Below are 72089 nucleotides of genomic sequence, written 5' to 3'. Positions count from 1 at the left end.
TGCCGATCCACCTGCATAGGCTCCTCTGGTAGAACAACTGGTGAGGGCAATAGGGATTGCTGGAAAGTATGTAAAGTTACAGGAAAGGGGAGAAGTAGTGTGTATGTAAGAATTGAAGAAAAATAATAAATACTTTATTGATAAATTTAAAAACAGCAATGTTATATGTAAGTTATATAGTGCCAATATCCCCTAACTTGGCACAAAAGACAGCTATTGTCTGAAATGCACATACTCTGTAATGGTAAATTTATTTATGTAGCCTAGCCTATACTAGTGACATATATATAATAGATATATACTATGTTGAGCCTGTCCCTGTGGATAGAGAAAATCTGCTGATAGCCAGTCAAAAAGGAGGAAAAATTTACCCTAATGAATGGAGACTATCAGGAATATTAGTGTAATAAATTACACAAGAAGGGCTCTGACTTACCCTAATTCTAAATTCAGGTCCAAATATGAGGAACCTTAGGCTATGTTCACACTGAGTTTTTTGCAGGTGGAATTTCTGAATCAAAATTCTGTTTGGAAGTTTGAGGCAGATTTTCCTCTCTCTGCACGCCGATTTTGCCGCGTTTTTTGCCCGCGGCCATTGAGCACCGCGGGCATAAAACGCAGCGAAATACGCTTTCTCTGCCTCCCATTGAAGTCAATGGGAGGTCAGAGGCGTAAACGCCCGAAGATAGGGCATGTACCTTCTTTCTCCCGTGAGGCGGTTTTACCGCTCACGGGAAAATGACTCCTCTGCATCCCATTGAAATCAATGGGAGGAATTTTCATGACGTTTTTGACGAGTTTTGTGGCGCGGGTTTCCGCGTCTAAAAAAATAGTCAAAAAACTCAGTGTGAACATAGCCTTATGGGATCAAGGGTGATGTAAAAAACTTGTGAAAGGCCGCGTGCAATAATCAGCGTGAGGACAGACACGGTGCTGTTAGATTGTGATACCGCACAGGGTCTAATCTACAAAGAGAGGGAATGACTGTAATTGTCACTGAAGTAGGCTAAAGTACATTGTGAATAACATTATCCCTGAAGTTGTATGGGAATAACAAATGTGTCCTCATGCTGATTTAAATTGACACTCCAGTTTATGGAACGAAAATTAATGAAATCACACTCTATACTGTAGGCTCCTGAATCGGGCTGTAATAATAAGCCGAGTGATGGAGGGACCCTTTGCATCAATTGTAATATCTAAGTGCTATGTTCACATTCGATTCCATGTGGACACGCACGGCATATTGGAATTGTGATGTTCCCGTTCTGTGTCAGATCTGCAGGGAAATGAGCTGAGGGGTAAATTGCAGTCAAACGTTTTAGTGTGTCAACAAAACAAACGCAGCTCTATGTGGTGCCTCCGCTCGCTGGATAAATGAGCGGGTAGCCACACAGACGGTGTGTTGATATAACGATCTCAGTACTGCTTAGCACGGTCCCTTACTGTGGGCTGCTACGGCTCACTGAGCGGACACTCTGCGTGTCTATGAAGCTGCTCAATGATCACTACGGCATGCAGTGAACAGTGCCGTTCGTGATCAGATAACCAAGGGAGTTTACAATGTTGAGCCGGAATCAACTGTCTGGGTGCTTATAAGCACGTCCAGTACAGCCTAGTGCGGTCCCTTTGTTTGGGCTGCTATCATTCACTGAGCGCACGTACTGTGTACAGCTTCAGTAGTAGAGCCTGTAGAGGAGTCCCTGTCTCCGGCAGATATTCTGCCACAATTGTTAGGTGGAGACTGGTGTCTCAATTAACAGGGTATGTGTTAAACATGTAACATTGCTGTATAGTAAAACAACCGACGCGCGTTTCGCCGGTACTTCCGGCCTCTTCCAGGGGTGGTGGCCACCGGACTCACGGACCAGTAATAGTAAAAAATCATGATTGACAGGATTAGAAGCCAATCAGCAACAGTTAGAGATTGGAAACAAAGTAAAAGTGCAAAAAGATACTTCCGGCAGAATCCAGGAATGTATCAATGCTAGAATAACATTGCCAAATATAAGACTTTATTTGATTACGGCAAAAAATAAGATAAAAAGGAAGAGAGAAAACGCAAAAATAAAAAGGATGGGCAATATATGCACAGATAGAGTACAGTCGTTTTATCTATATCCTTAGGACGAAAAAAGATATTCAACAAATATAATTGTAATTGCCAATAAGAGTACCAGAAAATTCCTAGGCTGTCTAATTACTAGTGTTAATCCATCCTTGGGTAGGGCAAGCAAACACAGTAAGGTCATTGATTTTAGGAAGGCATTTAATAGAAATGTCAAAACCAAGTGGATTTCTCACCACATAACATAGGGAGAGAAGGTGTAATTGATAGAATATTCAATCCCGGCACATAATACATAATATTCTAATGATATTGCTTGATATGTGTATAAGATATGATAATTAAACTCATTGTGTAGAGTATTTCTTCATAAAGAACATAATCACTTTGGCTGTATAAGTGGTCCTTAATAGCATCAAAGAAAACAACCAAATTTAAAATTATCGTTTAAGCCAATCGGCTTAACGGTGTTCATTGCGGAAAATCCACTCGCTTTCTCTCCTCAAGAGGGCCACATCCAAGTTACCACCCCTAATGCCCATGTTGATTTTGCAAATGGCCCAACCTTTCAGGGCAAGCCAATTCAGATTGTGTCTCTCTTTGAAATGCCTAGCAATTGGGGTAGGGGCAAAAGGTTTCTTTTGGAGTTTGCAATCCTTCTCAGTTCTATCGTAATTTATGATCGTCCTGATGTGTTCTCCAATACGAATTTTGAGTGCTCTAATCGTTTTACCCACGTATTTCAAACCGCAGGGGCACTCCAGACAATACACGACTCCTTCGGAAGTACAGTTCATGTGCTCTCTGATGCTATACTGTGCACCAAATCCATCAGTGGACTGTTTGGTTGTAATCAAAATTCTACATGCCTTGCATAGTTTACACGGGAAAAACCTGTTTTTCTGGCTTATCTTGGTAACATCACCCCGTGTAAAGTAACTCGCAACCAGAAGGTTTGATATGCTGGTTCCTTTACGGTACCCTGATAGTGCTTTCTCTCCGAAGATCGTATTTATATTAGGAACAGATTTGAGATCATGCCAATGTTTATTCATGATCTGTATCTTCCTATCACAATCTGCATGATAGTTGGTGATAAATCTAGGTTGGCTAGTGGGTTCTGGAATTTTATTGTCCTTCTTATTTTGTGGCTTCTTAGGGATAGGTAATTCCTCTCGATTAGTTCTTAACCCCTTAAGGACGCAGCCTAGTTTGGGCCTTAAGGCTCAGAGCCCATTTTTCAAATCTGACATATTTCACTTTATGTGGTAATAACGTCGGAATGCTTAAACCTATCCAAGCGATTCCGAGATTGTTTTCTCGTGACACTTTGGGCTTCATGTTCGTGGTAAAATTTGGTCGATATATTCAGTCTTTATTTGAGAAAAATTGCAAAATTTAGAGAAAATTTAGAAAAAATAGCATTTTTCAGAATTTAAATGCATCTGCTTGAAAAACAGACGGTTATACCACCCAAAATAGTTACTAGTTCACATTTCCCATATGTCTCCTTTTGATTGGCATCGTTTTTTGAACATTATTTTATTTTTCTTGGACGTTACAAGGCTTAGAACATAAACAGCAATTTCTCATATTTTTAAGAAAATTTCAAAAGCCTTTTTTTTAAGTTACCAGTTCAGTTCTGAAGAGGCTTTGAGGGGCCTATGTATTAGAAACCCCCATAAAGCACCCCATTTTAAAATCTAGACCCCTCAAAGTATTCAAAACAGCTTTTAGAAAGTTTTTTAACCCTTCAGGCATTTCACAGGAATTAAAGCAAAGTGGAAGTGAAATTTGCAAATTTCATTTTTCTTTCTGAATTTCAATTTTATTCTATTTTTTTTCTGTAACAAAGAAGGTTTTACCAGAGAAACACTACTAAATATGTATTGTCCAGATTCTTCAGTTTTTAGAAATGTCCCACATGTGGCTCTAGTGTGCTCGTGGACTAAAACACAAGCCCTAGAAGCAAAGAAGCACCTAGTGCATTTTGGTGCTTCTTTTTTATTAGCATATATTTTAGGCAGCATGCCAGGTTTGGAGAGGTGTTGAGGTGCCAAAACAGTAGGTATCCCCCAAAACTGACCCCATTTTGGAAACTGCACCCCTCAAGGAATTAATTCATGGTTATTGTTACCATTTTGACCCCGTAGTTTTTTCACAGCGCGTATTTGAATTGGGCTGTGAAATTAAAAGAATGAAAATTTTTCAAATAAGATGTCATTTTTGATCAGAATTTCTTATTTTCACAGGGAACAAAATGCCCCATTTTGTTGCCCAATTTGTCCTGAGTGCGGCAATACCCCATTTGTGGTGATAAACTGCTGTTTGGGCCCATGGGAGGCCTCAGAAGGAAAGGAGCGCTATGTGTTCTCAGGAGTCCAGATTTTGCTGGATTGGTTTTCGGGTGCCATGTCGCATTTGCAGAGCCTCAGAGGTATCAAAGCAATGGAAACCCACCAAAAGTGACCCCATTTTGGAAACAAAACCCCTCAAGGAATTTATTTATGGGTGTTGTGACCATTTAGACCACACAGTTTTTTCACAGAATTTATTTGAATTGGGCTGTGAATTAAAAAAAAAAAAATTTTTTCCAATAAGAGGTAGTTTTGGCTCAAAATTTCTTATTTTCACAAGGAATAAAATACCGCATTTTGTTGCCCAATTTGTCCTGAGTGTGGCAATACCCTATTTGTGGTGATAAACTGCCGTTTGGGCCCATGGGAGGGCTCAGAAGGAAAGGACCACAATGTGGCCTACTGGGAATTTTCTGGTGCTAAGTCGTGTGTGCAGAAGCCCCTGAGGTATCAGTACAGTTGAAACCCCCGAGAAGTGACCCCGTTTTAAAAACGACACCCCTTAAGGAATTCATCTAGAGGTGTAGTGAGCATTTTGACCCCACAGGTATTGTGTAAAAGATAATGCGCAGCAGATGGTGCAGAGTGAGATTTGCAATTTTCTATATATATGCCATGTCAGTGTCCGATATATTGTGCCCAGCATGTGCCACCGGAGACATACACCCCATAAACTATAATGTGGGCTCTCCCGGGTACGGCAATACCCTACATGTGGCTGTTATTAGCTGCCTGGGCACACGGCAGGGCTCAGAAGGAAAGGACCACCATTTGGCCTACTGGAGCTTTTCTGGTGCTAAGTCTTGTAGGCAGAAGCCCCTAAGGTACCAGTACAGTTGAAACCCCCAAGAAGTGACCCTGTTTTAAAATCTACACCCCTTAAGGCATTCATCTAGAGGTGTAGTGAGCATTTTGACCCCACAGGTATTGTGTAAAAGATAATGTGCAGCAGTTGATGCAGAGTGAAATTTGCAATTTTCTATACATATATGCCAATTCAGTGTCCGATATATTGTGCCCAGCATGCGCCACCGGAGATATACACCTCATAAACTGTAATGTTGGCTCTCCCGGGTACGGCAATACCCTACATGTGGCTGTTATCAGCTGCCTGGGCACACAGCAGGGCTCAGAGGGGAAAGATGAGGAGGGGTAAGCTGTGCGAAGTGGATCAGAGCGAGTAAAACTGGGGTAAATTAAAAATAAAGGGATGGATGATAAATTTTAAAACACTCTTTCATACAGAGCTCTGGTTTTTCGGGACACGCGTCACGTCACATTGATATATTGTGTCCTTCCTTATCCCCCTCTTATAGCAGACTCTGCACCTCTTTTGACTTTTTCCCTTCTTGCCAGTTTGGGGAACTTCTCCTAAAAAGTGTTGCCCTGGTACGATGCCTGTGGCCCCGCTTCCAGAAGTACTGTAAGGCTTCAGGACTTGATCTGACAAGTCCACCCCTCCCATGTACCTATTGTAGTCCAGGATGCAGTCTAGTTTGGGGGTCCTTGTACTGGTACCTCGTACAGGTACATGGGTACTGGTGTGGCATCTCCCTGGTCTTGTACTTGACACACAATATGTTGCTGCTAGATTGTGCCCTGCTCTCACCCCTTCTGAGTGTTTGCCCAAGCTGAGTCTTAGGGAGGCCTCTCAGGTTTCTTCTAGCAGTGCCTCATGCCGCAGGACTTCTGGAAGCGAGGCAGTTGAAGAGTGGGACGCTGGTATAAAAATTATCCAGGTAGAGGTGGTAACCCTGGTCCAGCAGTGGGTGCACCAAATCCCACACAATTTTTGTATTAACTCCCAGTAAGGGGGGCATTCCGGGGGCTGAATACTGGTGTCCTTCCCTTTATATATCCTAAATTTGTAGGTATACCGTGATGCACTCTCGCACAGCTTATACATCTTCATGCCATACCTTGCCCTCTTAGGGCGGGTTCACACATGGCGGAATTTCACTTAAATTCCGCTGCGGACACTCCGCAGCGTTATTCCGCAGCGGAGCCGTTTCTCCATTGACTTTCACTTTAATTTAGCAGTGTTCGTTTACACGATGCGTACAATTCCGCTGCGGAGCAGAGGCTGCGGAGCGGAATTTGGTGTCCGCAGCATGCTCTGTCTGTTGCGGAGCAGTGGCGGACTCATGGCGGAATTTCTCCATTGACTTCAATGGAGATTCAAAGTTCCGCAATGAAGTCCGCAGCTGTCATGCACATGTCATGTGTGCTGCGGATGCGTCTTGCTTTTTTAACTTGACATTTCTTCATTCTGGCTGGACCTATGTATTTCTAGGTCTACAGCCAGACTGAGGAAGTCAATGGGGCTCCCGTAATGACGGGAGCGTTGCTAGGAGACGTCAGTAAATAGTCACTGTCCAGGGTGCTGAAAGAGTTAAGCGATCGGCAGTAACTGTTTCTGCACCCGGGACAGTGACTACCGATCCCAATATACATGTATCTGTAAAAAAAAATGAAGTTCGTACTTACCGAGAACTCCCTGTTTCTGTCTCCAGTCCGGCCTCCCAGGATGACGTTTCAGTGTAAGTGACGGCTGCAGCCAATCACAGGCCAAGCACAGGCTGCAGCGGTCACATGGACTGGCGCGTCATCCAGGGAGGTCGGGCTGGATGCCGAAGGAGGGACGCGTCATAAAGACAACGGGCGGTAAGTATGAATTTCTTTTACTATCACTAGGGAAAGTGCTGTCCCTTCTCTCTATCCTGCACTGATAGGGAGAAGGGAAGCACTTTTCCCGCAGTCCGCAGCAGCTAGTCCGCATCAATTTTCTGCACATTTTGTGCAGATCCGCAGCCGTAATCCGCAACCCGGATTAGGTGCGGCATTGATGCGGACAGTTGCGGAGGAATTCCGCCATGTGTGGTCATGCCCTTACCCGGCAGGTACTCGCGGAATTGAAGCCTCCCTTTCAAATGTAGCAGGGATTCATCTATAGAAATACACTTCTCGGGGGTGAATGCTGGGAAAACCGGGCACTGAAATGGTCTAATAGGGGTCTCCGTTTATACAAACGGTCAAAACTGGGGTCATCTCGGGGTGGGCACGGCTCATTATGAGTATAATGTAAGAAGCGAAGTATTGCCTCATTTTTATTTTATTTTTTAGTTTCCAGCTCAGTTCTGAAGTTGCTTTGAGGGGCCTATATATTAGACACCCTTATCAAACACCCCATTTCAGAAACTAGACCCCTCAAAGTATTGACAACAGCATTTAAAAAGTTTATTAACCCTTTAGGTGTTTCACAGGAATTTAGAGCAAAGTAGAGGTGACATTTAATTAATTTAATTTAATTTATTAGGCACCATGTCCGGTTTGAAGAGGTCTTGTGGTGCTAAAACAGTGGAAACCCCCCAAAAGTGACCCCTTTTTGGAAACTAGAGACCTTGAGGAATCCATTGTAGTTTTCTTGGGGTGCATGCGACTTTTTGATCAGTTTTTATTCTAATTTTAGGTGGCGTGGTGACTAAAAAAACAGCAATTTTACTGTTGTTTTTTATTCAATTTTTTTTACAGCGTTCACCGTGCGCTATAAATGACATATTCACTTTATTCTGCGGGGCGATACGATTATGGCGATACCAGATGTTTATAGTTTTATTTTATGTCTTATGGCGTTTGCACAATAAAATACATTTTGTAAAATATAATTTATTTTTTGTGTTACCTTATTCTAAGAGCCATAACTGTTTTATTTTTCCATCAGGAAAGTCGTGCGAGGACTTATTTTTTGCGTAACGAACTGTAGTTTCGATCAGTACCATTTTTAGGTACATGCGACTTTTTGATCTCTTTTTATTCCATTTTTTGGGAGGTGAAGTGACCAAACAATTGTGATTGTGGTACGGTTTATTATTATTTTCTCTTACGGCGTTCACCGCGCGGGATAAATAACGACATCGTTTTGTAGTTCAGGACGTTACGGATGCGGCGATACCAATTATGTATAGTTTATTTGTTTATTTATATATTTTTATTAATAATAAAGAACTGATAAGGGAAAAAGGAGGACTTTTACTTTTAGCACTTTTAAATCTTTTATTTTCTTATTTTTACACAACTTTTTTTTACTTTTTCACACTTTTTTTACTTTGTCCCACTAGGGGACATGAGGGCAGGAGGCTCTGATCGCTATTCTAATACACTGCACTACATACGTAGTGCAGTGTATTAGAGCTGTCAGCTGTTCGCTGACAGCAAGCATAGTGGGTCCTGATTTTGTCGGGCCCCACTAGGCTTCCGTCGATGGCGTAGCCAGAGTCCATTGTTAGGATTCTGGTTGCCATAGTAGCCATCATGGCCCGCTATCGTGTAGCAGGCCGGCGATGGCAGCTTAACCCCTAAGAAGCCGCGATCGCTATTGAACGCGGCTTCTAAGGGGTTAATCGGCGGGGACCACCGCGATCGGTCCCTGCACACTAAGCTGTGATAGTGTGCTGTCAGAAACAGCAGTTATCACAGCTCAAGCACGCGCCGGGATTAAATGGCGCCGTGTTTACTCAGGTCAGTACTATTACTGACCTGAGCGCGAACGATGTACTTAGCGCGACGTAATAGTACTGACCTGAGCGCGAAGGGGTTAAGGCTACATTATAGACTTCTTTAATGTTGCGGTTAGAGTAATTTCTTGCCTGCAACCTAGCCTTCAATTCTGCTGCTCGTTTTTTAAAAGTAGGAAAGGTTGAACAATTGCGTCTTAATTTTAAGAATTCCCCCTTTGGGATCACCCTAATCGTATTTCTGGAGTGTGCGCTTTCAGCAGCTAATAGGCTGTTGGTTGAAGTAGTTTTTCCAAAAGAGATCCGTATGAAGGTTCCCCTCCTGATCTGTGTAAATGAGGACATCTAGAAACAGAATCGACTGATGTTTATATACATGAGTCAGTTTTACCCCTTAACTCCTTAATGACCGGGCATGTTTGTATCTTAATGACCAAGCCAGATTTGTCAAATCTGGTATGTCTGACTTTATCAGAGAGTAACTCTGTGAAAGTTTTGAATATCCAAGTAATTCTGACATTGTTTTTTCGTCACATGTTGTACTTTATTTTAGTGGTAAAAGTAGACTGATACAATTTGCGGAAATTAATAAAAAAATAGAGAAATTGGAGAAATTTTGTAAAAATGATAATTTTTCCCTATTTTTAACTGCAATATGTCACATATGTACACACATACTGCACAATTTTTTTAATTAAATATATATTTCCATCTCTTTACTCTATTTTGGCAGCACTTTTGAAAAAAAAATTTTTTTTTGAGCAATTTGGAAGACTTACAAATTTAGTAATCATTTTATACATTTTGAAGTACATTTTGTTTTGCTGCACCAAGCCATGTTTTCAGAGGCTCATAGGAGTCAGAATGGTGGAAACCCCCAAAAGTGACCCCATTTTGAAAACGACACCCCTTAAGGTATTTATTTGTAAGTATTTTGACCCCACAGTTTTTTTGTAAGAATTGATGCAAAGCAGGCGTAAAAAAATATAATTTCACTTTTTTCACAAAAGTATCACTTTGAAGACCGATTTCTGTGTAAAGTGACCATGAGAATGAAGAAACACACCCCAAAATATATCACCCTGTTTCTCCTGTTTTCAAAAATGCTCCCATTGTGACCCTAATGCATTTCTTGGACACACGACAGGGCCCGAAAGGGAGGGAGCACCCGGAGGCTTTCAGGACTCATATTTTGCTTGAAAATGTTTTAGGCCCCACTGTACATTTGGAGAGGTTTTGAGCTACCACAGCGATAGAATCTCCCCATAAACGACCCCATTTAGAAATCTAGAACCCTTAAGGTATTTATCTAGTGGTGTAGTGCGTACTTTGACCCCACAGTTTTTTGCTAAATTTAATGCATAGCAGGTGAAAAAAAAACAAAAAACACTTTTTTCATAAAAGTATCAATTTGAAGACCGATTTCTGTGTAAAGTGACCATGAGAATGAAGAAACACACCCCAAAATATATCACCCTGTTTCTCCTGTTTTCAAAAATGCCCCCATTGTGACCCTAATGCATTGCTTGGACACACGACAGGGCCCGAAAGGGAGGGAGCACCCGGAGGCTTTCAGGACTCATATTTTGCTTGAAAATGTTTTAGGCCCCACTGTACATTTGGAGAGGCTTTGAGCTGCCAGAACGATAGAAACTCCCCATAAACGACCCCATTTAGAAAACTAGACCCCATAAGGTATTTATCTAGGGGTATAGTTAGCATTTTGACAACACAGGTTTTTCGCTAAATATATTGGAATTAGTCTGTAAAAATTAAAATGTACTTTTTTTCTGAAACAACATAGAAATTTTTATTATTTACAAGGAATAACGAAGAAAATGCACCCCAACATTTGTAAAGCAATGTCTTCCGATTACGACAATACCCCATATGTGGTAATAAACTGCTGTTTGGACCCACAGCAGGGCTCAGAAGACAAAAAAAAACAAACAGCGATTTTGGCGGTTTTAATGATTACATTTTTTTAAGGTGTGCACTGTGCAAATTAAATAATGGTATATTGTAATAGTTCGGACTTTTACGGACGTAGCGATACCAATTTTGTTCATTTTTTTGGCGGTTTTAATTATTACATTTTTTTAAGGTGTGCACTGTGCAAATTAAATAATGGTATATTGTAATAGTTCGGACTTTTACGGACGTAGCGATACCAATTTTGTTCATTTTTGTGTTTTTTTTCTTAATCTTTAAAAAAAAAAATTCTCACTACTAATAACTATAATTCTTCTACACATTTTATTAATCAATCCCCTTAGGGGACTTGATCCAGCGATCATTGGATCGCTGGTACAATACACTGCAATACATTTTGCTTTTGGATCGCAGATTTTGCTTGGTAGTTTTTCTGTTTTGGGTTTCGCTGGTATTTCAGTTTATAATGTGGGGGGCATATGTAATCTGTGCGGGGTACATCAGGGTATATGTAATTGTGCGGGGTACATCAGGGTATAATAAGAGGCTATAATAATGGGGTAAATAAATAATATTTCATAGATATGTGGCTGGTGTCGCACTGATAAATGGCGCCCGATCTTATCTACTTTTGGACACTCTGCACATTTTGCATCGCCATATTCTGAAAGCCAGAACTTTTTTATTTTTTCACCACCGGAGCCCTGTGAGGGCTTATTTGTTGCTGGACAATCTGTAGTTTTCATTGGTACCATTTTGGGGTACGTGTGATTTTTTTTTTTATCACTTTTTGTTCAATTTTTTTGCAATCCTGAGCAAAAAACAGGAATTCTGACACCGTTTTTTAGGTTTTCTTTTTGTGGCGCTCACCGTACGCTATAAATGACATTTTTACTTTATTCTGCGGGTCGGTACGATTATGGCGATACCATATCTATATAGGTTTGGTCCTTTTTTTTAGCGTTTGCACAATAAAATGACTTATTTATAAACAAAAAAAATGTCTGTCACCATACTCTGAGAGCCATAATTTTTTTATTTTTTAGTGTAAGGGCATCCCCAGAGGAAGCTGGAAGGGCGAAACCCAGGGTCGGGCGAGAGTGTTTGGCGTGCCGCCTAGAAATTTTTAAGATTTTTACTTACCTTGATGCTTTTATTTCTTGTTACTTCTGTGAGTATGGATTAAACTTGGCGTGGAGCAATCTTTTTGCAGAGGGTGTTGCACTATGTGTCTTCCTTTTTCCATCTATTAGAGACATAAGATCCTTTTCCTACCAGGAGTTCTTTGAATGTGGAGAGAGACGATAAGGAGCTTGGTGGAACTACAAGGATAATAATTACCATCCACACCCTCGTTGGATTGCGGACTGTCCACTGCATTTTTCTGGGAGAGAGCCCATACTGAATGATATTGGACTGTTACCAGTGCCGTCTGAGCGGTAAACTTCACTGTACTTTATATATGTTATTTAGGGTATTTGTTGGATCATACCCAATTTAGTTTTGCCTGCTCCGGTCTGAGACAGATTTTGTGGGTATTTGAGCCAAGAGAAACCACCATTATATTTGCATCCTTTCTATGAACTGGAGCCCAGAACTGAACTGCATATTCTAGATGAGGCCTCACTAATGCTTTGTAAAGTGGTAATATTACATCCCTGTCCCGTGAGTCCATGCCTCTTTTAATACACGACAATATCCTGCTGGCCTTTGAAGCAGCTGATTGACACTGCATGCTGTTATTGAATTTATGATTTACAAGTACACCCAGATCCTTCTCAACAAGTGAATCCGCCAGTGTAGCTCCCCCTAGGACATATGATGCATGCAGGTTGTTGGTACCCAGATGCATAACTTTACATTTATCTACATTAAACTTCATCTGCCAAGTGGACGCCCAAACACTTAGTTTGTTTAAATCTGCCTGCAATTCATGAACATCTTCCATAGACTGAACTATATTACATAGCTTGGTGTCATCTGTAAAAATAGAAATAGTGCTATTAATCCCATCCTCTATATCATTAATAAATAAGTTGAATAATAGTGGTCCCAGCACTGAACCCTGGGGTACACCACTTATAACCGGTGACCATTCAGAGAAGGAATCATTGACCACAACTCTCTGGATACGGTCCTTGAGCCAATTCTCAATCCAATTACAAACTATATTTTCTAAACCTATAGTCCTTAATTTACCCATTAGGCGTCTATGGGGGACAGTGTCAAATGCCTTTGCAAAGTCCAAAACCACTAAATCCACAGCGGCCCCTCTGTCTAGACCTCTGCTCACCTCTTCATAAAAACAGATTAGGTTAGTTTGACAACTTCTGTCCTTGGTAAAACCGTGCTGGCTGTCACTTATAATGCTATTTATTGTCACATAATCCTGTATATAGTCCCTCAATAACCCCTCAAACATTTTCCCCACGATGGATGTTAAGCTTACTGGTCTATAATTACCTGGGGAAGACCTAGAGCCCTTTTTGAAAATAGGCTAGAGATTCTCTGAATATTATGAAAAGGGGGACAGAAATAACTGAACTAAGCTCTTTAAGAATTCTAGGGTGTAACCCATCTGGTCCCGGGGCCTTGTGCACATTTATTTTATTTAGCTTGGACCATCTCTACATTCATCCAATTCAGTATATCAACTGATATATTAACAGCACTGGCAGCGGCTACATCAGCTGCTCTTTCTTCTGTTGTATATACAGAGCTAAAGAACCCATTTAGTAACTCTGCCTTCTCTTGATCCCCTGTGATCAACTCCCCATTACCATTATCTAGGGGTCCTACATGTTCAGACCTTGGCTTTTTAGCATTTATATACTTGAAGAATTTTTTGGGATTTGTTTTACTATCCTTGGCCACCTGCCTTTCATTTTGTATTTTTGCTAATTTTATTACATTTTTACAGATTTTATTATGCTCTTTATATTTTACAAAGGCTACAGCTGTACCCTCAGATTTGTATTTTTTAAATGCCCTTTTTTTGTCATGTATTGCCCCTTTCACAGAAGGTGTAAGACATGTGGGGTTTAATTTGAGTCGTTTATACTTGTTACCTATAGGAATACATTTTGCACTATAATAACTCAAAGTAGATTTGAAAATCTCCCATTTATCATTTGTCCCATTATTTGACATTAGTTCTTCCCAGTCCATATCCTGAATTGCAGCCCTCATCCTGGGGAAATTGGCTTTCTTAAAATTAAATGTTTTTGCCCTCCCAGCCTGCGTTTGTTTTTTACAGTATAGGTAAAATGTAACTATATTATGATCACTGTTACCGAGGTTTTCACGAACATTGACATTCCCAACAAGATCTGCATTATTAGAAATGACCAGATCCAACAGAGCTTCACCTCTAGTCGGGTCTTCCACAAACTGGCCCATAAAATTTTCCTGCAACAGGTTGAGGAAATGTCTCCCCTTTGCAGTTGAAGCTGAACCATGACACCAATTAATATCCCAGAAATTAAAATCTCCCATTATCACTACAGTACCCGCCTGTGCAGCCCGCTCCATCTGTTTATATAGCTGAACATCCATCTCCTCAGTTATATTGGGGGGTCTATAGATTACACCAAAAGTAATTTTTTCAGTGTTTACCTCCCTTTCTAGTTCCACCCACAAGGTTTCAACCTCATCACAGTATTCACCCACTATTGTCTCTTTCACACTCACCTTCATATCATTTCTCACATACAGACATACACCACCACCTTTCCTATTTGTCCTGACTTTCCGAAAAAGTGTAAAACCCTGTAGATTTACAGCCCAGTCATGTGAAGAGTCCAGCCATGTTTCAGCAACACCAACTATATCTATATTTTCTTCCAGTATCAAGGTCTCCAGCTCCCCCATTTTGCTTGCTAGACTTCTGGCATTTGTGAACATACACTTTAACTTGCCTGTCAGTTTTTCACTTTTATTATCAGAAATGTGATTTGACATTAATCGGGCCTTTTTATTTACACTGATGTTTTGTAACGAAAGGATCTCCTTATCTTGTTGTCTAGTCCTCTCCCCACATTCTGTTTCTCCCCCCACCAATATAGTCTGACCCCTCTCTAACCTGGCTACCCCTTTTTTTCTACATTGACCTCCCTCCTCAGCCCTAGTTTAAATACTCCGCCACCCCAGCTAGAATTCTCTCCCCCAGCACAGCGGACCCCCTTCCATTTAGGTGCAAATCATCTGCAGAATACAGTTTGTACCCCAATGAAAACTCAGCCCAGTGCTCTAGGAACCCAAATCCTTCTCCTCTACACCAAGACTTCAGCCATGCATTTAACTCCCTGAGCTCCCGCTGTCTTTCCTGTGATGCGCATGGTACAGGCAGTATTCCTGAGAATACTACTTTGGAGGTCCTTCCCTTCAGCTTGTAGCCTAGTTCTTTAAAATTATTCTTAAGGCTCCTCCACCTACCATTTATTCTGTTGTTGGTACCGACATGGACCACGACAGCTGGATCATCACCAGCCCCTCCCAGCAATTTGTCCACCCGTTCCACCACATGCCGAACCCTGGCACCAGGGAGACAGCAAACCATTCGGTTGAGGTGGTCTTGACAACAAATTATTCTATCCGTCTTCCTGATTATAGAATCCCCTACGACTATCAATTGTCTTGGCTTACCTGCATTACCATCCCGCCGACTACTAGCTGGGCTGTTCTCCCGGCTGTTAGGGAGATCAGTATCCACTAGGGCTGCCATTTCTGAGACTGACACCCTCGCATCATCACCCAACTTGGCAATTTTGCCTGGAATGTCAGAAACCGGATCGGCCTTCCTTTTCTTTGACCCCTTTCTACTGCCCCTAACTACATTAACCCAGCTACTTACCTAATCCTGCTCACCCATGACTTCACCCTCCAGTTGTAACCCACTAACTGCATGCTCCGTGAGCAGCAAGCTCAGCTCAAGATTGTCTATCCTCCTCAGTGTTGCATTCTGCTCCTCCAGATCTCTAATACGAGCTTCCAGGTGAACAACATGCTCACATCTGCCACAGAGATATTCACCCTGGAACTCCGGCTCCAGTCGTGCATACATATGGCAAACTGTGCACTGAAGAAAACCTCCAATTTTGCTATCCATTATCCAAGTTACAAAAAAAAACAGCGAACAGGTGTTAATCAAAAAGAAAAAGAAGTAGAAGAGCACTTACTGGGGCTTTAACTCCTCTTTTCAACTCCGGTTTTTGGAACTCCACTTGATCTACAACCCACTTGTTTTTCCAAGCCACAGAGCAGGCTCTACAGAGTACTGAGGCCTGATTTATAGCACCTCGGACCAGCTAACCCCTCCCCCTTACTCAGCTACTCAGGAAGGAAACTGCAAGGGAAAAATGGTTTTAAATAATGTCACTTTTGCAAACTTTGTAGCAAGCAAGCAATCAATACATATATCACATACAATGGCCCCCCACTTTGTCACACACAACACAGTAAGTCAATCCGGTTTTTGGAACTCCACTTGATCTACAACCCACTTGTTTTTCCAAGCCACAGAGCTGTTCCTCCGATGCTTCCGTACATGGCAACCCGGAGGTCATTATCTGACCTCCGATTGGCGTGACAAGCATCGGTAGCCCCCACGATCACTTCGTGGGGGCTGCCGATGTTCTTCAAACCACTTAAATGCGGCGACGGCAATCCGTCGCCGCACTTAAGGGGTTAACTGCCGAAAGCAGCGGCGATGGTCCGCTGTCCGGCGAGACTGATGTCTCAGTTGTCTAGGACAGCTGTCAGCGCGCGTCTGTCACTCTGTGTTTACACAGAGTGACAGTTTGAAATGCGGACGAAAATGCACGTCCTGGTGCGGGAACTAGCAGCCGACCAGGACGTGCATTTTCGTCCTTGGTCGTGAAAGGGTTAAGGATGCAGCCTTGTTTGGGCCTTAAGGCTCAGAGCCCATTTTTCAAATCTGTCATATTTCACTTTATGTGGTAATAACGTCGGAATGCTTAAACCTATCCAAGCGATTCTGAGATTGTTTTCTCGTGAGACATTGGGCTTCATGTTAGTTGTAAAATTTGGTCGATATATTCAGTGTATATTTGTGAAAAATTGCAAAATTGTGAGAAAATTTTGAAAAAATAGAATTTTTCTGAATTTAAATGCATCTGCTTGTAAAACAGATGGTTATACCCCCGAAAATAGTTACTAGTTCACATTTCCCATATGTCTACTTTAGATAGGCATTGTTTTTTGAGCTTTTATTTGTTTTTCTTGGACGTTACAAAACTTAGAACATAAACAGCAATTTCTCATATTTTTAAGAAAATTTCAAAAGCCTTTTTTTTAAGGTACCTGTTCAGTTCTGAAGTGGCTTTGAGGGACCTATGTATTAGAAATCCCCATAAAACACCCCATTTTAAAAACTAGACCCCTCAAATTATTCAAAACAGCATTTAGAAAGTTTTTTTAACTCTTTAGGAATGTCACAGGAATTAAAGCAAAGTGGAGGGGAAATTTGCAAATTTAATTTTTCTTGCTGAATTTCACTTTTATTCCATTTTGTTTCTGTAACACAGAAGGTTTTACCAGAGAAATACTACTAAATATGTATTGTCCAGATTCTGCAGTTTTTAGAAATGTCCCACATGTGCCTCTAGTGCGCTCGTGGACTAAAACACAAGCCCTAGAAGCAAAGAAGCACCTAGTGCATTTTGGGGCCTCTTTTTTATTAGAATATATTTTAGGCAGCATGCCAGGTTTGAAGAGGTGTTTAGGTGCCAAAACAGTAGGAATCCCCCAAAAGTGACCCCATTTTGGAAACTACACCCCTCAAGGAATTCATGTATGGCTGTTGTTACCATTTTGACGACACAGTTTTTTCACAGCACGTATTTGAATTGGGCTGTGAAATTTAAAAAATGAAGTGTTTTCCAATAAGATGTCATTTTTGATAAAATGTCTTATTTTCACAAGAAATAAAATACCACATTTTGTTCCCCAATTTGTCCTGAGTGCGGCAATACCCCATTTGTGGTGAAAAAAACTCCTTCTGAGCCCTCCCATGAGCCCAAACGGCAAAGTAGCGCTATGTGTTTGTTGGAGTCCAGATTTTGCTGGATTTGTTTTCGGGTGCCATGTCGCATTTGCAGAGCCCCAGAGGTATCAAAGCAATGGAAACACACCAGAAGTGACCCCATTTTGGAAACTACAGCCCTCAAGGAATTGATTTATGGTTGCTGTGACCATTTTGACCGCACAGTTTTTTCACAGCACGTATTTGAATTGGGCTGTGAAATGAAATAAATTTCATTTTTTCCAGTAAGATGTCATTTTTTAGCAAAATTTCTTATTTTCACAGGGAACAAAATACCCTATTTTATTGCCCAATTTCTCCTGAGTGCAGCAAAACCCCATTTGTGGTGATAAACTGCAGTTTGGGCCCATGGGAGGGCTCAGAAGGAAAACACCACCATTTGGCCTACTGGAGCTTTTCTGGTGCTATGTCATGTATATAAAACAAAAAAGAAAAAAAAAATATTTCAGAAACATAACAATGCACTTTTGGGTTGTTGGAAAATTATGAAAATTACTTTATTTGAAACTCCAAATATTTTTGGAAATATAAATATATGCACACAGATTTAAAAAAATTCTCCTGCCCAGGAAAAAGATACATACTGATGGAAGTTACCTCCGATACATGAATTCCTTGCAAGATAGATGACATTTATGTATATATATATTTCCCCCTAAAATTGGGGTCAATTGCATAAACCAGAAAAAACGCTGGGTTGTGTTCACACTTGCGTTTTTTACTTATATATATTTTTTATCCTCAAGGTTCCGGTTCGAAAGAGTTGGTAATCAAATTGTAAGGAAAACTTTCCTATATACAATAGTTCTTTTCATAAGAACGTGGCCATCATGTAATAGAAAAATTGTATTTGCGGCGTGTGTGTTTCGCTCTTCCCTTTCAAAATCGGATCCTTTTTAGGGAATCAGGGGTACAAAAAGTCTATTCATAGACCTATACGGTCGATATGCATTACTCCCGATCCCTACTTTTATTCCAATAGGCCGTTTTCCAATAGTTTTATACGGCAATTCCAACTTCTATTATCCACATATGTTTTTACCTCTAGTCATCCGGAGAGCACCGGGAAGACACGTGGTAGAACAGCAGGCTCAGCTGAAGGCTCAGAGGGCTCTCACAAGTTGAATTCCAGCCCATATGGTCATATATTCCTTTAAGCCTTTAGATTTTATTTCCAGTCCAAGTGCCTATTGCTTCTCCGATATACAAGATCACTCCACACCATACATCAAGAGGTACAGGATCCGAAGAGAAGGAGCACACACTTTGAAGAGGGTAAGTTTCCAAACCGTATAGTATCCTTTTCCATGTGGTGTCTCCAACACAGTCAGGGATTTGCAAGGCAAGGTTTTGACGTCACTACCTGCCGTGCATAATTTGATCAGCTGACGCGTTTCATCCCTGGTCAGGATTTCCTCAGAGCTGTTTGGCAAATACGGCCAAATTCATTGTATTTATAGTATCCAAGCATTCATTTATTGGTTCTATAATTAAGAATATAATATTCCATACAAAACATCTAAACTATTGCAAAATTCTGAATATGTTCCTTCCAGAGTATATTAATTATGATTTCCATTTCAACATCGAAAAGTATATTAGAAATAACCCATAATTAAATCATTTAGTTATTAATCCATATTCACAAGGTATTATATTTAATCCCTGTATAAATAATAGATAATCAGTGGTGTGTCTCCATAAATAATTAAATATGATGGTACTAAATAGAGGTATTAAAATAATTCCTCCGTCAATATAATTTTGCTGCATAACTCAAATTATCAATTTTTAGTTTTTTGTTTTTACACAAAAACATATATAGGTGGAATTAATAAAGTGTTCCACATTAAGTATAATAATATTCAGAGAAATTTAGATAATTCCTCCGTAGATATGATTCTGCTACATGATTCAATTATCAATTTTTGCACAAAATTATATATGGGTGGAATTCATGAGGCGTTCCAGGGGAGGCAGGGAAGAGGTCCTTATGCCTGAAAAGGCAGTGGGACTCGGGTCACCACCAACCATGGGAGGCAGCATGTAAAAAATTCCCCCTACAAAGAGACTTTCAAAGGCATGAGAGGACATAATAGATAATCAGTGGTGTGTCTCCATAAACAATTAAATATGATGGTACTAACTAGAGGTATTAAAATAATTCCTCCGTCAATATAATTTTGCTGCGTAACTCCAATTCTCAATTTTTAGTTTTTACACAGAACTACATATTGGTAGAATTAATAAAGCGTTACACATTAAGTGAAATAATATTCAGAGAAATTAAAATAATTCCTCCATAAATATGATCTAGCCACATGATTCAATTATCAATTTTTGCACAAAATTATATATGGGTGGAATTAATGAGGCGTTCCAGGGGAGGCAGGGGAGAGGTCCTATGCCTGAAAAGGCAATGGGACCCGGGTCCCCACCAACCATGGGAGGTATCATGTAAAGGATTCCCCCTACAAAGAGACTTTCAAAGATATGAAGGGACATAGAAACACCTGTTTACATAGCGGATTACATGTTCTGTGTTCAGGAACAGAATCAACTATTCTATTTTACTTTTTTCAATCTAATTTTTTTTTATTTAATTATTAGGTAGGTAATAGGATATTCAGATAGAGTCTATATTGTTTACACTAGAATTTAAGTTTTTGGGACATTTCAGTCATATAATGAAATATGACTTAATTAAGGGGGAGGGAGCAAATGGAGACCACTTGAGACGCTGGAAAACAGCCATCCCAGTGGAAGTCCTTGTGCTCCCTCCCTTTAGGAAATCAGAGGAACATATTAAATTTTATTTCATTATTTAGTCCCCTAGGGTTTAGAGTGTCCAATGTGTAAATCCACATGGTTTCCTTCTGTAGGAGTATACGATTACGATCACCTCCTCTTCTATCCCCAAAAAGTTGGTAAATCCCCATAAATTTCAGACCAGTGTGTGATTGTTCATGATGTGTTTTAAAATGTGCTGCTAATGGGTTTTTCATTTCTCCCTTGGTAATATCCAAAATGTGTTCATTTATGCGTATATGCAATTCTCGTTTGGTTTTCCCAATATATTGTTTACCACATGGGCAAATAATTGGGTACACAACCATAGTTGAACGACAATTAATAAAATTGAAAACTTTAAATTCCCTCTTATGTTCACTATCGGAGAAAGTATATGACTTGAGCACATATTTGCAACATCTACATGAGCCACACATAAACATTCCTTTTGGATGTTTCTGTAGCCATGAATCATTTTCTAGAGTCCTTCTCTTGAACTCAGAGCTCACTAGTATGTCCCTCAGTGTAGGAGCCCTCTTGGGGACCATACTCGGTGTATCCCCAACTATTTGATTGTTTTTTTTTGTCCAAAGTTAGATGTGGCCAATTCTGTATCATTAGGTTGCGTAATATATCCCAATGAGACCCATACCTTGAAATAAATCTAACGCTACTGTCACTATTGTTCTTTTTACCTCTTTTAAGGATTTCCTGTCTATTATGTCTTAATGCCCTATTATATCCCTTCTTAATTAGTTTTTTAGAATACCCCCTATTTTCAAAACGAGATGATAAATCTTGTGCTTCATTTTTGAAATCTTCGAATTCAGAACAGTTACGTCGAATTCGAAGAAATTCACTTATTGGGATCCCCCTAATCTGAGAGGGAGGATGATGACTACTTGCTGCCAATAGGTTATTACCCGATGTTGGTTTGCGATACGTAGTTGTTTTTAATTTATTCTCTTCCCTATAGATGTTAAGGTCAAGAAAGCTGATAGTATTTTTACTATAAGTAAATGTCAAAAGGATATTTAGATTATTGATATTCAAATCTTTGATGAAATTCTCTAATGAATCAAGTGATCCTTTCCAACATACAATGAATTCCTCCCACCACCCCAAATGTAGGCAGGCATATGATGGTGCACAAGGCCCTCTTGTGCACCATCATATGCCTGCCTACATTTGGGGTGGTGGGAGGAATTCATTGTATACCCTCACCCCCTCTTCAGAAAGTGTGCATCGACTTGGCTTAGATATATGGATGATATTCTGTCATGTTGGAAAGGATCACATGTTTTTTTTTTTTTTTTAATCTTACATTTTTATTGAAAGATTTTTATACATTACAACAAAACAAAAATACACATAAGTAACAAACACACAATACTGTTCGTATTAGAATGACACTCCATACAAGTAAAAGACATCTCAAATTAGCCATTGAAGATCATAATTAAATATAGTATTTTGAATGAGTCCAAGAATTCCATCTCCTCACATTCGGAGCATGAAGAACTAAATCAGAAACTAAATAAGTTTCATGATAACATTGGCTATTAACCCTTCTAATGACCTCCTGGGTAGAGGGGGAAAGCAGAGATTTCCAAGATTGTGCGATGGCCATTCTTGTGGCTATAAGAATATGGTGGATAAGTAATCTATCTAGCGGATCTATTTCCTCCAGATTAATATCCAAAATTGCTAAGGCAGGGGATATCGGCACAGGAACCTGTACGAATTCCGAAATAAGTGCAAATACCCGAACCCAAAGGCTAGACACTGATGGACATGACCACCACATATGTAAAGGGAATCTTATCTGTCCACAACCTCTCCAACAAAGTTTAGAAGAACCTGTGATGATATGCGCTAGTCTGGAAGGTGTTAAATACCACCGCAGGTGAATTTTCCGCATTAATTCAGTATGATTTACACATTTAGAGTGTTTTGTGGCCCAATTTGAAGCTTTAATCCAGGTATCTTCAGAAAAAACTGAACCCAGTTCCCTTTCCCATTTTAACATGTATCTTGTTTTACCCTTACTATCCAAAGAAAGGATCAAACCATAAAATTGTGGTAAACCCTTTGAATATCCCTGCCCTTTATGTAAGAATTTGTGGAATGAAGTGAGATTAGTAGGTGAGTAAGGAAGTTTCATGGATTGGATACAATGCCTGATTTGCAGATATTGGTAAAAAAGGTTATGGGAGAGTTGATAAATCTTCTGTAAGTCTTCAAACGTCTGAAAAGTGTCATAAAAATCAGAGATAACCTTCATACCTTCATACCTGCGGCAATCCAAGGAGACATGGAAATATGAGGAATAAAGAACTCAAGAACAGAGAGTGGAATACAATCTTTCGTCACATGAACCCACTTATTTTTGCAAACATATCGTACCCACACCTGTAAAGAATCGGTCATAGAAGTCAGAGTAAATTTTGATACCTTAGCTCCTAATAAAGTTGCTATAAGAGTAGATTTAAATGAAACGTTAGGGTGATTATTCTCTTCCAAGACAGCCCACAAAAAGGGGGTCGTATCATTCCAAAAGAGATGTAGTTGGTCTGCAATAGCGGCTAAGTTATAGGCTACAACATTTGGTACACCCATCCCTCCATTTTTTATTTTGCGATAAAGGAGATTCTTAGCTACTCTAGCTCTCTTCTTATTCCAAATAAAATTAAGAAATAAGGATTGGAGTGGTGCTGTAATAGAACCTGGAAGGATATATGGAATAGTTCTGCATAGATATAAAAATTAACTAATTGAATTCTAGCGAACCATGAAAGATGAAGATTTTCAAATTGTATACAATCCTTTTTAAGAGCCCCAATAAGAGAAGAAAAATTAGTAGGGATTACCTGAGAAGGGTTGGGAGTGAGCGTAATCCCCAGATATTTCAGACCCAATTCCGCCCAAGTAAATTTAAATTTAGAGATAGACGCTCTCATTTGTTGGGAAATATGAATAGGCATCATGGAGGATTTAGCAACATTCAACTTATAAAAGGAGACTGCTGAATAAGATTTTATAACTTTAAGAATTGCGGGAATCATTGTTAGAGGCGATTTACGAAATAACAGGATGTCATCCGCATACAACCCGATTTTGTGCTCAATAGGGCCGACCTGAAGGCATTGGATGTCAGGGGAACTACGTATAAGTTCAGCAAATGGTTCCATACATAGGGTAAAAATTAAGGGGGACAACGGACACCCTTGACGAGTGCCATTACTAATTTGAATATGTTTCGAAAATAAACCAGACGTAAAAATCTGGGCCGATGGGGAGGTATATAAAGAAAGGATCGCATCCTTAATAAAGGCTTGAAAACCAAATTTGTCCAGGACAGCTTCTAGAAAATGCCAATTAACCCTGTCAAAGGCTTTTTCCGCATCCAATGAAATCAACACCGCAGGGACCTTCAGGGAATGCGCAATTTGGATTAGATCAAGACTCCTCCTAGTTCTGTCTCTGGCCTGACGGCCTGTAATAAAGCCCACCTGGTCTGAAGCAATCAGAGAAGCTAGGCACCTGTTAAGTCTCGAAGCCAGTAATTTAGCAAAGAGTTTTATATAATTATTTAACAGTGAAATCGGCCTAAAATTAGCCGGAGAATAAGGGGGTTTCCCAGGTTTAGGGATAGTAACAATTATGGCTTTCAACAATTCCGCGGGAGGAGAGCCATTACGTGCTATATTATTTACCAAACCCAGAAAGTACGGGGACAGAATGTTAATAAAAGTTTTATAATACTCATTGGGAAGGCCATCTGGGCCTGGGGTCTTATTTTGTTTCGAGGATCTAATACATTTCCTGACTTCCTGCTCTGAAATAGGCTTATTTAGGCTATTCAATTGCTGATCAGACAGTTTTGGTAAGTTCAGGGCTGACAAAAATCCCCGAGCCTTTTCTAAGGTAACTTGTGGAAGAGAAGGATCTTCCTTCAAATTATATAAATCACTATAGTAATCTACGAACGCATCTGCTATTTTTTGAGGATCATAAGGATCAACGCCATCTTTCGCTTTGAGGTGAGAAATTTTAGCTTTAGCGGATTTCTTTTTTACTCTATTCGCCAATAATTTGCTAGGCCTATCTCCCTGAGTGTAGAAATTCCATTTCATTTGTTTCAAATTAGTTTCATAATAGCCCAAATTCAAGGATTTCAACTTTTTCAATATATCAATATAACCTGGTAAAGGATTTTGTTTCATTAAACCCTCATATTGTTGGATTTTATGTAAGAGATCATATATTTCTCGGGTTCTTTCTTTTTTGGCCCTAGAAGCTACATGTATAAATAAACCCCTGGCTTTATGGCTTTATGGGTACACCATAATAATTCCGGAGAATAAGCAGAGGGAGCATTAATTTAAAAAAACTCAGATAAGCCCTTTTCAATGTACGTTTGAACCTTTGGGGACTTCAAAAGGTGAGTTCTAAGTCTCCAAGGGGATCTAGGGGGTAAGTCATATTTGTCAGAAATTACTAGCTCAATAAGGGCATGGTCAGACCAAGTTATAGTACCAATATCCGAAGATATAGAATTTAAAAGCATACCTCTATCCACCAAAAACATGTCTATCCTTGAATAAATCTGATGAGGAGAGGAAAAGAAGGAATTGTCTCTCTCTGAAGCATGCTGGTATCTCCAAACATCATGGAGGTTCTCCTCTAATAAAATATCCCCTATATCAGGAGACCCTCTAGCAGAGGGTACAGATCTATCTAACCGAGAATGCGTAACTATATTAAAGTCTCCACAGAAGACCAGCCCCCCTTGTTGAATAGCTTTAGATTTTTTAATCACTTTTCTGATAAAGGAATGTTGTCTAGAATTAGAAGCATACACCGATACAATAGTGAAAGTAATGGCATTAAGTTCACAAATCCGGATCACGTATCTAACCTTTGGATCAATGACATCTTTCACATGTTTAAACGCAACTGAGTTTTTAACAGCTATGGATACTCCCACCTTCTTCTTATCAATGGAAGCTGAAAAACATGAGGAAATCTAGAATGTTTAAGGAGAGAAACATCTTTAACACACAAATGAGATTCTTGGATACATAAAACATCACATCTCGATTTAACTGCTTCTTTCCAAAGAAGCGACCTTTTAAATGGAGAATTCAAACCATGGACATTTAAGGACAGAAACTTGATTTGCATCAATAGTACTGCAAAAGAATCAGGAAGTAGTCAATATTATTATCAACAGACAACAGTATATAACTGATGAACAGTAGAACCAATATCCCTCTTGCAGGGAAGAAACAACGGAGGCAAAAGTCTGTGGAACTTCTTTACCCTCTAACAAAGGGCCACAAAGTGAACCAAGCAGAAAGTTACACACTTATTTGAAGCTCAGCCATCTGAAAGTGTAGCAGACATGGACAGTTTCAATTCTCAGCTCTGCGCTTAGAACGAGTAACCTTTTCAGACCAGAGAGGAGTCATCATTTCTGGTCTTGTGCCTTGATTATGAATCAGACTGTTACGTGGGGTAGAAAGGAGACCCCAGGTGTGAAGAAGATCTCTTGCTTCCGCCGGAGAGAAACACACATGTTGAGATCTATTCCTTGAAATTATTAGCTTGACCGGAAATCCCCATTTGTACAGGATTCGTTTTTCTCTCAGGAGTTTGGTCATAGGTAAGTATTCCTTTCTACGTAACATAGTAGCTGCCGATAGGTCTGGGTAAATTGATACCTCTTTACATTTATCCGGAAGGTCTGGATAGGTTTTTAGAGCTTTCAATAAATCATCCTTCACATGGTAGAAATGGATCCGAGCAATAGTATCCCTAGCAAGGTGGGCAGCAATATGTGGCGGCTTGGGAATCCGATGCATTCTATCAATGGTGAGGTCAAGCTCAGATCTTTGAGGAAGGACCACGGACATAAGCTCTTTCAGGTATGGAGATAACAAATCCGGAGTAATAGATTCTGGGATGCCCCGAATTCGTACATTGTTTCTTCTAGATCTATCTTCCAGATCTAGAACTTTGGTAGAAAGTCTCTGAACTTCTTCTTCTAAGGTAGCATTAGCATCAATCAAGGAGTTGTGAGATTTAGCAAATACCGCCATCTTGTTTTCGTTATGATCTGTACGAGTAGCAATGGATTGAATGTCAGCTCTTAACTCCCCCAAGGCTTGTCTAATATCCGTTTGAAGAGAATCTCTCAGTGAGTTTAAAAGCTTTTTAATCAATGCTTCTGACACAGGGTGAGAGTCCAGGGGATCATGCATTTCCCCATCTAGAGAGTCTGCTCTAGAGGAGGGGTAGGAGAGGATGGGGGAAGTGATGTACTCCTACTCACATCCAAGGACTGAGACGAAGAATGTTGAAAGAACTCTGTGAGTTTCGTGGGTTTGGACTTGGCAGTTTTCTTAGTTGTGCCACACATGGTGAAATGAAAACAGTAGGTCTTCAGACCGAGAGTCAGTTAAATATATAATATGTGACTTGTAAAATGGAGGATTCTTCACATTCAAATAATGACTACAGCAGGAAGGAGTAGGACAAGACCGGTGTATTGCAGTACACTGGAATAAATTTAGGTAACAGACGCTTTGTATTGCAATGGCAGACAGGTATAATGTGAAGAGACAGTGCTAATTCAAAATGTCTCAGTGCTGCCGAAGAGATGTACCCACTGTGGAGATGAGGAATGCTGTATGATTTATCCTGCGTGTTCAGTAGGAGAGACAGCAGCTGCTGCAGGCAAAGGTAAGGACGGAAAGAAGCAGGGGGATGGTATTCTCTGCTATCCAGGGGATGACAGGTTCTGTTAGCCGGGGATGGTAATCTGTGTTATCCGGAGGATGTCAGTCTCTGTTAGCCAGGGGATGGTAGTCTCTGCTAGCTGTGTCTGCAGATGCTGAGCAGCAAGCACACTGCTCGGTGCAACTCACCAACGGCTGGTCTCCGGCTCCACTTTAGTCCCTGGTTTCCACGTGTCTGAGGCCGCAGCCACACAGAGAGGAGCCGACAAGCAGGAGATAGCTCTGAATCACGCTGTCCCCTCAATCCACTCGTACCCAGGTAATCCCTGGTTAATATTATCTGTCCACTTCCACTGTTGTGGTTTAGATGAGCCATTTTGTGCTTCACTTAGAGGGAGAGAAGTAACTTAAAGAGGCTCTGTCACCAGATTTTGCAACCCCTATCTGCTATTGCAGCAGATAGGCGCTGCAATGTAGATTACAGTAACGTTTTTATTTTTAAAAAACGAGCATTTTTGGCCAAGTTATGACCATTTTTGTAATTATGCAAATGAGGCTTGCAAAAGTCCAAGTGGGTGTGTTTAAAAGTAAAAGTCCAAGTGGGCGTGTATTAGGTGCGTACATCGGGGCGTTTTTAATACTTTTACTAGCTGGGCGCTGTGAAGAGAAGTAACATCCTCTTCTGTTCAGAACGCCCAGCTTGTGACAGTGCAGATCTGTGACGTCACTCACAGGTCCTGCATCGTGACGGCCACATCGGCAGCAGAGGCTACAGTTGATTCTGCAGCAGCATCAGCGTTTGCAGGTAAGATCGACTTACCTGCAAACGCTGATGCTGCTGCAGAATCAACTGTAGCCTCTGGTGCCGATGTGGCCGTCACGATGCAGGACCTGTGAGTGACGTCACAGATCTGCACTGTCACAAGCTGGGCGTTCTGAAGAGAAGAGGATGTTACTTCTCATCAGAGCGCCGTGCTAGTGAAAGTATTAAAAACGCCCCGATGTACGCACATAATACACACCCACTTGGACTTGTACTTTTAAACACACCCACTTGGACTTTTGCAAGCCTCATTTGCATAACTACAAAAATGGTCATAACTTGGCCAAAAATGCTCGTTTTTTTAAAATAAAAACGTTACTGTAATCTACATTGCAGCGCCTATCTGCTGCAATAGCAGATAGGGGTTGCAAAATCTGGTGACAGAGCCTCTTTAAGCGTCCACTCTCATGCTCGTCCAGGCCACGCCCCCACAATGAGTCTAATCTTAAACTGACTCTTGTATATCACCATCAGTCGATTCCGTTTTAAGATGTCCTCATTTACACAGATCAGGAACGGGAACCTTCATACGGATCTCTTTAGAAAAACTACTTCAACCAACAGCCTATTAGCTGCTGAAAGCGCACACTCCAGAAATACGATCAGGGCGCTCCCAAAGGGAGAATTCTTAAGATTAAGACGCAATTGTTCAACCTTTCCAACTTTTAAAAAACGAGCAGCGGAATTGAAGGCTAGGTTGCAGGCAAGAAATTACTCTAACCGCAACATTAAAGAAGCCTATAATGTAGCCTTAAGAACTAATCGCCAAGAATTACCTATCCCTAAGAAGACACAAAATAAGAAGGACAATAAAATTCCAGAACCCACTAGCCAACCTAGATTTATCATTAAATCTGATCCTAATTTAAATACGATCTTGGGAGGGAAAGCACTATCAGGGTACCGTAAAGGAAACAGCATATCAAACCTTCTAGTTGCGAGTCACTTTACACGGGGTGATGTTACCAACAAAACCAAGAATAACGGGGTTTTCCTGTGTAAACTATGCAAGGCATGTAGAATTTTGATTACAACCAAACAATTCACTGATGGATTTGGTGCACAGTATAGCATCAGAGAGCACATGAACTGTACTTCCGAAGGAGTCGTGTATTGTCTGGAGTGCCCCTTGTAACGTCTATGGCCACAACCCATAGTTAATCCCCGACGGCCGTGGCCATGGACATCTGACTTGTGTGCAACGTTGTCCTCCTGTGAGGCACCGGCACTCACTTCCGGATACCGAGACTGTCTCCGGAGGGCCAGTGCGTGCATATTGCAGGAAGTCTGCAATCTAGCCCAGGATGCTCTGGGCTATATAAGTGGCTCTGCCATCTAGTTCCTGCCAGAGCGTAGTTTGTTTCCTGAAGTTTGTCAATCTGATCTGGATTCGTCGAGGTGATGAGTGGAAGACTGCTTTTAATACTCGTGATGGGCACTACGAATATCTAGTTATGCCCTTCGGCCTGTGTAACGCCCCCGCAGTGTTTCAAGAATTTGTCAATGACATTTTTAGTGATCTCCTTTATGTTTGTGTTGTGGTGTATCTCAATGACATTTTGATTTTTTCCCCAGATCCAGTAACTCATCAAAGTCATGTCCGCCAGCTGTTGCTTCACCTAAAGGAGAATCGTCTTTATGCCAAGCTAGAGAAGTGTGTGTTTGAGAAGAAGTTTTTATCCTTCCTGGGCTATATTATCTCCGATCAGGGCCTCAAGATGGACCCTCAGAAGGTAAAGGTTGTCCTGGAGTGGCCACGCCCCCCAAGGCTTAAGAGCCATACAATGCTTCCTGGGATTCGCCAACTTCTACCGGCTGTTCATCCCAAACTTCTCATCTTTGACTGCTCCTATCTCTACCCTCACTAAAAATGGTATGAACGCCAAAGTGTGGACTCCGGAGGCAGAAGCCGCATTTGAATCTTTAAAGAAAACCTTCATGTCAGCCTCTATTCTGTACCACCCTGATGTATCCCTACAGTATTCGTTAGAGGTGGACGTTTCCTCTGTTATTGCTAGTGCACTGTTGTTCCAAAGAGGTTCGAAAGGCAAGGCTGTGGTATGTGGCTACTATTCCAAGCTATTTTCTTCCGCAGAGCGCAACTACTCGATTGAGGATCGGGAGTTACTGGCCATCAAGCTGGCACTGCAGGAGTGGAGACATCTACTGGAGGGCACAGTTCATCCTATCGTGGTCCTCACGGATCACAAGAACTTGACCTACCTACAGACGGCCCAGCGGTTGAATCCTCGTCAAACCAAGTAGTCGTTATTCTTTGCTCGGTTCCGGTTCGAATTCCACTACCGACCTGCCGACAAGAATGTGAGGGCCGACGCCTTGTCTAGGTCTTTTGAAACCTAGTACACTGTGGAGTCCCCACAGAATATTATTGATCCGCCATGAATTTTCTCTGTGAACTCCCTGCAAGTTAGAGACATTCCTCCGGGAAGGACTTTTGTGCGTCTGGCAGACAGAGGAAAAATTCTTCGCTGGGGTCACAGTTCTCAGCTGGCAGGGCACGTGGGTGCTCGTAAGATCCAAGATCTAATCGCCCGTCAGTTCTGGTGGCCCACGCTACCCAAAGACGTTATGGACGGTATGCGCAGAAAATAAAGTTGCTCACTCCAGACCTGCTGTCCTTCTCCAACCATTGCCTGTGCCCGTTGCTCCCTGGCAGCATGTCGCAATGGACTTTGTCACGGACCTTCCTCCTTCTGCGGGTTGCAGTGTGATCTGGGCGGTGGTGGATCGATTCTCTATAATGGTTCATTTCGTTCCCTTGACCGGTCTGCCGTCTGCTACGCGATTGGCTGGCCTCTTCATTCAATACATCTTCCGTCTGCACGGCTTGCCCCTACATATTGTCTCGGACCGAGGGCTCCAGTTCACCTCAAAGTTTTGGAGAGCACTCTGCGGTCTCCTCAGTTTAAAATTGGACTTCTCTTTAGCCTATCATATCCAGTCCAATGGGCAAGTTGAGAGGGTATACCAGATCATGCAGAACTATCTGCGTCACTTTGTTTCCAGGTGGCATGATGACTGGGTGCAGCTTCTGCCGTGGGCAGAATTCTCTTATAATAACCACAGTAGTGAGTCGACCACTTCCAGTCTGTTCTTCATCATCTACGGCCAACATCCTCGTATACCTCTTCCTGTCTCTACTATGTCCCAGGTGCCTGCAGCTGACTCGACCTTCAGGGACTTTCTATAGATATGGCAACAAACCCGATCTTCAATCCTACTGGCGGTGGACCGCATGAAGAGAAAGGCAGATATAAGAAGACGGGCTCCCCCGCAGTTTCTCCCAGGGACTAAAGTCTGGTTGTCTTCAATGAATATCCGGCTGAGGGTGCCGTCATGCAAATTTGCCCCTAGGTTCCTCGGACCCTTCAAAATCCTGCTACAGATCAACCCAGTATCTTACAAGCTGCGGCTGCCTCCCACCCCCAAGATTCCTAACTCCTTCCATGTATCTTTGCTGAAGCCGGTGATCCTGAACCGCTACTCCAGGTCTCCTAGTTCCACAGTGGTCCCTGGCGGCTCATGTGGGACTTTTGAAGTAAGCAGATTGTGGCCACCAAGAAGGTGGGATGAAGGACATTTTCTTTAGTGGATTGAAGGGGGTTCGGCCCAGAAGAGAGGTCTTGGGAGTCAGAGGAGAACATCGATGCTACTGTCCTCATGAGGAAGTTTCTCTCCCGCTCTGGTTCCAAAAAGAGGGTGCGTAAGAGTGGGGATACTGTAACGTCTATGGCCATGGACCGTCGTTATGACTTACCCTTCGACGGCCATGGACATATGACTTGCGTGCAGCGTTGTCCTCCTGTGAGGCACCGGCACTTACTTCCGGATACCGAGACGGTCTCCGGAGGGCGCACGCACGTGCAATGTCTTAAGCCAGTACGCGCATATTGCAGGAAGTCTGAAATCTAGCCCAGGATGTTCTGGGCTATAAAAGGGTCTCTGCCCTCTTGTTCCTTGCCAGAGCGTTGTTTGTTTCCCGAAGTTTGTCGTGCTAATGGTCTCCTAGTGTCTTCCAGTTTCCCAGTATACCCTGTTCCTGTATCCTGTTTCCGTGCTATCCTGTTCTAGTGCCGTTCTAGTGCTGTTCTAGTGCCGTGCTGTTTCCGTATTGTGCTGTGTTCCATGCCTGTTCTGCTGCGCCACACCTGACGTCTACCCGCCGCCTGGTCCCAGACGTGTCTGCTTTGCTAATGTCTATGTTGCCTCAGGTATCCTCTCTGAACTATTGACTCTTGTACTTTACCTGTTTGGCAAGCTGCCATCCCACTATGCGGTACGGCCCAGTGGGTTCACACCCCGCATTGTGACACCCCTGCGGTTTGAAATACGCGGGTAAAACGATTAGAGCACTCAAAATTCGTATTGGAGAACATATCAGGACGATCATAAATTATGATAGAACTGAGAAGGATTGCAAACTCCAAAAGAAACCTTTTGCCCTAATCTAATTCAAAGAGAGACACAATCTGAATTGGCTTGCCCTGAAAGGTTGGGCCATTTGCAAAATCAACATGTGCATTAGGGGTGGTAATTTGGATGAGACCCTCTTGAGGAGAGAAAGCGAGTGGATTTTCCGCATGAACTCCGTTAAGCCGTTTGACTTAAACGATAATTTTAAATTTGGCTGTTTTCTGTTATGCTATTAACCCCTTGAGTACCCAGCTCATTTTGGCCTTGAGGACCAGAGCCATTTTTTCAAATCTGACATGTGTCATTTTATGTGGTAATAACTCTGGAATGCTTTTACCTATCCAATTGATTCTGAGATTGTTTTCTCGTGACATATTGTACTTTAGGTTAGTGAAAAAATTTGGTCGATAAATTCATTGCTTATTTGTGAAAAACACCAAAATTGTAAAAAAATACGAAGAAATTATGATTTTTCAAATTTTAAATGTATCTGCTTGTAAAAGAGATAGTAATACCACACAAAATAGTTACTAGTTAATGTTTCCCATGTCTACTTTATGTTTGCATCGTTTTTTGAGCATCCTTTTATTTTTCTACGACGTTACAAGGCTTAGAACTTTAGCAGCAATTTCTCACATTTTCAAGAAAATTTCAAAAGGCTATTTTTACAGGGGCCAGTTCAGTTCTGAAGGGGTTTTGAGGGCCCTATATATTAGAAACCCCCATAAAACACCGCATTTTGAAAACTGCACCACTTAAAGTATTCAAAACAGCATTCAGAAAGTGTTTCAACCCTTTAGGCGTCTTACAGGAATTGAAGGAAAGTAGAGCTGAAATGTTCAAATTTCATTTTTTTTTACAAAATTCATTTGTAATACATTTTTTTCTGTACCACAGAAAGTTTTACCTGAGAAACACATCTCAATATTTATTGCCCAGATTCTGCAGTTTTTAGAAATATCCCACATGTGGCCCTAGTGTGATAATGGACTGAAACACAGGCCTCAGAAGCAAAGGAGCACCTAGTGGATTTTGGGGCCCCTTTTTTTTAGAATATATTTTAGGCACTATGTCAGGTTTGAAAAGGTCTTGTGGTGTCAAAACAGTGGAAACACCCAAATGTGACCCCATTTTTTAAACTACACCCCTCAGGGAATTTATCTAGGGGTATAGTTAGCATTTTGACCCCACAGGTTTTTTGCTGCATTTATTGGAATTAGTCTGTGAAGATGAAAATATACTTTTTTTTTCTGAAAAACGTAGAAATTTTGATTTTTTGCAAGGAATAAAGGACAAAAAGCACCCCAACATTTGTAAAGCAATTTCTCCCGATTACGGCAATACCCCATATGTGGTAATAAACTGTTGTTTGGACCCACAGCAGGGCTCAGAAGGGAAGGATTTTGGAGTGCTGATTTTACTGGAATGGTTTTCGGTGCCGTGTCACGTTTGCAACGCCCTGGAGGGACCTAAACAGTGGAAACCCCCCAAAAGTGACCCCATTTTGGAAACTATACCCCTCAAGGAATTTTTCTAGTGGTATAGTTAGCATTTTGACACCACAGGTTTTTTGCTGCATTTATTGGAATTAGTCTGTGAAGATGAAAATATACTTTTTTTCTGAAAAAACATAGAATTTTCACATTTTTACAAGGAATAAAGGAGAAAAAGCACCCCAACATTTGTAAAGCAATTTCTCCTGATTACGGAAATACCCCATATGTGGTCATAAACTTCTGCTCAGAAGGGAAGGAGCACCATTTGGATTTTGGAGCGCAGATTTTGCTGGAATGGTTTTCAGGCGCCATGTTGCATTTGAAGAGCCCCTGAGGTATTAGTACAGTGGAAACCCCCAAGAAGTGACCCCATTTTGAAAACTACACCCATTGAGGATTTTGTTTTAGGGGAGTAGTGAGCATTTGGACTCCACAGATGTTTCATAGAAGTCATAAACTTTGGGCAGTGAAAACGAAAAATTTCATTTTTTCCAATAAAAAGCCGATTAAGCCCAAAAACTTTTCATTTATACAAGGGGCAATAGGAGAAAGAGCACTGCTCAATTTGTTACCCATTTTCTCTTGATTACAGCAATACCCCATATGTGGCTGTAAACTGCTATATGGGCACATGGCAAGGGTCAGTGTAATGTCCGTGGCTGCGGGCTGTCAGCTCCAGCCTCCCGCTGACAGCCGCAGCCACGAGTCGGCAAGCGCTGCCCCCAGCCTCCTCCTCAGGAGACGCCAGCGCTTGCATCCACTCACCTCCGCCGGAGCCCGCAGGGTGCTGCGCACGCTCGCCCCCGCTCTTAAAGGGGCAGCGCGCGCACCGGACATCTTGAACGACCTTTGACCCGTGAGTACCCTGGGCTATAAGAGGGGTCCAGCCCCCTAGTTCGATGCCTGAGCGTTGTTAGTTTTCCCAGTCTGTCTTGCAAATGGTCCCTTAGTGTTTCCCGTTCCTGTTGTTACCCGTACCTTGCTCCCCGTTCCTGTTTCCCGTGCTTTGCCCTAGTATCAAGTCGTGCCACGTCCTGTGTCATCTGCCACGTCCAGAGGAATCTGCCACGTCCTGTGTCATCTGCCACGTCCAGAGGAATCTGCCACGTCTGGAGGAATCTGCCACGTCCTGTGTCGTCTGCCACATCTGGAGGAATCCGCCACGTCCTGTGTCATCTGCCACGTCCGGAGGAATTCGCCACGTCCTGTGTTATCTGCCACGTCCGGAGGAATCTGCCACGTCTGGCGCAACTTGCGGCTCCTGTGTCATCCGCCACGTTTGGCGCCATCCGCTGCACCCATCTCATCTGTGCCAGAGCTGCGGCCACCATCTGGACTATTCAGGTACCCTTGTGCGGGACATTGTATTTCTGGGGTGTCCTGTTGTTTGGCCAGCTGCCTCCCCGCTGCGGCGGTACGGCCTAGTGGGTCCACTAACCCGCTCCGTGACAGTACGCTCAGGCCATGGACCCCGCTGGTCAACCTGAGACGTTGACTACACAAGCCATGCTGGCTGAGATGGAAGATCTCCAGTGACGACAAGACCAGCTCCTCCTGTCAGTGAACGCCATAGCCCATCGGCTGCTTGCTCCAACCACAGTCGTCACCGCACCCGTTCCTGCGGTTCCACCTGCTACACTTCCTGTCTGTACCGGTACCAACCCCCTGTGTTTCTTGCCGCTACCTCCACGCTATGACGGAGATCCGAGGTCCTGCAGGGGATTTTTGAATCAGTGCGCTCAAAGACTTAATCCTCGTCAAGCCAGGTGGTCACTGTTCCTCACCCGTTTTCTGTTTGCGCTCCACTACCGTCCCGCGGACAAGAATGTGAGGGCCGATGCCCTGTCCAGATCGTTTGAGACGGCAGATACGGTGGAGTCCCTCCAGACCATCATAGACCCGTCCTGCATCGTCACTGCTAATCCTCTGCAGGTTAGAGACATCCCTCCTGGGAGGACTTTTGTTCGGTTGGCGGACAGGAGAAGAATTCTCCGCTGGGGACATAGTTCTAACTTTGCTGGGCACGCCGGTGTCCGTAAAACCAGAGACCTGATTGCTCGTCACTTTTGGTGGTCCACGCTACCTAAGGATGTTCAGGACTTTGTCTCTTCTTGCACGGTGTGTGCCTCTAACAAAGTGACTCACTCCAAGCCTGCCGGCCTGCTTCAACCCCTGCTTGTACCCAATGCCCCCTGGCAGCACATTGCGATGGACTTTGTCACAGACCTTCCCCCCTCAGCAGGATGTAACACTGTCTGGGTGGTGGTGGACCGGTTCTCTAAGATGGCTCATTTTATCCCGCTGACCGGCCTACCTTCTGCTCCTCGTCTGGCAAGTCTCTTCATTCAGCACATCTTCCGCTTGCATGGCTTGCCTCTTCACATTGTGTCCGACCTGGGGGTTCAGTTTACCTCTAAGTTCTGGAGAGCCCTCTGTAAACTCCTGGATGTGAGATTGGACTTTTCCTCTGCCTACCACCCCCAGTCCAATGGGCAAGTTGAGAGGTTCAACCAGATCATGGAAAATTATCTCCGCCACTTCATCTCTTCACAGCACGATAACTGGGTACAGCTTCTACCATGGGCCAAATTTTTTTTACAACAACCACACAAGTGAGTCCACCACTTCCACTCCGTTTCACATCGTGTACAGTCAACATCCCAAAGTCCCTCTTCCTGTGTCGACTTCATCTCAGGTTCCCGCTGCTGACTCTGCATATGGGGACTTCCTGCAAATCTGGCAACAGACCCGGTCCTCTATTTTGCTGGTAGTAGATCGCATGAAGCGAAAGGCAGATACTAAGAGAAGAGAGCCGCCTCAGTATCTTCCGGGGACTAAAGTCTGGCTGTCCTCTCGGAACATTCGCTTGAAGGTGCCCTCATACAAGTTCGCTCCCAGGTTCCTTTGACCATTCGAGGTCCTGCAGCAGATCAACCCTGTCGCCTACAAGCTTCGGCTGCCTCCTACCCTCAGGATTCCCAACTCCTTCCACGTCTCCCTCCTGAAGCCTGTGATCCTAAACCGCTATTCCAAGACTCCCAGCCCTGCGGTTGCTCACAGCGGCTCCTCGGACATCTTTGAGGTAAAGGAGATCTTGGACACCAAGAGAGTGAGAGGAAAGACCTTGTATTTGGTGGATTGGAGGGGGTTTGGTCCTGAAGAGAGGTCCTGGGAGCCAGAGGAGAACCTCAAAGCCCCTACTCTTCTAAAGAAGTTTCTCTCTCGCTCCGGTCCCAAGAAGAGGGGGCGTGAGAGGGGGGATACTGTAATATCCGTGGCTGCGGGCTGTCAGCTCCAGCCTCCCGCTGATAGCCACAGCCACGAGTTGGCAAACGCTGGCCCCAGCCTCCTCCTCAGGAGACGCCAGCGCTTGCATCCACTCACCTCCGCCGGAGCCCGCAGGGTCCCTTAGTGTTTCCCGTTCCTGTTGTTACCCGTACCTTGTTCCCCGTTCCTGTTTCCCGTGCTTTTCCCTAGTATCAAGTCGTGCCACGTCCTGTGTCATCTGTCACGTCCAGAGGAATCTGCCACGTCCTGTGTCATCTGCCACGTCCAGAGGAATCTGCCACGTCTGGAGTAATCTGCCACGTCCTGTGTCGTCTGCCACCTCTGGAGGAATCCGCCACGTCCTGTGTCATCTGCCACGTCCGGAGGAATCCGCCACGTCCTGTGTTATCTGCCACGTCCGGAGGAATCCGCCACGTCTGGCGCAACTTGCGGCTCCTGTGTCATCCGCCACGTTTGGCGCCATCCGCTGCACCCATCTCATCTGTGCCTGAGCTGCGGCCACCATCTGGACTATTCAGGTACCCTTGTGCGGGACATTGTATTTCTGGGGTGTCCTGTTGTTTGGCCTGTTGTTTGCGGTACGGCCTAGTGGGTCCACTAACCCGCTCCGTGACAGTCAGAAAGGAGGGAGCACCATTTGGTTTTTGATCACAGATTCTGCTGGAATATTTTTCAGGCATCATATTGTGTTTTCAGAGCCCATGAGGTACCAATATAGAGGAAACTCACAAGATTTGACCCAATTAAGAAAACTACACCGCTCAAGGTATTCATCTAGGAGTATAGTGAGAAATTTTACTTTTCAGATTAGGAATTTTTTAATTACTTTTTCAAGGTACTCGAGGTACCTAGAATGATTGCCAGCACTTCGGTACAAAATAAAAGAATTGAGGAGGGCCATTTCAATTAAATATACGGACAGTTTTTTGTACCATACTTTTGTCTTTCGCATGGCACAGTATGGTTTCATTAGTTGATCTCCCAAATCCACCCCTCCCATATGCTTGTTGTAGGCCTGTATGCATACAGGCTTTGAAACAGTGGTGCTTGTTCCACGCACTGAAACTGGGTTTGTGGTGTTGCCATGGATTGTGGAGAGCATGAGGACCTCTTTTTTGTCCCTGAATTTTACCAGGAGCACATTTTCATCATATCGTGCCATGGTTTCGCCAACTGACAGTTTCTCAGCAAGAAAAGGCTTTGGGAGGTATTTTAGATTCCTGCGAGCAGTGCCACAGGCCATTGTTTTCCTTTCAACAAGGCACTTAAAAAGCGGAACGCTAGTATAGAAGTTGTCGAGGTATAGGTGGTACCCCTTATCCATCAGAGGATGCAGCAGGTCCCACACTATTTTACCGCTTGTGCCAAGAACTGGGGGGCACTCTGGGGGACTAATCTGTGTGTCTTTCCCCTCGTACACATGAAAGGAGTGTGTGTATCCAGACTGGCTCTCGGACAGTTTATATATTTTTATGCCATATCTGGCTCTTTTGTTTGGCAAATATTGTCGGAAATGAAGCCTTCCTTTGAAATGGACTAAAGATTCGTCAATGGCTATGTTTTTTTCAGAAACATAAACTTCTGCAAGAACCAAATTAAAATATGTGATGATGGGCCTAATTTTGAACAGCCTATCAAAATTTGGATGATCCGGGGGTGGGCACTGCTCATTGTCAGCAAAGTGTAAAAACTTTAAAAGGGCCTCAAAACGTTTTCGCGGCATCACAGCACGGAATACAGGTGTATCATACAAAATATCTGTACGATTTGATGGTTGGCTTTTTTATAAGGCCCATGTGGAGCAAGAGCCCCCAGAAGGTTGAAATTGCATTTGCATTGGTTGGATGCCAAGCTTGGCTTCTGGCATAATGGGATGTCGAATTTTTGGCTAAGAATTGTTGTGCATATAAATTTGTTTGCACAACCATTAGGTCAACTAAAGTATCCGAAAAAAAACATTTAAAAAAATCTATTTCCTGAAAGTCAGTTGGATTTATTTTTATGCCAGGGGCAGAGGTAAACGCAGGAATTTCAGGTGTGTAAGAGGTAGGCGGTAACCATATGGGGTCACTGGTGCTGGGGTCACTTGTGCTGGGCTCATTCGGATCACTAGCCCTGCTTCGTTTCTGAGGGGGTTCCTCATCATCAGTGGAGGAGGATAACAAAAACTCAGATCCACCCTCACTTGCGCTTTCCGTATCTGAACATAAAATGGCATATGCCTCCTCCACGCTAAATAGACGAGACATTATGGGTGTGTAATAACGCTGCACTAACCCTGACGTGCAAAACTAAATTCCTGAACAGTATTGGCAAGGAAACTGTGACGTGCAAAAGTAGCACACAAAATTACTACTAAATTACTAAAACTTTTTTTGTATTTTTTGTATTTTTTTGTATTTTTTTTATGAAGATAAAATGTAGAACCCCACAAAACTACTACTCAAATATATGGTAGTAGTGCGCGAGTTTGAACTAGTGCTGATTGGCACTAAAGGGTGGGCAGTAAACGGTGCTGGTGGGCACTAACGGGTGCTGACAGACACTATAGCGTCACTGAAGTGTGGGCAGTAATGGGTCCTGGTGGACACTAAAAGGTGCTGGTGGACTATAGCAGTACTAAAGTATGGGCAGTAAAGGGTGCTGTTGGACGCTAATGGGTGCTGGCAGATACTATAGCGTCACTAAAGGGTGGGCAGTAAAAGGTGCTGGTGGACGATAAAAGGTGCTGGTAGGCTCTATAGCAGAACTAAAGGATGGGCAGTAAAGGATGGGCAGTAAAGAGGGCTGATGGGCACTAAAGGGGGCTAATATACTGATGGGCACTAAAGAAAAGTATTATATAGGTTTGATTGTTACTAGGGAGGGCTGATGGGCACTATAATGAGCACCAAAGGGGGCTGGTGGGCCCTAAAGATTGCTGGTGGGCACTAAAGATGGCTGGTGGGTACTAAAGATGGCTGGTGGGCACTAGAGAGGGCTGCTGGGCCCTAATGGGCACTAAAGAATATTATTAGGTATATTCTGAGGGATGATGGGCACTATAAAGGGCAGATGGGCACTATAAAGGGAAGATGGACACTATAAAGGGCAGATGGGCACTAAATTGGTCACTAGAAACGCTGTATTTCACTGTATTTCTGTCACTCTCCGATCTCCTCACAGACGCTGACAGGAGCTTTCTCCGGTTTCCTACGTCATAGATAGCTGTCATTGGTCAGTCTCTAAAGACTGACCAATCACAGCAATCGCAGACATCGGAGGGCAAGCAGATCTGTCCCCAGCCCGGCAACAGAGGCGGTCAGCTATCACTGACAGCTGCCGCCATTTCGCTATCACTATGTGATTTCACATAGTGACAGTTTGATCCTTCTCCGCAATAGTACGGCAAAGGTACGCTGGAATAAGCGGCCAGCGACGTACTATTGCGTCGAAGGTACGCAAGGGGTTAAGGACCACTTATACAGCCGATGTGATTATTTTCTTTATGAAGAAATACTCTACACAATGAGTTTAATTATCATATCTGAGACACATATCAAGCAATATCATTAGAATATTATGTATTATGTGCCGGGATTGAGTATTCTATCAATTACACCTTCTCTCCCTATGTTATGTGGTCAGAAATCCACTTGGTTTTGACATTTTTATTAAATGCCTTGCTAAAATCAATGACCTTACTGTGTTTGCTTGCCCTACCCAAGGATGGATTAACACTAGTAATTAGACAGCCTAGGAATTTTCTGGTACTCTTATTGGCAATTACAATTATATTCATTGAATATCTTTTATCGTCCTAAGGATATAGATAAAACGACTGTACTCTATCTGTGCATATATTGCCCATCCTTTTTGTTTTTGCGTTTTCTCTCTTCCTTTTTTTCTTATTTTTCACCGTAATCAAATAAAGTCTTATATTTGGCAATGTTATTCTAGCATTGATACATTCCTGGATTCTGCCGGAAGTATCTTTTTGCAATTTTACTTTGTTTCCAATCTCTAACTGTTGCTGATTGGCTTCTAATCCTGTCAATCATGATTTTTTACTATTACTGGTCCGTGAGTCCGGTGGCCACCACCACTGGAAGAAGACGGAAGTACCGGCGAAATGCGCGCAGTGTGTTTTACTATACAGCAATGTTACATGTTTAACACATACCCTGTTAATTGAGACACCAGTCTCCACCTAACAATTGTGGCAGAATATCTGCCGGAGACAGGGACTCCTCTACAGGCTCTACTACTGGGCACTAAAGATGGCTGGTGGGTACTAAAGATGGCTGGTGGGCAATAGAGAGGGCTGCTGGGCCCTAATGGGCACTAAAGAATATTATTAGGTATATTCTGAGGGATGATGGGCACTATAAAGGGCAGATGGGCACTATAAAGGGAAGATGGACACTATAAAGGGCAGATGGGCACTAAATTGGTCACTAGAAACGCTGTATTTCACTGTATTTCTGTCACTCTCCGATCTCCTCACAGACGCTGACAGGGGCTTTCTCCGGTTTCCTACGTCATAGATAGCTGTCATTGGTCAGTCTCTAAAGACTGACCAATCACAGCAATCGCAGACATCGGAGGGCAAGCAGATCTGTCCCCAGCCCGGCAACAGAGGCGGTCAGCTATCACTGACAGCTGCCGCCATTTCGCTATCACTATGTGATTTCACATAGTGACAGTTTGATCCTTCTCCGCAATAGTACGGCAAAGGTACGCTGGAATAAGCGGCCAGCGACGTACTATTGCGGCGAAGGTACGCAAGGGGTTAAGGACCACTTATACAGCCGAAGTGATTATTTTCTTTATGAAGAAATACTCTACACAATGAGTTTAATTATCATATCTGAGACACATATCAAGCAAAATCATTAGAATATTATGTATTATGTGCCGGGATTGAGTATTCTATCAATTACACCTTCTCTCCCTATGTTATGTGGTGAGAAATCCACTTGGTTTTGAAATTTTTATTAAATGCCTTCCTAAAATCAATGACCTTACTGTGTTTGCTTGCCCTACCCAAGGATGGATTAACACTAGTAATTAGACAGCCTAGGAATTTTCTGGTACTCTTATTGGTAATTACAATTATATTCGTTGAATATCTTTTATCGTCCTAAAGATAAAGATAAAACGACTGTACTCTATCTGTGCATATATTGCCCATCCTTTTTGTTTTTGCGTTTTATCTCTTCCTTTTTTTCTTATTTTTCACCGTAATCAAATAAAGTCTTATATTTGGCAATGTTATTCTAGCATTGATACATTCCTGGATTCTGCCGGAAGTATCTTTTTGCAATTTTACTTTGTTTCCAATCTCTAACTGTTGCTGATTGGCTTCTAATCCTGTCAATCATGATTTTTTACTATTACTGGTCCTTGAGTCCGGTGGCCACCACCCCTGGAAGAAGACGGAAGTACCGGCGAAATGCGCGTAGTGTGTTTTACTATACAGCAATGTTACATGTTTAACACATACCCTGTTAATTGAGACACCAGTCTCCACCTAACAATTGTGGCAGAATATCTGCCGGAGACAGGGACTCCTCTACAGGCTCTACTACTGAAGCTGTACACAGTACGTGCGCTCAGTGAATGATAGCAGCCCAAACAAAGGGACCGCACTAGGCTGTACTGGACGTGCTTATAAGCACCCAGACAGTTGATTCCGGCTCAACATTGTAAACTCCCTTGGTTATCTGATCACGAACGGCACTGTTCACTGCATGCCGTAGTGATCATTGAGCAGCTTCATAGACACGCAGAGTGTCCGCTCAGTGAGTTGTAGCAGCCCACAGTAAGGGACCGTGCTAAGCAGTACTGAGATCGTTATATCAACACACCGTCTGTGTGGCTACCCGCTCATTTATCCAGCGAGCGGAGGCACCACATAGAGCTGCGTTTGTTTTGTTGACACACTAAAACGTTTGACTTCAATTTACCCCTCAGCTCATTTCCCTGCAGATCTGACACAGAACGGGAACATCACAATCAGGGGCGTAACTAGGAAAGACTGGGCCCCATAGCAAACTTTTGACTGGGGCCCCCCCTCCCCTGGGTGTCACACAACCCCCCCCCCTTGTAGATCGTGCCATTTTTACAGCCCCCCCCCTGTAGATAACGCCATACAGCTACCCCTCTGTAGATAGCGCCATACATCCCCCTGTAGAGAACGCCATACAGCCCCCCTGTAGATAACGCCATACAGCCCACCTGCAGAGAACGCCATACAGCCCCCCCTGTAGAGAATGCCATACAGCCCCCCCCCTGTAGAGAACGCCATACAGCCCCCCTGTAGGGAACGCCGTACAGCTCCCCCCCTGTAGGGAACGCCATACAGCTCCCCCCCTGTAGGGAACGCCATACAGCGTTCCCTCCCCTGTAGGGAACGCCATACAGCGTCCCCCCTCCCAAAAAAATTCGACCTACAATGTGTCCTACAAAATACATGTATCCCCTCTCCACAGGATCTCCACAGGATAGGGGATACATGAGTGATCGCTGGCAGCGATAGGGAGAACGGGGGACTGAACTTCTCCATGACAAACCTCTGACTTCCGGCGTCTGTGCAGCTCAATAAAAATGAAAGGAGCGCTGGTCACGCATGCGCACAAGCACGACCGGCGCTCCATTCATTTCTACGGAGCTGCCGATACAGACCACGGAAGTCCGAGGTTTGTGATGGAGAACTTCAGGGGACTTTCAGTCCCCCGTACTCCCTATCAATGCCAGCGATCACACATGTATCCCCTGTCCTGTGTATGTCCTGTGGAGAGGGGATACATGTCCTGTGGAGAGGGGATACATGTCCTGTGGAGAGGGGATACATGTCCTGTGGAGATCCTGTGGAGAGGGGATACATGTCCTGTGGAGAGGGGATACATGTCCTGTGGAGAGGGGATACATGTCCTGTGGAGAGGGGATACATGTCCTGTGGAGAGGGGATACATGTCCTGTGGAGAGGGGATACATGTCTTTTGCTCTATTTTGCGCCTTCAGGACCAGACACCGTTTAGCCGTTTTAGCACGTGTTAGTTAAATGGCTATAACTTTTTTATTTCTTGGGCTAACGACGTGATTTTTGTGACGTTTTTTCCGTAGACAATGCAGGTTTCATTTTTTATCATTTTTATACGAACCTTTTTTGCTATTTTAGAATTTTTATTCATAAAGTTTGAAAATAATAGTAAAAAAATAAGCTTTTTTACGTTTAAGCTATTTTTTTTGGTAATAACCTAGTTTTACCCTAAAATAGACCTTTTATTTGTGATCGTCATTGTCTACCGTAAATGTTTATATATTACATGTCTATATTAGGGTAATTGGGTCAGCGCTAGCGTTACAACAATGATTGGCGGGGGGGAACGTTTTTTTTTGGGGGGTGGGTATTTTATGTGTATTTATTATTTACATTTTTTTTGCACTTTACTTTACTATTTTGTTATTACTATGGTCTGTCCCTCAAAGGTCAAAGAAGACCTTTGGGGAACTTTATATATATATTTTTTTTCTTTTACACCATGTTTTTCCACTGTAACTGGAGCTGCACAGCAGCCCCAGTTACAGGGGAAATCAGCCCTCTCATAGTGACGATTGTCACTAATAGGGCTGTGCTGGGTCTAGTAAGACCCAGCAGCAGCCTGCCACTAACGGCACCCGGCGATCATGTGACCAGTCACATGATCACCGGGAGGAATAGAGACAGCGCCGCTGCTGCTGTCTCTATTCCTGTACACAGCGCGCATTCAGCGCTGTGTACAAGTGATCAGAGAAGACAGAAGCAGCGAAAGCTCCTTCTGTCCTCTCCTCAGGGTCCCCGGCAGTCACTGACAGCCGGAGACCCGACATTCAGCTGCCCGATCGCGCGGGCAGCAAGTTAAAACCCGAGCCGTAGAAAGTCTATGGCTCGGGTTTTAAGGACCCTGACCGCTGGCCGTAAAAATACAGCCAGCGGTCGGGAACCAGTTAATGGCAGAGCGGGGAGATACCTCCCTGCTCTGCCGTAGTGTTCAGTGGCGTCCCGCTGTAGCAGCCATAGCTGCTGCTAGCGGAGCCTCCGGCCATGGTGGGGGCCCGTGCCGGCGGGCGACACGGGCCCCCTCATGCCGCGGGCCCCGTAGCAGCCGCTACTGCTGCTACGGCGGTAGTTACGCCACTGATCACAATTCCAATATGCCGTGCGTGTCCACATGGAATCGAATGTGAACATAGCACTTAGATATTACAATTGATGCAAAGGGTCCCTCCATCACTCGGCTTATTATTACAGCCCGATTCAGGAGCCTACAGTATCGAGTGTGATTTAATTAATTTTTGTTCAATAAACTGGAGTGTCAATTTAAATCAGCATGAGGACACATTTGTTATTCCCATACAACTGCAGGGATTAGAGATGAGCGAACTTATGAAAAGTTCGGTTCGGCTAGTTTGCCGAATTTCACGAAAAAGTTAGATTCGGACCGAACCTGTAATTTCCGTGCGCCGAGCATGGTACTGTCAAGGGTGCTGAAAGACTTAATGGGCTTCAGCAACCTTGACAGTACCATGCTCGGCGCGCGGAAAATAAAATTTTAATGTAATAAAAAAAAATAAAAAATACGTTCGTACTTACATTCCTCCTGTCCGGCCTCCAGCGATGACGTTTCATCCATGTCGCCGCTGCAGCCAATCACAGGCTCAAACAGAAAAAATGGGACATAAAGATCATCAAAACCACAAAAAAGGCCATACTCACTAGGTAGGTGGGTGGGTGAAAACCCGTTCCCATCAGGACGCAGACGGGTCAAAGAATGCTGCAGAAGGAGTGTGCATTAAGTAGTGATAGCCACTCCCACTAGTCTTGAGGGGAGTGGCGGACTAAGTGCTCAAAGGTGTGCGATAAATGAGTGTCAGTGTAGTGCTAGGGTGTGAATGGATGGTAAAAAATAAATATGTATGTATGAAAGTGTGTAATAATGTAATAAAAATAAATAAATAAATAAATGTGATGAATAGGGGTCAGTGCTGTGAATAGTACATGGGGTGTCAGTACTATGTGTAATACGTGGAGGGATAATGTGGACAGGTGAGGATCCTGTTTCTTTTAAATGCTGCACTGTAGCGCAGCCTTATATAGTGGATCGGGCGGGTTCCCCAGCAGCATTTAAAAGAAACAGGATCCTGACCTGTCCACAGAGTTTAAGGCAGCACAGAGTATTTCAGGAGATGAGCATTGCTGGCCACGGGCAGCCGGTCGTTTTTCCAAGCCGTGCTCCCATTATAAAGTATAGGAGCACGGCCCGTAAAATAAAAAAATAGAACATCTTCTATCTTTTTAACGGCACGGGCACCTTCCCGTGAGAAAATGGGAAGGTACCCGTGGCTAACAGAAGTCTATGGGCCCGCTATTTCGGGTCGTAATTACGACCCGTAATAATGGGTATTTTTACGGTCGTGTGCATGAGGCCCCGTAATGTGTGCACCCGTCATTACGGCAGCGTTGCTAGGCGACGTCAGTAAATAGTCACTGTCCAGGGTGCTGAAAGAGTTAACTGATCGGCAGTAACTGTTTCAGCACCCTGGACAGTGAATTCCGATCAGAATATAGAGTAACCTGTAAAAAAAAAGACGTTCATACTTACCGAGAACTTTCTGTTTCCTCCAGTCCGGTCTCCTGGCCGTTGCCTTGGTAAGCGTCCCTCTCGACATCCGGTCCGACATTCCTGGATGACGATATGGCCCATGTGACCGCTGCAGCCAATCACAGGCTGCCGCGGCCTCTGCAGCCAATCACAGGCTGCAGAGGCCTCTGCAGCCAATCACACGCTGCCGTGTCAGAAAAGAAGGTCGGACTGGAGGAAGAAGAGGGACTCGTCACCAAGACAACGACCGGGTACGTATGAAATGCATTTTATTTTATTTTTAATCAGCAGCCTCTTTTCTCTATCAGTGATTGATAGATGACTGCCGATTTGTATAATATTTTTGACCGGGTTCGGTCAAAACGGGTTCGGCCGAACCCGGTGAAGTTCGGATTCGCTGCGAACCGAACTTTTCCCGATGTTCGGACCGAAACCGGGTTCGGTTGTCCCTGTTCGCTCATCTCTAGCAGGGATAATACTACACACTTTGTACTTTAGCCTACTTCAGTGACAATTAGAGTCATTCCCTCTCTTTGTAGATTATACCCTGTGCGGTATCACAATCTTACAGAACCATGTCTGTCCTCACGCTGATTATTGCATGTGGCCTTTTACAAGTTTTTGACATCACACTTGATCCCATAAGGTTCCTCATATTTGGACCTGAATCTAGAATTAGGGCAAGTCAGAGCCCTTCCTGTGTAATTTATTACACTAATATTCCTGATAGTCTCCATTCATTAGGGTCAATTTTTCCTCCTTTTTGACTGGCTATCAGCAGATTTTCTCTACCCACATGGACAGGCTCAACATAGTATATATCTATTATATATAAGTCACTAGTATAGGCTAGGCTATATAAATAAATGTAACATTACGGAGTATGTCCATTTCAGACAATAGCTGTCTTTGTGCCTTGTTAGGGGACATTGGCGCTATATAACTTACATATAACATTGCTGTTTTTAAATTTATCAATAAAGTATTTATTATTTTTCTCCAATTCTTACATACACACTACTTTTCCCACTCCCTTTTCCTGTAACTTTACATATCTAATATTGGTGATGTACACCTAGTGTGGAATCTCTTTGCTCCAACATTATATATAAAATTGTAGGAGGGTAATACCTATCAACATATATTGCTGGAAAGTAAGAGCCAGCCTGGGGAATCCTTCTCTCCCTACGAACCTTATGGGATCGCTCATGGATTCTCATGTCAATCCGGGTGGCAAGAAGAATGATGTCATCCAGGGTAGACGGCAGATCACGAGTGGCAAATTCGTGTTTAATCTTGGTAGACAATCCCTGCCAGAATGTAGCCACCAAGACCTCGCTGTTGCAGGACAGCTCTGCCTCCAGGGTGTGAAACTGAATGGCATACTCGCCCACGGAGATGTCTCCCTGGCGAAGGGTCATCAGAGATGCAGCTGCTGATGAGACTCGTCCAGGTTCCTCAAATACTGTGCAAAAGGTCTGTAGGAAACACTGGAAGTCACGGGTCTCTGGTCCCTGACGCTCCCAGATTGGATTCGCCCATGCTAGGGCTTTGCCAGTAAGGAGAGAGATTATGAAAGCGATCCTTGCCCCATCAGAAGGAAAAGCTCTGGCATGCAGACTGAAGTGGATCTGGCACTGGTTTAGAAATCCCCTGCAAGTACTCGCTTTTCCGTCGTAGCGAGGAGGTAGTGGCAGCGAAAATCGGGCATAGGAACAGATATAGCACGGGATACAGGATACAGGTAGCAGGGCACGGGAGCAACGGGAACAGGATAACACTAAGGGACCATTTGCTAAGACAAACATGGGTAAAGCATCAACACTCAGGCAATGAGTGAAAGGGAAGAGCACTTTTTATAGTCCAGGGTGATCATGGGTTAATTGATGATTATGTTCATGTGCGCGCGCTGGCCCTTTAAGGTGGGACACGAGTGTGCGCTCGTACCTTCGGGACACAGCAGAACGGAGCAGAAGTGAGCACTGGCGTCTCCTGGGGAAGATATGCGGGCCAGCACTCACAGATCCATGGCTGCGGCCGTCGGGGGGTGAGTAATCCAGACGGTCTGCGGCCCTGGTCGCTACACCTTAACTCCTTAATGACCGGGCCTGTTTGTACCTTAATGACCAAGCCAGATTTGTCAAATCTGGTATGTCTGACTTTATCAGAAAATAACTCTGTGAAAGTTTTGAATATCCAAGTAACTCTGACATTGTTTTTTTGTCACATGTTGCACTTTATTTTAGTGGTAAAAGTACACTGATACAATTAATGGAAATTAAATAAAAAATAGAAAAATGGAAGAAATTTTGTAAAAATTAACATTTTTCCTTATTTTTAACTGCAATATGTCACATATGTAAACACATACTGTACAATTTTTTTTAAATAAATATGTATTTCCATCTCTTTACTCTATTTTGGCAGCACTTTTGAAAAAAGAAAATACATTTTCAGCAATTTAAAGGACTTACAAATTGAATAATAATTTTCTAAATATTGAAGTAAATGTTGTTTTCCTGCACTAAGCCAGGTTTTCAGAGGCTCATACAGGGGCGTAGCTATGGGGGGGCAGGCGGGGCATGTGCCCCGGGCGCAACTAGGTGGTAGGGAAGGGGGGCGCCGAAGAACAGTTGATCGCTGCTGATAGGTGCCCCGTATGTTGGACACCTGCAGCAGCTGGAAGACTGGGGTCTGTGACGGCCAGGGAGTGGACCAGTCCAGTCACCTGACCTCACGTCAGTGACATGAGGTCAGATGACTGAGGTCAGGGGACAGGTCCACTCCCGTGCTGCAGCCTTCCAGCTCTACCTCTACTCTGCTCTGCTGTTACACACGCCGAGAAGCAGAGAGGAAGCTCCGCCCACAGCCCGTCCTGACCTGTGATGCTGTCAGCAAGGAGACATGGTGTGTGTGTGTGTGTGTGTGTCTCTGTCTGTGTCTCTGCATATGTTTGTCTCCTAAATCTACTACATTATCTGTACTCAGAGAGTTATCACTGTGTTATCTGCGATGTTACATAGAAGTGCAGGCAACAGCTACTACATTATCTATGCTCAGAGAGTTATCACTGTGTTATCGGTGGTGTAACATGGGACTGCAGGTAACATCTACATTATCTGTGGTCTTACATAGGACTGCAGGCAACACTACTACATTATCTGTACTCAGAGAGTTATCACTGTGTTATCTGTGGTGTTACATAGGACTGCAGGTAACATCTACATTATCTGTACTCAGAGAGTTATCACTGTGTTATTGCAGGTAACATGTACTACATTATCTGTGCTGTGTACATATGTGCCTGTGTGCGTATATATGGGTCTGTTTGTGAATGTGTCTTTGTGCTTGTATATACGTGCCTTTTATGTATTTGTATATGTTCTTGTCTGTGTATTTATCTGCCGGTGTGTGTGTGTGTATATGTGTCTGTACGTCTGTATATTTACCTGTATGTATATATTCCAGATGTGTGCATGTATATTTGCCTGTATGTTTAAATATCTGTCTTTATGTATGTACAGTATATATGTTCCAGCGTGTCCATATATGTGGTTAATTTTTGGTTTGTGTAGGGGGCGGCAATAGAGAGTCCCGCACAGGGCGCCATCCAAGCTAAGGCCGGCCCTGGCGGTGACCAGCCCTAGTCAGAAGGAACTCCGCCGCTGCTTGCGCCACATGACCTCCTCGGCTCCTCCGGTAAGTCACACCAGGCAGAGCGGAGAGTGGTAGCGGTAGGCTACCGCTCACCGGTCTGTTCACAGTGTGGCGCTAAGTACAAGGGGGGGGAGTGTGGCGCTATTTACAAGGGGGGGGAGTGTGGCGCTATTTAAAAGTTGGGGGATGTGGCACTATTTACAAGGGGGGCGGGCTGTGTGTGGCACTATCTACAAAGGGGGCTGTGTGGCTCTATCTACAGTGGGCTGTGTGTGGCCTCTTTAGTTTATTTTCTTTTAATTTATTTTTATGTTAATTACATTATAGAACTATATCGCTTGTAAAATGTAGAAATGCTTTTATACTCGAGTCACATAAAAAAAATGGTGAAAAAAAATTACATCTCATTGATTGGTAGGGAAAGCAATCATGGTGAGGGGGAAGGAGATGTCGTGAAATAAGTTGGGGGGGGGGGCGCCAATCTGAATCTTTGCCCAGGGTGCAGGAGAACCAAGCTACGCCTCTGGGCTCATAGGATTCAGAATGATGGAAACCCCCACAAATGACCCCATTTAGAAAAATAGACACCTTAAGGTATTTATCTAGGGGTTTATTAAGTATTTTGACCCCACAGTTTTTTGCTAAATTTAATACATAGGTAGGTGAAAAAAATTATAATTTAACTTTTTTCATAAAAGTATCAGTTTGAAGACAGATTTTTTTGTAAAGCGAACAAGAAAATGTAGAAACACACCACAAAATCTATCACCCTGTTGTAATGGCAGGAAGGAGGTGAAGGGAAAGTGAGCCCTAATCTACCCACCGCCCTGTCCCTGCCTATTTGCAACGACCCACCCTAGGCGACGGGGTACAACTGGGCGGCGGTCCCTACGCTGTCTAAGTGCACGGGAGAACAAACAGGGAACACGCAAGGGAAGGGGCAGTAGCCCACGGAACGCCGCGAGGAAACGGAGCGGTGAATGAGTAGTCCGGACCAGAAAGAAGTGGAGTATACCCAAGTGAGCACGGAGGAGGAAGCAAGCCAGAGGCAAAGCAAAGCAGGTTAAGCGGAACTGCAGCAAGGCAGAAGCACGGCAGAAGCAGGCTGGAGCAAGCAGCAGTGGGGCCAGGAATCCAGAAGAATTACAAGCACTGAGGAGGAGAACACGGCAGGTAATAAAGGACAGGGGGCGGAGCTAACTCCGACTGACCAGGCCGCGATAGGCTCTCCCACTCCTGAGCCTGCCACCCTGGTTGGTGGGAGATGGTGTCAGTCGAACAGGTCTGGCCTCAGGTGTGGATTGATTAATCCCAGGAGTATACCTAGACGTAGTACCTGGCAGATCCCTAACAGTACTCCCCCTTTTATGAGGGGCCACCGAACCCTTACTAAGAGGACCCGGTTTAGTAGGGAAGAACCTCCTGATCAATACCCCAGCGTGAACATCACGGGCAGGTACCCAAGTGCTCTCCTCCGGCCCGTATCCTCTCCAATCGACCAGGTACTGGAGGGAGCCCTGGACCATCCTACTGTCCATAATCTTGGCCACCTCGAATTCCACCCCCTCAGGGGTGAGAACGGGAACAGGAGGTTTCCTCGAGGGGGACCAGGACGGGGAGCAGCGTTTAAGGAGGGAGGCATGGAAGACGTCATGTATGCGAAAGGATGGGGGCAGCTCCAGACGGGACGGGACCTTAAGGCGCAAGTTCCTGGACGACAACCAGACCAAATCCCCGACGACAAACCGGGGGTTAGCAGAACGTCTACTATCCGCCTGAATCTTTTGTGCGCTCTGGGACGCCTCTAGGTTCTTCTGAACCTGGGCCCAGACAGTGCACAGTTCCCGATGAACATCCTCTACCTCAGGATTATTGGAACAACCAGGGGAAACGGAGGAGAACCTTGGGTTAAACCCGAAATTACAGAAAAATGGGGAGACCCCTGACGAGTTACTGACCCGGTTATTCAGGGAAAATTCAGCAAGGGGAAGGAATGAGACCCAATCGAATTGACAGTCAGAGATGAAACACCTTAAATATTGTTCCAGGGCTTGGTTAGTCCTTTCCGTTTGGCCATTAGTTTCGGGATGGAAGGCGGAGGAGAAGGACAGATCAATCTCCAACTTTTTACAAAAAGCTCTCCAAAATAAGGAAACAAATTGTACCCCCCTGTCAGAAACGATATTGACTGGGGCCCCATGGAGACGCAGGATGTGTTTCACAAACAAAGAAGCTAACGTCTTGGCGTTAGGTAGCTTCTTAAGGGGCACAAAGTGGCACATCTTGCTGAAGCGGTCTACTACCACCCACACCACCGACTTGCCCTGAGATGGAGGCAAATCGGTGATAAAATCCATGGAGATATGGGTCCAAGGTCTCTGGGGAATGTGCAAGGAACGTAGTAGGCCCGCAGGTCGGGACCTAGGGGTTTTGGACCTAGCGCAAACCTCACAAGCGGCGACGTAAGCCCTAACGTCTTTAGGCAACCCAGGCCACCAATAGTTTCTGGTAATGAGGTGTTTGGTGCCCAAGATGCCAGGATGACCAGATAGAGCGGAGTCATGGTTTTCCCTGAGTACCCTTAGCCGGTAATGCAGGGGAACAAACAGTTTGTCCCCAGGGACGTTCCCGGGAGCTGCACCCTGATCAGCCGCGATATCAGAAGCTAAATCAGAATCCGTGGCAGACACGATTATACCAGGGGGTAAAATACAAGCAGGATCCTTCTCGGAAGGAGGATTGGCCATGAAACTACGTGACAGGGCATCAGCCTTAATATTCTTGGACCCAGCCCTATAGGTAACCAAGAAATTAAATCTGGTAAAGAATAGTGCCCACCGAGCTTGTCTAGGATTAAGCCTCCGGGCCGATTCTAGGAAAACCAGATTCTTGTGATCCGTAAGGACCGTTACCTGGTGTCTGGCCCCCTCCAGGAAGTGCCGCCACTCTTCAAAAGCCCATTTAATGGCTAGAAGTTCGCGGTTGCCAATATCATAGTTACTCTCCGTGGGCGAAAACTTCCTAGAGAAGTAAGCACAGGGGCGGAGATGGGTGAGGGAGCTGGTACCCTGGGACAAGACGGCCCCCACTCCCACCTCGGATGCGTCAACCTCCACAATAAATGGCTCCTCTTGGTTGGGCTGAATCAGCACGGGGGCCGAGATAAAGCACTTCTTGAGGGTCTCAAAGGCCTGGACAGCCTCAGGGGGCCAATGGAGGACATCAGCACCCTTGCGAGTAAGGTCCGTAAGAGGCTTAGCGACGACCGAGAAGTTGGCAATGAATCTCCTGTAATAGTTGGCGAACCCTAAAAAACACTGTAACGCCTTAAGGGAGGCAGGTTGGACCCATTCCGCCACAGCCTGAACCTTGGCAGGGTCCATGCGGAATTCATGAGGAGTGAGGATTTGCCCTAAAAATGGTATCTCCTGTACCCCAAAGACACATTTTTCAGTCTTAGCAAACAGATTATTCTCCCAAAGGACCTGGAGCACCTTCCTGACATGCTCCACGTGGGAGGACCAGTCCTTGGAAAACACCAGTATGTCATCAAGGTACACAACAAGAAAATTACCCAGGTAATCTCTCAGGATTTCATTAATAAAATTCTGGAAGACAGCAGGGGCATTACACAACCCAAAGGGCATGACCAGGTATTCGAAATGACCCTCGGGTGTGTTGAATGCAGTTTTCCACTCATCCCCCTCTTTGATGCGGATAAGGTTATATGCCCCCCGTAGATCGAACTTAGAAAACCATTGGGCTCCCTGAACCTGATTAAAAAGATCCGGAATCAAAGGAAGTGGGTACTGGTTCCTTACGGTGACCTTATTCAGGTTACGATAATCAATGCACAGCCTAAGACCACCATCCTTCTTCCCCACGAAGAAGAAGCCAGCACCTACAGGAGAAGTCGAGGGGTGAATGAAACCCTTTGCCAAGCATTCTTGGATATACACCCTCATAGCTTCACGTTCAGGACATGAAAGATTAAATATCCTACCTCCTTAGGAAGCTTGGCACCAGGCACCAAATCGATGGCGCAATCGTAATCTCTATGGGGGGGCAACACCTCGGAGGCCTCCTTAGAAAACACATTGGCGAAGTCCTGAACAAACTCAGGAAGCGTGTTTACCTCCTCCCGGGGAGAAATAGAGTTAACAGAAAGACATGACATAAGACATTCACTACCCCATTTGGTGAGATCCCCAGTATTCCAATCAAACGTGGGATTATGCAACTGCAACCAGGGAAGACCTAATACCAGATCAGACGATAATCCCTGCATCACCAGTACAGAGCACTGCTCCAAATGCATGGAGCCAACCAGGAGTTCAAAAACAGGAGTATGCTAAGTAAAATAACCATTAGCAAGGGGAGTTGAGTCGATACCTACTACAGGGATAGGATAAGGTAAATCAATAAATGCCATCTTTAGAGACATAGCAAATTCCACAGACATGATATTAGCAGATGAGCCAGAATCCACAAAAGCACTGCCCGTGGCAGACCGGCCAGCAAACGAGACCTGAAAGGGAAGCAAAATTTTATTGCGTTTCACATTAACGGGAAATACCTGTGCGCCCAAGTGACCTCCCCGATGATCACTTAGGCGCGGAAGTTTTCCGGCTTCTTATTCTTGCGCCTGGGACAGGTGTTCAGAAGATGCTTGTCGTCCCCACAGTAGAAGCAGAGACCATTCATTCTGCGAAACTCCCTACGTTGTCGAGGGGACATGGAGGCCTCGAGTTGCATAGGTACCTCCGAGTCCTCCGTGGAGGGGCGAGGAGACGGGACCTCGGGGGGGATCTCAGAAAAGTCAGAGGGGAGCACATTGAAGCTTTTAAGCTGACGTTCCCTGAGATGTCGGTCAAGTCGTACTGCTAGGGCCATAACCTGGTCAAGGGAGTCAGAAGAGGGGTAGCTAACCAGCAGATCCTTCAGGGCGTCAGATAATCCTAACCTAAACTGGCACCTTAGGGCCGGATCGTTCCACCGAGAAGCTACGCACCACTTTCTAAAGTCAGAACAGTATTCCTCCACCGGTCTCCTACCCTGATGTAAGGTCACCAGCTGAGTCTCGGCTAAAGCAGTCCTGTCAGTCTCGTCGTAAATGAGTCCGAGGGCAGAGAAAAAACGATCAACAGGGGCGTCAGGAGCCAAGGAGAAGGCCCACTCTTGGGGCCCTTCCTGGAGTCGGGATATGATGATACCCACCCGCTGGTTCTCGGAACCTGAGGAGTGGGGTTTTAGGCGGAAATACAGTCTGCAACTCTCCCGGAAGGAGAGAAACGTCTTACGGTCCCCTGAGAACCGGTCAGGTAACTTGAGGTCGGGTTCTAGAGGTGAGGTGAGGGGAACTACTAAGGCAGCGTCACCCTGGTTGACCCTCTGGGCCAGGGCCTGGACCTGTAGGGAGAGGCCCTGCATCTGCTGGGTCAGGGTCTCAAGGGGGTCCATGATAGCGTCAGCGTAGGAGAAATGGTAGACTAGGTATGGGCTTGTAATTATGTAATGGCAGGAAGGAGGTGAAGGGAAAGTGAGCCCTAATCTACCCACCGCCCTGTCCCTGCCTACTTGCAACGACCCGCCCTAGGCGACGGGGTACAACTGGGCGGCGGTCCCTACGCTGTCTAAGTGCACGGGAGAACAAACAGGGAACACGCAAGGGAAGGGGCAGTAGCCCACGGAACGCCGCGAGGAAACGGAGCGGTGAATGAGTAGTCCGGACCAGAAAGAAGTGGAGTATACCCAAGTGAGCACGGAGGAGGAAGCAAGCCAGAGGCAAAGCAAAGCAGGTTAAGCGGAACTGCAGCAAGGCAGAAGCACGGCAGAAGCAGGCTGGAGCAAGCAGCAGTGGGGCCAGGAATCCAGAAGAATTACAAGCACTGAGAAGGAGAACACGGCAGGTAATAAAGGACAGGGGGCGGAGCTAACTCCGACTGACCAGGCCGCGATAGGCTCTCCCACTCCTGAGCCTGCCACCCAGGTTGGTGGGAGATGGTGTCAGTCGAACAGGTCTGGCCTCAGGTGTGGATTGATTAATCCCAGGAGTATACCTAGACGTAGTACCTGGCAGATCCCTAACACCTGTTTCTCATGTTTTCAAAAATACCCATATTGTGGTTTTGCTTGAAAATGTTTTAGGCCCCACTGTACATTTGGAGAAGCTTTGAGCTGCCAGAACGATAGAAACTCCCCATAAACGACACCATGTAGAAAACTAGACCCCTTAAGGTATTTATCTAGGGGTATAGTTAGCATTTTGACCCCACAGGTTTTTCGCTAAATATATTGGAATAAGTCTGTAAAATTTAAAATCTACTCTTTTTCTGAAACAACATAGAAATTTGTAATATTTACAAGGAATAATGAAGAAAATGCACTTCAATATTTGTAAAGCAATGTCTCCCGATTACGATAATACCCCATATGTGGTAAGAAACTGCTGTTTGGACCCACAGCAGGGCTCAGAAGGGAAGGAGCGCCATTTGGATTTTGGATTTCTGATTTTGCTTGAATAGTTTTCGGTGCAATGTCGCATTTGCAATGCACTGGAGGGTCCAAAACAGTGGAAACCCACCAAAAGTGAGACCATTTTGGAAAAACCTTCAAGGAATTTTTCTTGGGTATAGAGAGCATTTAGACCCCACCGGTCTTTTGCAGAGTTTATTAGAATTAGGGCGCGAAAATTAATATCAAAATTTTTCCACTAAAATGTGGAATTTTCTCATTTTCACAAGGGATAAAGGAGGAAAAAAACAAAATTTTTTTATAAATCAATTTCTCCCGAGTATGGAAATACCCCACATGTGGTCATACGTTTTTTTCATTAGAAATGAATTAACCCTTTCAGTACTGATCCATTTTTGGCATCCTTATTTTAGATTTTCACTCCCCGCCTTCCAAGAGCCATAACTTTTTTATTTTTCCATCAATAGAGTGGTGTGAGGGCTTATTTCTTGTGGGAAGAGCTGTAGTTTTTATTGGTACAATTTTTGGTACGTAAAAAGCGATTAAAAGTTGTATTACATTTTTTTTTTTAGAGCTAAGGTGACAAAAAAAAACAACAGCGATTTTGACGGTTTCAATTATTACATTTTTTTTAAAGGTGTTCACCGTGCGAATTGAATAATGGTATATTGTAATAGTTCTGACTTTTACGGACGTAGCGATACCAATTTGTTACATTACTTTAGAAGAAAAATGGTAAAAGGTTTTTTTTAACTTTAAAAAAATATCTCACTACTAATAATTCTTCTACACTTTTTATTAATCCCTTTAGGGGACTTGATCCAGCGATCATTTGATCACTGGTACAATACACTGCAATACTAATGTATTGCAGTATATTGTTATTTTTACAGGCTTCTCTGTAACAGAGCGATCGCTGTACCTGTCCGTTAGCACTGGGTGTCAGCTGTAACACACAGCTGACTCCTGCAGCGTATGAAGCGGGCTCAGCACATGAGCCAGCTCCATACATCAACCCCCGCACCATGATGTCATAGTGCGCAAAGGGGTTAGTGCACAGCGGATGATTCAAAGTGAAAATTGCAATTTTCCACTGATATGCCATTTTAGTGCATAATATGTTGAGCCCAGTTTGTACCACTGAAGACAAATACATCATAAAGCATTAAGCGGGTTCTCTCGGGTATGGCGATGCCATATATGTGGGCACAAACTGCTGTTTGGGCACGCTGCAGGGCTCAGAAGGGAGGGACGCCATTTGGCTTTCGGAGCGCAGATTTTTCTTGGTAATAGTTCTTGTTTGGGGTTTTGCTGGTATTTCAGTTTATAATGTGGGGGCATATATAATCTGTGCGGAGAACAACAGGGCACAATAATGGGGTAAATAATATGTCATAGATATGTGGCCGGTGTCGCACTGATAAATGGCGCCCGATCTTATCCGATTTTGGAACACTCTGCACATTTTGCATCACCATATTCTGAAAGCCAGAACTTTTTTATTTTTTCACCACCGGAGCTGTGTGAGGGCTTATTTGTTGCGGGACTATCTGTAGTTTTCATTGGTACCATTTTGGGGTACATGCGATTTTTTTGATCACTTCTTATTCAATTTTTTTGCAAGCCAGGTGACCAAAGACCAGGAATTCTGACAATGTTTTTTTGTTTTTTTTTGCGGCGTTCACCGTACGCTATAAACTAAATTTTTACTTTATTATGCGAGTTGGTACGATTACGGCGATACCATATGTATATAGGTTTCCTTTTTTTAGCGTTTGCACAATAAAATAACTTATTTATAAAAAAAAAATTATTTTCTGTGTCACCATATTCTGAGAGCCATAATTTTTTAGCCTAAAAATTAGTGTAAGGGCTTGTTTTTTTGCGGGACGGATTGAAGTTTTTATTGGTACTATTTTTGGGTACATGCGACTTTTTGATCACTTTTTATTCTTTATTAATTAAAAATTGTGATTCTGTCGTGTTTTTTTTTTTTTGGGGTATTCATCGTGCAGGAAAAATAACATTATAGTTTTATAGTTGGAGTCGTTAGGAATGCGGTGATAACAAATATGTGTACTTTTTTAACGTGTTCATTTTTTTTCTATAATAAAAGTCTTATTATAGGAAAAAAAAGAATTTTGTATTTATAGAACTTATATCTCATTTTTACACTTTTTAAAAAAAAACAAACATTTATTACTTATTTTTACTCTCTTTTACTTGTCCCACTAGGGGACATTTAGACTTGCAGCTTTGATCGCTGCTAGAGTACATTACACTACACACGTAGTGTAACGTACTCTAACTGTCATTGTGACGTAACTGTCACTCTGACAGGAAGCCGAGGAGGACCAGCCGGAGGCTGTTCCTCCGAGGCTTCCATACATGGCAACCCGGAGGCTATTGTCTATCCTCCGATTGCCACAACAATCACGTCGTGGGGGCTGCCGATGTGCTTCAAACCACTGAAATGCGGCGAATGCAACCCGTCGCCGCACTTAAGGGGTTAATTGCCGAAAGCAGCGGCGATGGTGCACTGACCGGCGAGACTGATGTGTCATTTTTCTAGGACAGCTGTCAGCACGGGCTTGTCACTCTGTGTTTAGACAGAGTGACAGTTTGAAATACTGACGAAAATTAACGTCATGAAGCGCGATCTAGCAGCCGACCATGACGTTCATTTTCGTCATATGTCGGTAAAGGGTTAAAGGTCAGTGCACACAGAGTTTTTTTACATGTTTTTTGACGCGGAAACCGCGTTGGCAAAAGAAACAAAAAACTGCCAAAAAAGCCTCTCATTGATTTCAATGGGAGGCGGAGGCGTTTTTTTCCCGCAAGCGAAAAAAACGGCTCACGGGAAAAAGAAGGGACATGCCCTATCTTCGGGCGTCAACACCTCTGACCTCCCATTGGCATCAATGGGAGGCAGAGAAAGCATATTTTGCAGCATTTTTTGCCTGCGGCGCTCAATGGCTGCGGGCGAAAAACGCTGGGAAAAACGCAGCGAAAATCTGCGTGCAGGCACAGTAAAATCTGCCTCTCATTCCAAATGGAATTTTGAGGCAGATTTTCTGCCTGCAGAAAACTCAGAGTGAACCCAGCCTTATATCGCTGCTTCCACAGAGAGATAGGACGGATATTAAAGATTGTTTTCAGCCCAGGGTGTACAGGATTCGGAACTGATCTGGGTGTTGGTGGGAGTCGTGTGCTCAGTTTGCGTGTTATTTTTCCTCGGACATCCTTACTGCTTTTACAATGGTGTGGGCGGAGATGGGCGGTTGGCTGGTTATTCATGGTTGTGTTAAGCTTTGTCTGAGAGACAAAGAAGCATGCTCTTTACATTTGAATGTTGTTGACGAGGCAGAAATTATCGTTCTGAAGACAGGGTAATTACGAGCACGGGCGGGCACGGACGGCCGCGGGCAGCCGGCCGCTTTTGCGAGCCGTGCTGTCATTATAAAGTATAGCAGCACGGCCCGTAAAATAGAAAAATAGAACATGTTCTATTTTTTTAATGGCACGGGCACCGTCTCGTGAGAAAACGAGAAGGTACCCGTGGCTAACAAAAGTCTATGAGCCCGTTATTGCGGGTCGTAATTACGACCCGCAATAACGGGTGTTTTTACGGTCGTGTGCATGAGGCCTAACTTGTGCATGTTTGTTCTCTTCTTTTCCTTCCCCTTCCACATTCTCCCCTGGATAATAATGCAAGATATTTTGACTCTTTGATGTGCATCTTTTCCTGTAATCTAGTTGTAACCACAACCTGTCTCTAGGGATTTCTCTCCCCCCTTAAATTTTTTTTATTTTTTGCTCTTTATCCCCCCCCCTGTTTTTTCTCTTTTTTTCTTTTTGTTAGTTCTGTAACCCACATTTGAAAATGTTTAACCCCTTCAGGACTGAGCCTGTTTTGACCTTCAGGAAGAAGCCGTTTTTCTCAAATCTGACATGTGTTACTTTACGTGGAAATAACTTTGGAATGCTTTTAGGGTATGTGCACATGGTAGCAGGCATTTACATCTTAAATGACAGACTGTTTTCAGGAGAAAACAGCTGCCTCGTTTCAGTCGTAAATGCTCCTCCTCGCATTTTGCGAGGCTTCTCTGACAGCCGTAAATTTAGAGCTGCTCTTCATTGAGTTCAATGAAGAACGGCTCAAATTACGTCTGAAAGAAGTGTCCTGCACTTCTTTTGACGAGGCTGTATTTTTACGTGTCGTCGTTTGACAGCTGTCAAACGACGACGCGTAAATGATAGGTTGTCCGCACAGTACGTCGGCAAACCCATTCAAATGAATGGGCAGATGTTTGCCGACGTATTGTAGCCCTATTTTCAGACGTAAAACGAGGCATAATACGCCTCGTTTACGTCTGAAAATAGGTCGTGTGAACCCAGCCTTACCTATCCAAGTGATTCGGAGATTGCTTTCTCGTAACATATTGTACTTTATGTTAGTGACAAAATTTGGTCGATAAATTCAATATTTATTTGTGTAAAGCCCCAAGATTTAGAGAAAATTTGCAAAAATTTGCATTTTTCTAAATTTTAATGTAAAAGTAATGCATTAAACATTAATGTAAAGACAAGTACCTCATAAAATATTAACGGGTTCTCCCGGGTATGACGATGCCATATCTGTGGACAGGGCCGCCATCAAGCGGGCACTACTGGTATTCCAGTCAGGGGCCCGGCCACATGGATGATGAAAAGGGGCCCGCCGGGATGCCGTCGCCCCACCCTCGGACTGTCGCCCCCCCTTGCAATGCTCGCGGCCCCCCCACTCGTAACGCTCACGGCCCCCCCTCACCACGCTTGCGCCCCGCTCCTAACGCCCACGGCACCCCCCCCAGCAACGCTTGCGGTACCCCCTGCATACCTGCTGTAGCTTCATGTTCTTGATGGGGAAGATGCAGCATGTGCTGAAGCTCCGTGTGGAGATCCCGCCCCCCAGCCAGCTCCTCTACACTGCTGACCGGACCTGCAGGCTGGTGAGTGTTTTCCCCTATCCATCCTGCTTCCCATTCCCCCTGACCCCATTTCTAGTATGTGTAAAGTATGATAAAATGTTTTTCGTTTTCCTTGAGTTTTTTTGCCGCGAAACCGCGTGATTTGTGCCGCAATTACAAAAAATTGCATAAAAAAAGGATACAAAACTTGAAAAGTGCTGTTAGGCTATGTTCTAACAGTGCGGTCAAATCACGTTTTTTGCCGCGATTTTGCAAAAATGTGGGCAAAAAAATGTAATTTCACCGCACTGTGTAACTAGACTAAGGCCTTATTCAGACGACCGCGTTCGGTCCATGACATACGGAGCGTGTATCGGCCGTATTTCCAAGGCTCACCACAATTCATGGAGCTGGACTCCTAGCATCAGGGTATGTGCACACGATAACGACCATTACGGCTGACATTATGGAGCTGTTTTCAGGAGAAAACAGCTCCGTCATTTCAGACGTAATTGCTCCTACTCGCATTTTGTGAGGAGTCATTGACGGCCGTAATTTTGAGCTGTTCTTCATTGAATTCAATGAAAAACGGCTCAAATTACGTCCAAAGAAGTGTCCTGCACTTCTTTGACAAGGCAGTCATTTTATGCGTCGTCGTTTGACAGCTCTCAAACGACAACGTGTAAATTACAGGTCGTCGGCACAGTACGTCGGCAAATCCATTCATATGAATGGGCAGATGTTTGCCGACGTATTGTAGCCGTATTTTCAGGCGTAAAACGAGGCATAATACACCTCGTTTACGCCTGAAAATAGGTCGTGTGAACCCAGCCTCATAGTTATCAGTGTTGCTGGGAGTCCCTGCCTCTCCACGGGAATACTGTCCCATACTGTAATGATGCTTTCAGTAAGGGACCGGGGACAGTATTCCCACGGGAAGGGAGGTACTATGATCATAGATAACTGTGATGCTAGAAACCCGGCTCCCTGAACTGTGTTCGGTCCGGGAAATATGGCCGATACACGGTCCGTATATCACAAACCGAACATGGAAGTTTGAATAAGGCCACTTACTTGCCTCCTATTTTTGGTGCGGATTGCGCACTGAAAATTCACTACAAATTACAATATAAGGCCTTATTAACACGAATGTGCACGGACCTGTTAGTGAATTGGGCCGTTCAGACTGCCAGTGAATTTCACGCAGCGTATGTGCGCTGCGTAAAACTCACGACATGTCCTATACTTGCCCGTGTTTCGCGCAGCACGCACCCATTTAAGTCATTGGGCACTTCCGGGTGACGCGCTACAGTAGGTAAAGAAGTGAAGGGAAACATAAAAGCCCCTCCTTCTTTACGGTGTTGTAACATCAAAACAGAGTGTCATAATGATGCCGGCTGCGCGAAAATCACGCAGCCACCCACCATATACAGATGCCACACTGAACTATTGCGTGCGCAAAACGCAGAGTTCTTTGTGCGAGGCAAAACGGACACGTTCGTGTGAATAAGGCCTAAGGCGATATTCTGACCAACGTGTGTGAAATCAGACGTGAAGAACGGCCGGTTTTCGTGGCCGATTTGCAGCCGTACGCGACCCGTTTTCACAGACTTGAGTCTATTGAGAGATCCGTGAAAACGCACAAAAATAGGACATGTCCTATTTTTTGTTACAGGCCCTTCACACGGTCCGTTAGAACAACGACAATGTGAATAACCCCATAGAAATATATGCAGCCATGTGACGGACATTAAAAAAAATGGACGATTAACACGTTGGTCTGAATAAGCCCTAACTCATGTGAATGGGGTCTGTCAAATAAAATTTTTTCAGCTTCCCAGTACATTATGCGGTACAATAAATGGTGCCATGAAAAACTACAACTTGTCCCGCAAAAAACATGCCCTCAAGTAAAAAAAATTATAGCTTTTGGAAGGTGGAGAGGAAAAAACAAAAGTTAAAATTCCAAAAAATGGCTGAGGAGGGAAGGGGTTAAATAAGCTGCATGCCTATTAGGGTATGTTCACACAATTAGCAAAAACAGTCTGAAAATACGGAGATATTCAAGGGAAAACGGCTCCTGATTTTCAGAAGTTTTTTAAGCAAACTCGTGTTTTTGGCAGTGTTTTTTTACGGCTGTTTTTGGAGCTGTTTTTCTATAGAGTCAATGAAAAACGGCTCCAGAAACATCTGAAGAAGTGACCTGCACTTATTTTTCGCGGCCGTTTTTTTACGCGGCAGTTGTAAAAAAAACGGCCCGTCGGAACACAACGGCATTTTTTTCTCATTGAAATCAATGGGCAGATGTTTGGAGGCATTCTGCTTATGATATTTTGGATGTTTACGGCCAGAAAAATGGCCTAAAATAAGCTGTGTGAACATACCCTAATGTTGCAGAATTGTAACGTGTGGAAAAAAGCGCCTTTGTCTCCCGTTGAAATCAAGAGGAGGCGATTTCGGACGTTTTTTTGCCGCGGTTTCCAACACGGTTTCCGCTGAAAAAAATTTGAACAGGACCTTATTCTCGTGCGAATCTGTTACACGCTTGTAGCATGTGCGACAGGAATCAAAGGGAAAGCCTCCGATTTTTGCTGTGGAAAAACTTTAATGGCAAAGTAAGAACAGAGCATTAGTGCTCCTTACAGCCTCACACGCGCTTCCCCCTCCCTTCACATCATGTTGTTGCCCTAAGTTTATCGTGAACGTCAGGAAATCTCCTACCTTACAGTATAAACAATGTAGACGATAATTCACAGGGCTCCATTATGTCCTTTTAGCCTCCGTCGGGCTGGTGGACGTCGATAAACCTTATTATTGAAGGATGAAATGGCGTAGTAGACTTTGTTATTCCGGAGTCCCCAGGCAGCATCATGAGTGCTCTACCCATGGACTTTGTCCCTGGGAAAGCTCCTGATATCACTGTCTATATATGTAAAGTGACATCAGGGGATTCTCCAGGGCCGGAATCCCTGGCCAGAGTGTTGCCGACGTTCCGGCCGTGTACTCAGGCTTTGCAAAGCTTCTGACGTCACTTACGTATATGGACATCAGGAAAAGTGCCATAGTCCCTGGGGAGAGCGCTATTAGAAGGCTCCAGTCCTGTTCATGGACAGTGACTTCAGGAGTTTCCCCGGGGCCATTCCCCAGGCGACGTATCCCACTGTATGCCATACTGTCGGATACATTTTAGCTAAATAGATTAAAATCCGGAGCATTAACCGGTCACTGCCGGCTCCATGGTTTCCTTCACTATAATTGACATCAGCACCAAAATCAGTTAATGTGTATAACGTACAAACATGAGCGCCACATTTTCCATTGCCCAACCCCGGTAATGGATGGGTGGCCCAGACATCTTGGCTGTATAGGGCCCAGAAATTCCTGATGGCGGCCCTGTCTGTGGACGTAAACTGCTGTTTGGGCACACTGTAGGGCTCAGAAGGGAGTGAGCGGCATTTGGCTTTTGTAGCGCAGATTTTGCTTGGTTGTTGCTCTGTTTGGCGTTTTACTGGTATTTCAGTTTGTAATGTGGAGGCATATGTAATCTGTGCGGAGAACATCAGGGCATAATAAGAGGGTATAATAATGGGGTAAATAAATAATAATCCGCAGATATGTGGCCAGTGTCGCACTGATAAATGGTACACAATCTTATCTGCTTTTGGAACACATATTTTTTCTTGTGAACTGTGTGAGGGCTTATTTGTTGCGGGACAATCTGTACTTTTCATTGGTCCCATTTTGGGGTACATGCGATTTTTTTTTGTTCACTTTTTATTACGTTCTTTGGCAAGCAAGATGACCAAAAAACATCAATTCTGACAATGTTTTTTATTCTTTTTTTTTTTTAAAGGCGATCACCCTGTGCTATAAATGACAATTTTACTTTATTCTGTGGGTCGATACGATTACGGTGATACCATATGTATATAGTTTTTTTTATGTTTTGCAGTGTTTGTGCAATAAAATCATTTATTTATCAAAAATAGTTTTTGTGTCACCATAATCTGAGAGCCATACCTTTTTAATTTTTCAGTCCAAAAAGCTGTGGGAGGGCTTGTTTTTTGTGTGACGGGTTGCAGTTTTTATTGGTACTATTTTGGGGCCTATGTGACTTTTTGATCACTTTTTATTCTATATTTTAGGAGGGGTGGTGACCAAAAAATAGTGATTCTAGCATTGTTTTTTTACTTTTTTTTTTTCGCGGTATTCACAGTGTGGGAAAAATAACATTATCGTTTTATAGTTTGGGTCGTTATGAACACAGTGATACCAAATATGTGTACCTTTTTTAATGTGTTCATTTTTTTCCTATTATAAAAGACTTATAGGAAAAAAAGCATTTTTTGTTTATGTAACTTATAACTTTTATTTTTACACTTTTTTTTTTTTTTCAAATATATTTTTATTCAAAGCCAGAACAGTTACAAGTATGCAATGTGTGTCACACATACAATAATACGTACATCAAATAATAATGTGTTCCAGCTTCAAAATTATTTTCCATTTTCCTTGTCATCATTAAGTTACAAAGTAATTAATAATACAAAACAAATCCAACAATTCCCTTCCCTCCCCCCAACTTCTCCCCCATCTCGGTGAACATTTTCTCAACTAGCCACCAGAATGCCTAGCGTGCCCTGGATACTCTGTGAACTATACCATGATGTGTGTCGAAATGTGCGCATGAACACCCCTATCTCTGCTGTGGGATAATGTTGCTCGATGAATGTACGCCAAGTTTTAAAAAATTGCTCTGTAGACCTTTCTTTGTGTCTTTCTAGGTCCGTTCTATCATATCCCATTAAAGTCTTGAGAGTGGTCACGACCTCCGCAATTTCCGGTACCGATGCCTGTAACCAGTGGCGCAAGATGCACTTCTTGATAGCCAATAATGCCATATGTACTCCTTTCCGGGCCACTATAGGTGGTCCCTCCCCCCCTGGATCCAAAGGGATATAGTGAAACAACACTGCCTGTGGGTTTGCGTGCACCTCCTCCCCCCAGGTGTCTTTAATGAATTGTAGAGCCCGATCCCAAAACGTGCGAATTTGTGGGCACAACCACATCCCATGAAGTAAATTAGCTTTGTGTAAGTCGCATTTAGGACAACTACGCAGATAGTGTGCTGGAGCGTCCCTATAGGATAAATTAAAGGCGTATGTCGCTCTGTGCATAAGCCGGAAGTGCATCTCCCGCCACTGTTCATTTACCATGACCTTCCTCACCCTCTCCCATCCATCTCGAATTTTGCTGGAGATTTCTGGATCCTCCAGCTCCACCTCCCACGTTCTAAAGCAAGAAGTACTAAAGGAATCAAGATGAGCATTCCGAAGTTTACCATATAAACTTGCAAGGCTTCTCCCCGTACCACCCTGCGGCACCAACCCATCAAATGCTCCCCGTATCTCCACTCCATCAATATTGCAGACTTTGGTTTTACATAACCCTGTTACTTGAGCATATTGCAAATACTGGTTTCCCCTCAAATTATATTTGCTAGAGACCTCCTGCCACCTAAGCCATCTCCCCTCCTCAACATTCATGAGTTGGCCCAGGACATTGATCCCTTCATCTCTCCACTGCGAAAACAATTTATTCTGACTCCCCTGTGGGAACATGGGGTTATCCCACAACGGCCAGAATTTAGAAAGACCATACGGAAGACCAAAAAGCTTCCGCACCGCCTTCCAGGCACCGATTGTATCTTTCAGCAACAGACTTGACTTAACATTATTAGGCAGTTGAGCATACGGCAGATGTAGCAGGGCCTGCAGCGGAACCGATCCCGCCAAATCCTGCTCCAGCTGAACATTGGAGTACATATTAGTGTTATGTATCCAATCCCCTATATGCCTGCAGATGGCCGCTAAATTGTAATATCGTATAAGTGGCAGCTGAATGCCTCCATCCACTTTGGGTAGAGCCAATTTTTTATATGCAATCCTAGGTCTCTTCTTTTGCCACAAGAATTGTAAAAATGCTGTCTGTAATTTCTGGTTATCTAGATGCTTTATCAATATGGGTATGGTTTGCATTGGATATAGCAGGCGAGCAAAGCTTATCATTTTTAAAAGAGCAGCTCTCCCAAACAACGACAATGGCAATGACGCCCATCGATTTAGTTCCTTATGAATTTTTTCAAACAAGGGTGAATAATTTAGCTTATAGAGGGAAGAGGGAAATTTGCCTATTTTAATCCCCAGGTATGTGATATAAGATCTGGCTATTTCCACCGTACCCTGCAAGGGTGGTCTTGCCCCTGATTCCTTCAAGTAAAGTAATTGACTCTTTTGCGCATTGACTTTATAGCCTGAGAATGACCCAAAGTATTTTAGCTTCTCCAGCACTCCCCCCAAATGATCCCCAGGCGATCTCAGAAACAACAGAAGATCGTCAGCAAAGCATGTTAGTTTGATCTCCTGACTGCCAACCATAATCCCTTCAAAATCCCTAGAGGACAAAAGATGTCTCGCTAGCGGTTCCAAGGCCAAGTCGAACAGCAATGGAGACAGGGGACATCCCTGCCTTGTTCCCTTCTGTAAATGTATTGGTGCTGACAGAAATCCTGCAGTGAACACCCTAGCTAGCGGTTCTGAATATAATGCTTCCAAGTAATTCCTAAACAATCCTTGTACCCCAAATCTATCTAGAACTAACCTCAGCCAATCCCAGTGGACATTATCGAAGGCCTTTTCGGCATCTAGCGTTAAAAGTGCTGGCGAATCATGTCCCTCCATGTTAGAAGTCCTCATTGCGTCTTGTACCGCCAAAACCGTGCGTATGTTTTTGACCGCCGACCTCCCCTTAACAAACCCCACCTGGTGTGACCCAATCAAATTCGGGAGAAACATAGCCAACCTGTCTGCCAGTATCTTCGACAATATTTTAACATCCTGATTTATCAAAGAGATTGGTCGATAAGACCCCGGGTTAGCCGGGTCTTTCCCTTCCTTATACAAGACTTTGATATAAGCTACATTGCCCGATTTCAAGAATTCCTTATTCAACAGCATACGATTATACACCGGCAATAAAATGACTTCCTCCCTCATAAGTTTGTAAAAATCGCTAGAAAATCCATCTGGCCCTGGCGCTTTGTTATTCGTCAATGATTTAATGGTCGATATGATCTCTTGTTCCGTGATCAATGCATTTAATGCTTCTCTATCAGAGTCCGAGAGAGACGGTAACGTTAAGGAATCCAGAAACTCCCTCCCCTCAGCCCTCTCCGAGTTGTCCTGTGCATATAGCGCAGTATAATAATCTCCCAGTATATCATTGACGATCTTTGGATCCTTCTGTATTTCCCCGTTCCCATCTCTCAACCCCCCTATGTGAGTCGGGCGAAATTGTCCTTTCGCCATTTTGGCCAGCAGGGAGCCTGATTTGTTCCCATATCTGAAAAAATGCGCAGTTGTTTGTTCTCTCTGGAACCTTTCTTTTTTATCCATCCACCTTTCAAACTCTGCCTTAGCCGTGAGCCAGTCCCCCCTAAGCGCTAGTGTCGAATTTGCCAAGTACGCTGTGTATTTCATGCGAAGATTCCTACTAGACTCGTTGTAATGCTTGTTGGTTTTTCGTTTAAGCGACGCCACATAAGAAATTATCCTCCCCCTCAGCACTGCCTTGGCTGTGTCCCAAAACAAGTGACTGTTCTCTCCATGAGCTTGATTTTCCTGACTATATTCCCCTAACCACCCCTTCAAGCATGATTGAAAGGATTCATCAGTTGCCAGAAACGATGGAAATTTCCACAATATATCCGACCCCCTTTTAAATGTATCTGCCAAGATCAGAGAAACCGGTGAATGATCTGAAATCACCAAGTCCTCTATTCGAGCACTAAGGATCCTAGAGAGGAGCACCGGAGAAGCCATAAAATAGTCAATACGCGACCATGCGGTATGCACATGAGAAAAATGAGTGAATTCTCTACCTAATGGAAATTGTGTTCTCCATACATCTACCATGCCCGTGGAAGACATTAATGGGGCCAAGACTTTATCGTGTGTTCTTTCAACCAACACCCTACCATCTCCCCTTCTCCTATCCTCTGTTGTGCATAAGACTGAGTTAAGGTCCCCTCCCAGCAGAATCTGAGGTTCTTTATCCGCTAGCAGTTTTCCTTCCAGAAATTTAAAAAAGACCCGATTGTTGTCATTTGGTGCATATATACAGTACAAACTCACTCTCCCCATGGCGCCCTCTAAGATCACATGCAAATATCTGCCCCCCTCATCCCGCTCATAAGTAATCACAGAACATTCAATTCTTTTGTGTATGAGCAGTAAGACGCCTGCCTTGCCATTAACTGCTGGAGAACCCATTACTGTGCCCACCCATAATTTACGCATTCTCTGGAAATCACGTTCCAATAGATGGGTTTCCTGTAAAATCGCTATATCCGCTTTCAGCTTTTTCAGGTGGCGAAGAACCATCATGCGTTTATGTGGGGACTGCAGCCCCTTCACATTCCATGTTATTACCTTAGGCATCTCACAGTAATGGCAAAGCAAACCTCATCCACCGAGACAGTTTCCCCCCCTCCTTCCCCCTCCCTAAACATAAAACAGAATTGAACCCCCAACAACAGATCATTACTAATTTCAGACTTCTCTTTTTTCGCACATTTTAGCGTGAAATCTCTGTACATTCCACCACTAGAAACCCCTTGGTATACAATGAACTCCCTGTATACCCGGAAAGTATCAACAGCGCCTTACACTCCCACCCGACTCCTTGCAAAAATTTCCTCAAGCCTCACTCAGCTGGGCCCTCTCCTACCATTAACATCAGTAAACCTCAACCTCCGATGCACCGATAGGTATAACAATTTTGTCTCAAACAATGTGGGACTTAAAATAACATGAGTCTCCTTCCATCACCGCCTGGGCAGCTCCCTTCAATCCGGGGAAGAAGAGGTGAGACCCCTCCTGATACTCCTGTTTCTGGAACGTCCCCTGCGAGGCAGTCCGTCCCTGTGTGTCTGGCTATCACCATTGTTGTCTTTGGACAAGCTTTCCACAAATTTAGCCGCCTCCCCTGGAGAAGAAAACGATTCCATCCCACCACCGGGTTCGAAGATCCTGAGAATGGCGGGAAACATCAAAGAGAACCGAATGCGTTTCTGGACCAGTAGAGAGCACACCGTGCTAAAAGCCCGCCGCTTACGTGTAACCTCAGCCGAGTAATCTCCAAACATTAAGATTCTGCTGCCTTGCACTCTCACTTGTGCTGATGACCTTCGGTAGGCCTGTAACACATTCGTTTTATCCACATAGTCCAGGTACTTCACAATGACTGGTCGCGGTCATGCTGGGGCGCCATCTTGGGTCACACTTCGCACCGGTCCCACTCTATGAGCTCTCTCCGCTCTCAGCGGGGCTGGCAACCCCAGCGCCTGAGGCAACTCCACCGCACACAACTTTAGCAGCTGGCCTGCTGGTATAGACTCTGGGAGCCCAATAATACGTAAATTGCTCCTCCTCGAGCGATTCTCCAAGTCATCCACTTTATCAACCAGCTGTAGATTGCAAGCTATCACCTTCTTCACCTCCTCCTGTGTTCCCGCTAGCTCATCCTCCAATAAACTGAACCGTTGTTCCAAATCGTTAAGTCGTTCCGCCTGAGCTGAAACATCCGACTGAATTTGGTGCAATAATTTCGACACCGTCGCCTCCAGAGAAGCTGTGATATCTGGGGCTATAAGTTTCGCTACTTCCCTGGCCAAGACTCGACATGAAATGTCCATATTGTGAAACATAGTCTCAGGCTCACCTTCTTCCCCATCTGGCTGCACCAGAGGAGGTTGTGATGCCGAGCACTAGCTCGTACTCCTCGTGTTCCTGGCCGGCTCAGGCGCCATTTTCCCC

The sequence above is a fragment of the Rhinoderma darwinii genome, chromosome 8 (genome assembly GCF_050947455.1).
Source record: "Rhinoderma darwinii isolate aRhiDar2 chromosome 8, aRhiDar2.hap1, whole genome shotgun sequence".
Lineage (NCBI taxonomy): Eukaryota > Metazoa > Chordata > Amphibia > Anura > Rhinodermatidae > Rhinoderma > Rhinoderma darwinii.
Note: the sequence above shows the minus strand (reverse complement) of the source record.